Here is a 72,089-nt window from a genome sequence, read left to right on the forward strand (position 1 = left end):
TCTCTTTCATTAATCCCTATCATTCTTATGTTATTCTTCTTTGCATTGTCTTGCAGTTGTTGAATTGTTGTTTCCTGATTCCTTGTTATTTTTAAAAGATCTTTCCTTTCCTGTTCACTAGCTGCAATCCTGTCTTCAAGGTCTGAAATTCTATCTTCACTTTCATTAAGGTGGTTTTTACAACTTTCAGTGGAGTTTTTTATTTCCTATATATCTCTGGGCATCTGCATTATGTATTCTGTTTGTTTCTTATATTGCTCGTCTAGGGATTCTATCTTTTTGTTTAGTTCCTCCAATTTTTTATCTGTGTTTTCTTTAGATATATTTAGAATCTCTTTCATTTCTTTTATCTGGGATATTATTTCGAGTTTGAATTTCTTTAAAGCTTCCTGGAGTTGCTTGTCAACTTCAGTAGCTATTGTGTCTGATATATGAGGTGGATGGGGTATATTTTCTTCTAAATACATTCCTCCTAGGGTTTCCTGAGATGGGCTGGAGGTTTGAGGTTGTAATTTGGTCTTTCGTTTTGTCATTTTCCTATATTTCTGTGTTTCAAGTGTTATTTGAAAGCTTCCTCAGGATCTGTTGAAAATCCCCTTCTATGTTTGCAGCTACTGAGACTCTGGCACCACGCTACCCCAAGCCATTGGGCCTGCAGAACCAATGGCCCTCCTCTGCTTGTTCAGAACTCCACAGTTCCAGACAAGCTGGGCCTCAGGGACACTTGTGCGCCCACCTGCCCCTTGGAAGATCCACAGCTGGGTAGGGTACTCACCGGGCTAGGGTACTCACCACAGGCCGCAGTGCCTCAGGAGCCTGCGATCCCTCCCTGCTTGCAGAGATATCCACAGTCCTCCAGACAAAGGAAGGGGCTTCTGCAGGCACTCCAGATCCGCCCAGCTCCTCCTCTGCACGCAGATGGCTAGGCGCGGCTGGGCTCGGGGGATAGTGTCACAAAGACTGAATTTGTAGTCTTGGATCAATGTTAACCTGTCGGCATCTTGAAACTGAATTTTAAATAAATAATTTACTACTTTGGGGCAAAGTAATAATTCAAAGAAATGGGTTGTCAAATACTTTCTGGATACTTCTTGTCATATATCAGAATTACCTCTGTCATGGGAAAAATAAAACTTTTGCTCAAATATAGGTCACCTTAAGATCTGATGATTTGTAGCAAATGCTGAAAAATGTCTTTCAAAACTTGGCTCAAAAGGATAATCAACAGTTATGGATTTAACAATTTCAAATGTATTTTTCAGTTTAAAATGCCTATATTGATGAAGAGAATTTGAAAACAAAATTTTATGAATCTGTAGCATTTTAAATGAAGGTGAAATGACGTATAGCTCTATAACTTTTAGGAGAAAATGATTAATTTTCTCCTAATCTCACATGGCTTCAGTGTTGGTACCAAGTGGGTAGCTTAAATCAAAGAATGCAGTCTATGCATTTCTGGTGACCACAGTCTGAAATGAGTGCTGTGGAGCTACAGTTAAGCCGATGACTAAACGGGGGTCCTTCTGAGACTGCTGTGCATTGTCTATGTCTCGCCTTTTCTTGAACATAAGGCCAGCTCCTTGACTCATGCCCATTTTCTCTATCTTGAACCTCAAAGGTGAACCCTTGCTTCCCTCTGCTTCTAAAATACACCTGACTTCTCTTCTACTTATACTCAAAACTTCTCTGTTTTCCTCTTTGGTAAAATAGTTGTGATCATATTTAGGGTCTACCAGATAATAATATCTCCATCTCTGTGTCTATAACTTAATCACATATGCAAGCACTCTTGTTTTGCAGATACAGTTCACAAATTCTTGATTTAGACTTTGATATCTTGGTGTCTTAGTTCTTTTCTTGTTTTCTCTTCTTTTATTATTTATTTATTTATTTATTTATTTATTATTTTTTTTAATCAGGGCTCGAATGCACAACTTTACACTTGCCAGGCATGTGCTTGTACCACTGAGCTAAATCCCCGGCCCTGTCTTAGTTGTTTTCTTGTTGTTGGAATAAAATATCTACTTCCCACAAGTTAAAGGATGATGGATATAGTTCGTTTCACAGTTTGTAGAGGTTTCAGTCCACAGTTAGTTGGCTCCAAGGCAGGACAGTGAGGCGGAGGGCCATCCCACAGGAGAAAAGGTTTATGCATGGCAGACAGAAAGCTAGGAGAGTAAGCCAAGAGAGATTCCCTTCCAGGCCACACCTCCAGTGACTAGAGCTTTAGATCACGTTTCACTTCCCAACATTACATTTAGCTATATACTCAAGGGCTAGTGTACTGATGAATATCACAGCACCATGATTCAGTTCCTTCCCCAGAGCTCCACCTATGAGGACCTGAGGCTTTAGGAGGACATCTAGATTAAGTCACAACACTATGGGAATGTCAGTCAACTTATGCTCATGCAAAATATTATTAGGAAAATTTTGATTTTACAGAAATCACAGTAAAATTATTATGACATTATGAGCTATTTTAAAATAGATCAGGATTTTAATAAAAATTTTACATGATTATAGCTTTTCTGAATAATTCAGTGGCAAAAAATCTGAAAAACATCACTTATATAATTTTAGACATTGTAGACTTTGTGGAAATGAGTAGATGATTTGAGGAAGTGGGCCTGCGGAGAAGAGTACAGGTGGGGAACTGGGGTAAAAATGATAAAGATGAAATATGGATAATCACCAATTGCCAGAATAAATGTAATTATTCTCTATCAATGTGTATGTAATAATATATAATAATAAAGATATATTGATCATAGTACATAATAAAAATAAAAGAAGCAAAAATTAAGATAATAGGGATGAATTATGTGTTATTTCTGCATATTTTATTTTAAAGCTTATTTGTATTTAAAATTCTCTAGCATTTTATCTTTTGCAAGGATAGACATATCAACTAAATTTTTATTATCAACTTTCTTATCATTTCATTAGTATATGACTAAATTCCCAGAAAATGGAATTTTATAGCTGCAAAAAGTCTGTTTAGTCTTCTTTTGGGTTTCATTATTCGTACAAGCAACCTAGGTTCTAGCTAATCAAGAATAAAGTATCAGGTGATCACAACAGAAACTTGAAAATTGGCTTTGAATATAACTCATGAATATGGAGTATCTTTGCTGGATTGGGCCACTGTGACAGAATGCCACTGACTGGATATGTTAAGCCATAAACTTGAATTTCCCACAACTGATCTCAAAGATCAGAATGCAACATTCTCAGATGTTTGGTGGAAGCCTTTTCTCTGGTTTGCAGAGAATTGTTTCTCAGATATATCTTCGTATGTGAAGCAAAGAAATGGTTTCTTTATCTTTTCATGTAGAGACTAATCTCCTCACAACATTCCAATTCTTGTGAACAAATATAAACCTAACTACTTAAAAGTCTCCGCCTCCAAGTACCAGCATATTGGGGAGTAGAGCTTCACTGCACGCATTTGAGATAGTCAAACTCAGTCCCTAACAAATAATAAGTCTTTACCCATTCTAAAATGCTTCAAGAAAGTGTCTTCAACCATGGGTTTCTAAGGATATATAGGTCATATTAAAAATATCTTGCATCTATTCTTTACTATTTCAACATAAGCATTCAATTTGCATCACGTTTTGGACTGCCTTATAAATAGACATTTAAAAAATTTATTCAAGAAAATTTAATGAATGAATTTAATAAATGCCAGGAAAAATATCAAGTGTATCCTTAAGCCCTGAAATTGACATATTCATTTTTTTTCTGCATCACAAGGTAAAATAGTTCAATAACTGTGAATTAATAAAATTAAAGTGGTACACTTCATCTCAAAAAAGCACTATTTACTTCGCAGAAACTTAAGGTATATATTTCCGCATGCAATACACACAAAATGAAATAGAAATTCTCCTCCCCAGAAATGGGCTTTAATTTAGTGGGTCCTTGTTGCTGATGGTCCTGATGTTAGTAGCTTTGTCCTGTAAAGTAATTACAAAATATAACTCAGTGGGTAACTATTACATTAGCTATAATTTTTCAAATTGACCTGTTAATTTAACAAAGGGTAAAGTCTAGCTCTTAATAACAATTTTACAGTAAGTAATTGCCGTGCAGTTCTTCATAATACATAAATATCCAGTCAGCCCCTGTCAATTAATTTAATTTGCTTAGTGTAATTTAGATGACCTTCATCAAATATCCTGTAGATTAATCTAAGTATGTGCCAAATAAAAAACTTAATCAAACTATAGTACCAAAAAAGAATGAGCTTCTTTCATAAAATTTCACTTGATCAGAAAAGTAAAAGGACTCTGAGAAACATGCAGAGAAGTGTAAAAGCTCGTTTAGGGTACATATTCCAGTTCTTTGATTCAGTTTTCAGATCAAACCTCTAAATAAATGTAGATGCAAATATTGCACACACCTTAGTCAGCCTTCCTTTGCTAAGACCAAATACCATGGTACCTTTGTTAAGAACTTAATCTATTTTATGATTTTGAGAACTATGGCTGTGCTTGTGTTTGTGTGGGGATGATGGCTGTGGTCATGTTTATCATCCAGTGAGGAGTTTGGGAATAAAAGCCAGGTTTTGCCAAATGCTTTTGTTCACAAACAAAATTGTTTGCAAACAGAAGTGTTCATGGACCAAGACAACATCGTACTTTGCATATACAATTTAGAAGAATGCAAGTTTAATTTGGATCATGGTTGAGAGGAATTCAGATCATTGTCAGTTCATTCCAAGGTAAAAAGTCACAGTAGAAGGGCATGAAGGAGGAATGTGGCTTAACTTGTGTGACTGAGAAACTATTCAGTGAACAGAGGAATAATTTGGGGATCAGGTAAAGCCACACTCCATGGCTCTCCCCAAAAGTTACCAAAGGGGAGTTTCTTCATCCCTAAGGCAACTGCCATACCAAGTAAATAAACAATTAAATTTAAAATCCATATCTTATAATACTCGTTTTTAGATAGTTCTGGAATTGCCTTGTTATGTCACAAAAATGGAATAAATTTATATGTTTGCTTATGCTAAATAGTAACACCTCATTTCACAAACACTTCTGCTTGCAAACAATTCAGTTGGACATGAGTGCTGAATATAATTTTGCTTCCATTATGAACTTTGCACTGAGTGAGGAGCACAATTGAGGCCATCTTCTCTGCACAAACATAAATATGGTTATATTCCCAAGAATCATGGGAAAATTAAGTTCAGAGCCCCAGGTACTACTGTGCATACCAGAATACATATAATTTGTTATGTAATATTAACATGTATTTATGAATGTTTGCAATGTCAAAACATTAAGCTTATCAGTAATTTGTTTATATAGTACTTTATCATTTCAGGACATGAAGACCAGATGCTCCAATTAGCAGATAAGAAGTTTCATATTTTAAATATATATATTATGATCATTAATTTTTGAATAGACTTTCTAAATAAATTTTTAAAAATAAATGTAATAAAGCTAAATAGTAAGGCTAGGGCTGACAGTATTATGAAGGTACCTCACATGGGACAAAAATAAAAAAAAAACTTAAATAATTGGTTGTTACAAATAGAGCCATAATTTCATCATTTTATTACCCCTAAAATTTAACATTTTATACTTGCCTATGACTAATTTAAGAATTATATTATGATGATTCTGGTCAGTTTTGGCAAAAGATATAACACTGGCAAAGATTATCTATCAGTTTGTGGAATGTTGGGTGGGTCAATGCAATATTTTTCCCACACTTGTATCAAGGTCCAGTGGTCTGTTGTAAGAAAGCAATCATTTGTTCCAAAACTAAAAACAGCTAAAACTGCATTGCTAAATGGAGAAAGCAATAATCACTCTTAATAAATAATTCTTATACAATGAATTTCATTCCTTGAAGGTTCTGTGTAATTTATACCACTACTTTAGGTGGGAACAGGGAAAACATATATGGGACCCCATTTTTGTCCAGCCAATTTATAAGTCCCAAAGGATTCACTGAGTGTAATATGTTTAAAACTGTGGCAGGGAAACTCTGAGTATTTTGAGGCAATGAGAGATAAGACCTTGAGGAATAATGAGTTCTGTGATTAAGGTGAAATATATTTCTTTCTCCTATATTTTATGTTTTAGACTGCTAAAATTTAAAGTGAAATCTTAACTTTGTGGGTTCTTCACATATATCCGTAATTAGAATCCCATGAGCAAGGCTGTGAAGGTTTGCCAATTGGTATATTTTAGCAGGTGTTAAAATTAATTCAGATTCTTTATTATGGAAGTGCAAAATCGAATTCCTTTTCTTTTCTTGTATGAAACCTTTTAGTAGTTTTTTTGTTTTCAAAGCACTGAGGATTTTTATTGCAGTGATTTTGTTTCTTCCTCCTATATCCAGGCTTCTGTATGTTTCTGTCTCTGTCTCTATGCCTCTCTCTTAATTTTTGTCTCTCTCCTATTTGCTATATCTTTTTGTGTTATCTGGTGTACTTTGGAGAGCAAAGAGGTTCTCTCACCTCTTCTTATTTCTACATTTCTTCCACCAGAAACCCTCAAATGAGTATCTGTATGTTTAGAATTCCTCATCCATGGCACTGACCTTTTTATAGAGTTCCAGGACCCAAACATATATGGATGCTCCACAATAATTTCATGTCTTTTCTTTTAGCATAGAAGATCATGGGTTTTGTTTGGACAGATACATAAACAGCAGTAGCAAAATTTTGTGTGCTCCTGCTAAGCTGCCTGCCTGTAGAATACAGATATCTGTCTAAGTATTTAATAACCACAGCTCCTCAGATAGTGGCCTTTTCCCTGCTAGATGTGTGGCTCCTCAAGTGGCCAGGTGTCACAGTCTTTGTGGTTTCAGTCATGATGAAATACAAATACACAATTCATTTTAAGACACCAAGATAGGTCTGAGCTCAGACATATGTCCCAGGGCCTCTTTAAGGGTGTTTAATTCTGTCATTCTAAATGTCAGTTATCAAAATTTCTGATGTATCATGTAATTCTATAACATAGGTTTGGTGAAATTCAGCAACGCAACACAGAGTCCAAGCTATCTCTCAAGAAGCAGCTCAAAGAATGTACATACCAAGTAACAAGTCAAAGCAGAGAACACAGGCATCTGAGGAAAATGGTCCCCTTGCAGAGATGCTGATCGTAGCACTAATTCAGTATATTCTCTGCAGAGACAGTATGGACACTCACTATTGGTTCACAAAACCCAGAGAAATTATCCCATAAACATGTACCAAGAATGTATAAAAACTTGATGACTTGAATATCGAGACTTCGTAAGAATAGCAGGGGAGTCCTCTCAAGAAGATTCAAAATGGCTGTTTCAAAATAATATGATGAAACAGGATCAGGGTTTTTCTTTTTTACGGTGAGAAGGCTACGAGGCTTACTTGGTTTTAACCTCTCAAAGATCCCAAATAACTGAACTCCTGAAGTTTCTTATCAAATTTCTGGATAAGAAGAAAACGGGGAAGAAAGTAGTAGAGTTTGTCAACACATAACTAAAAAATAGTCAAATTGGTATCACATGATCTCTTCATTAGCATAAAAACATAAATCCTACAAATGGAGATTTCTAGTGACCTGCCAGACAGGTAAATTAATGATCATATTCTTGGGACACGGCCTTTTTAAAGAACTCAGAAGCCTCTTGTGGAATCTCAATTTGCCTCTATATAATTACTATATTTAAGAAGCTTTTGAAGTGGGCCATTAGGGTGTATGAATGGAAGGAAAGAAAATGATCACTGTAATCTTTCCAGGTGCTACAAATATTTAACCATTTTTCTTGAAAAAGTACCCCTTGAAGAGTTGCAAATATTTGGTTAATTTCTAACATTATGAAAACACTGATTTTTGACAGCTTTTTTTTGGTCAACTGTCTCAATGCTTTTGTGGAGGAATGAAGTTTTGAAGTCCACAAACATCCTTTTCCTAATGTTTTCTTCATGAAGACGTAGAAATAAACAGGATTCTTGAATCAGTCTTCACAACTTTGAACATCCAGAGGTCACTTTGGAAGCAAATTTTTGAAGTCAAATATGTTCAGAAATCTTAATAATATATTATTAGATGCTTTGAATTACCTATGCTGTATTAAAGTTAATACATACAAGTGAAAAATAAGCAACTTCCTAGATGAGATGGTGCATGCCTGTAATCCCAGCACTCGGAGGCTAAGGCAGGAGGATCATAGCAACTTTGAGATCAGCCTGGGCTACAATGTGAGCTCAAGACCATTTTGAGGTGCACAGTGAGACCCTTCTCAAAAAAGACAATAAATAAATAAATAATTTGTATTGCTAATAGGAAAACAGAAATACTCTTTGTTTTCAAAGACTAAATTCTTTCCACTCTTCAAAAATATTTTTCCTTGCAGATAGAGAGATAATTTAGTACTCACAGTCATATTTGGTCATATTTGTGTAGAAATATGAGAAATTCTATAAAATGAAGATGAAATAGAAACAAGCAATATTGGAAAAGCAATATGTGAGATAAATTGATTTCATTAAGAATTATCTTTGATACCTTTTCTTAAAAGATATTTATCTTAATAATCATTTTATTTTTAGAGCACAAATAAAAGCTCAGTATGAAAATAAAAAATGAGCAATCTTTTATACTCTGTCATTTCTGACCTCGTTAAATTTTCCAGTTAATATTTATAAAATGATATAATTGTAATTTGTGCTTTGATTTCTTTACCTTTCACTTAAATTTTTATCCAGCTCAGGAGTGGTTTTTGAAAAATGATATGTGCTTCATTATACTGCCTTTTGATTCTTCAGACTAGTCTGAGATTTATTTGTAATCAGTCTGCCAACTGTTGATAGAACGCCTTCAATGTAGTAAAAGTCTGCGACTTTAAGAATTTGATCCTTTGTATTTACTGCATTATTTACCATACTATGAATTCTTATTTTTTTTTTTCTGCTCAAAATTATGGCCAATCTGGCATTTCCTAGAGAACCTGGGAAATTATTTCTGGAATAAAGTAAACAAAGTAGCAGGACTTCTACCAACACCCTGTAGTGCAGCCAAAGTGTCTCTCTCCTTCTGTATTCAGCACCAGACACATAAAAGACAATTTATGAGCTGGGCATATGGGCTAGTGAATAAACTTGACTCTCTCTGAGCAAGGGTGATAGATAATATTGGCTTGCACAGTTGCTTTTGGCAACACTACTTGGAGACATTATCTCTAGTTAATTTTTCTAAAGTGTCACATGAACTGTTGCAGGCATGACTAAGCAAGTTAACTGAGTACTGGTCCAGGATCCAGAGCTCTCGGAGAAAAGCAGCTGGCAGCAGAGATCTGAGTGTCATCTTAAAGCACTGGCTCTTGCTCAGTCTTTTTCAGGCTTGAATTAGTGAACAATGATGTTTACAGGCAAAGTTAATGTTTAATCCTACTAAGCACATGTGTAAAAGGAGGCAGGGAGAACATATTTATTTGGCTAGTTCTCAATACTAATACCTCCATATTTAATTTTCAACAGGTTGGTTCATAATCATAGATGAAAATTATCAAATGAACATTTTCTTAATTTGAATTGTTTCTTTTATACAATATAGAATAATTTTTAAAGCTCATTTGTCTCTGGGCTCATAGGAAGGTTCAATATACAGTTTTTGTTGACTCTTATTAAATTAGTTGTGCAATTTTAAAACACCATAGAAACACAGAAAATATTTGCAGGCAGCTAAATAGAAATGTATTGACTATACTTCCTACTTACATAATAAAAGTGATACAGAGGTTTGCTAAAACCTGACTAAGTCTCAGAGCTATTATTGAAACTAGAGGATAGGAACGTGAAGTCTCCAAGTACAAAGAGAGGATAAGGAAAGGAAAATGTCAATTAACTTGCTTTTCTAGAAGATTGGGAGTTATGTTTCTCCTATGTCACTATCTATGGGAGAAACTCAGTTATTGCAACCTGAAAATCTAGTACAGGGATTTAGCCTGAAGTGAATCTTTCTTCAAGGAAGAGTAATTTTGAAGACAACATTCCATTAATCTCTAGAGAAGAAATCCACTGATGTGCTTTCTATAACTTCGAGTGCTATGAGAGGAGTCTTATTGTTTGGGATTAGGCTGTTAAGGGAATCAAAAATCACAGCACAACTACAATTCAATATCCCCAGGAATTCTATAACAGTAACAGGGTGGAAAACTATCATAAAACAGACAGCCACTGAAGGGACTAAAGGGACAGTTGGACACAGACCTACTGAGAATTTTAAGGAGGAAGACAATGGTGGCCATGGTGTTTGTTAGTGGTGTCCTTATTGAAGTGTGACTCTCCTTTTAAGATGTTTTCTTAGGGCCTGGATATGAATGCCCTAGTACTGAAGCCAGAAAGTTGCTCAGTACCTAAAACTGTTTCTCTTTAGTGAAGAACTTAGAGCCCTGTTTGCCTCCCCCACTCTTAGATATGTTCAGGAAAAACATTTAGAATGCACACCTACCTGCCTCATAGCTACCTGAGGCTAGCAGGTGCTTCAGGTTGTACATAAAGAACAGACAGACAAAGCCTTAAGGGTAAATAGAACGCTGACATAGAAAAAAATCTGTCAGACATGGCAAGTAGAAGAGGACTAAGCCATAAACTGAGAGAAGAGAGAAAAGAATGTAACTCACCATCCTTTTCTCTTCACTGAAAGAGAACACACACAAAGACAGAACACAAAACCCTAACAAAACAAAACAGATAAAGAAAAACAACAACAGCAACCTTGGTGGATTACAATACTAGAAGTCCTGCAAAGAAACTTTTCCATTACAAATGTCACAGAATGTTGGACGGTTTTGAGATACTTCTTTCTTTCCTTTTTCCTTTGCAATTTTATTTGTCTTTTGTTCTTAAGTAGATTTTGTTTCACTTTGCACTATTTCTTCTATTTTATTTTATCATGTTTTTCTCCTATTTTTCACACTTTCCCTTCAAATTTAAATTATTATTTTATTATGATTACTTTTATTTTATTAATATTTAACACTCAGCATTCTCTGTAATATATTTTTGTGTATTTCTTTCTGTTCTTACTGGGAATGTAGTTATTTATTTATTTTAGTTGTCTTTTGTTATAGTTCCACATCTAGTTTGACACTTTATGATTATTATTACTACTTATTTTTTTCTCTCTAAGTAGTACTGGGTATTGAATCCTTAAAAGACCTTTCACTAACAAGCTCTGCACAGAAAGTAGATGAGGTATCCATCAATAAATGTAAAAAAAAATTTTTTTTGTTGGTACTGCGGCTCAAACTCATGACCTCCCACTTGCCAGTCAGGCGCCCATTTGGCTGAGCTAAATCCCTGACCTCAAACGTGAAAATTTTTAGCAAATTAATAAAAAAAAAAGAAAAAGAAAAAAATGACTCTTCCAAAGCTGATAGCTCTTCATCAATGAATCTAAAGATTTTAAATTGGATGAAAACTTGACAAAGTGTTTAAAAGACTGATTTCAAAATTGATGATTTTAATAAAGATACAGAAAAACAGTTTATGTAATTAAGGGAAATAACGCAGTATAGGAAAGAAAAATTCAATAAATAGGCTGTAAGTAATAAAGGAAAAATATAGAAAATCTCAACAAGTCAAATAAAAAGCTCAGCAGACAGCCTCACCAATATCGTAGATCAAGTAGAATATAAAATTTCCAAACTTGAAAAAAGATTTATGAGTTATCACGGGACTATGTGACCTCCATTTGTTCCCAGTTGGCTGAGTTCTTGAGCTCCAAGAACAATCATAGCCTGTTTCTACAATCTACAGCTCCACACCTGAGCCTGGGAAAATAAGGCAGGACACACCCACCCCACCTGATAGGTCACAATGCTCATTGCTATAGCCATGCATTCAACTATTCTCCAGATAACCTGTTACCTTGTTCATAAAAGGCACAGCTCAATAAACTGGACTTGGTCTTAACTTTGGAGTTACTCCAAGGGGTCCAGCCTGAGAGCTCTAAATTTAAGTTAGCTGTGTTTTTTTCCTAACCTAACAACATGTTCATAAAAGAATAAAAGAAAAATAAGATGTTAATCAAAAGCATATAAGAACTCTGGAGCATTATTAAAAGATCAAATTCATAAACTTTCATTTAGAAAAAGGTGATGAGATATGAACTAAAGTCACAGAAAACCTATTCAATGAAATAACAGCTGAAATCTTCCCAATTTTGGTGAATAATGTGGACATTTAGATATAGGAGTCATTTAGAATTACAGGTATAAACAACCAGAAAAGAACTTCCCCATACCTTGTAATAGTTAAAATGTAAGAGGTACAAAATAAAAGAATATTTAAAATTTAAAGATAAAATAACATGCAGATTATCAAAGAAAACCCTGTAGTTTAACATCTGATTTCTGAAGCAAAATTCAACAGATCAAAAAAGCATGAATAATGCATTCCAAGTCCAAAAAGAAAATGCTTACCAACCTATATTTATTAAAAGATACATTTGAAAACCAAAGGAGAAATAAGACTTTTGAAGAAAAGTATAAACTAAAATAATTCATGACAACTAAACAAACATTGCAGAAGATATTTAAAATATATCCACACACAAAAAAAGAAAGGCACACAACAACAGTATGGAAAAATCAATTTCACTACAATTGATAAGCATATAAGAGTTAGAAAATAACAAAACAAGCTGGGCATGGTGGCACATTTCCATAACTGTAGCACTTGAGGGGTTGAGACAGGTAGTTTGCTGCAAGTTCAAAACTAACATGGGCTACATAGTGAGTTCAAACTCAACGTGATATACATAGCAAGATCCGGTCTCAAAATAAAACCAAAAAAAAAAAAAAAAAAAAGACTGAAACCAACCAACCAAACAAACAAATAATTAGTAAATTAAGAAAATGACAAGAATGATTTATATGCATTTTACTAATAATTGTATGCTATGGTTTAGGTCTAAAAATGTCCCCCAAATGATTATGTATTTGAAGGGTGATTGGTTCATGGGAGCCAAGATTCAATCATTGAGAAATTCAGTAGGTAAATGTGGTATTAGGAGGTAGGACCTAGCTGGGTGTTTTTGTGTTTTGGTTTTTTTGTTTGTTTGTTTGTTTGTTTGTTTTTGAGACATGATCCTACTGTGTAGTTTATGCTGATCTTAAGTTCACACTATGTAGCCTGGGATGGCCTCAAACACTCAACAATTATCTTGACTCTTCCTCTTGAGTAATGGGATTACAGGAGTATACCATGACTGGCAGTGCTGAGTGTTTAAGACCAAGTTAAAATGAAATCTGTGTTAATAAAATCTAACCTCTTTGTGTCTCTCAATGTCAGCTAAGTCTTTCAGGCATTACTTTTGGAACTCTGTATAGAGCCTTGCTGCTCCTCTGTAATTAGCGTCATTCACCAGAATGTGTCTTGGTCTTGCTTGGCTGTGCTGTTTTTTGTGAAAACATGGGAGATTTTTTGTCTCTTGGTGGTCCTCTTCTGGAACACTACACGTATGTTGATATTTGTCCTCTGAACACAATCTTCCTGTTCAGGATGTTGGATGACTCACCAAAATTATTGGGTCCAATAGATGTGTTTTCTCATGCATTGGGTCCTTGTTGACCTTGAAGGAATAGGGACAAAATATTAGATGTAATCTTGGCCTAGTTACTTTTTGAGTGTTGGACTCAAAACTTCAGTTGTTGAACCCCCCGAAGGAGAAAATCAGTTATACGAGTATTATAGTGTGAGCAGTGAGTTAAATTACTATAATTTGATTTGAGTATCAAGCACTTTGAAATATAAAATGTAACAAAAGGACTGCCATTTTAATCAATTATAGTTGTTTTAGAAGTTGAAACCTCGTAACAGACAATAATTATAGTTTCACAGAGAAAGCAGTGTTTCAGCATGAGAATCATGATATTATCTTTGAAATCCATGTAGATGTCTATCTTAGTATAGAATAGGTTTTTAGTTTAAAGAAGTTATCATTTAACTTGTGATATTTTAATAGGATGTCACTGAAGAATTGTGTGATATTGTCTGAGCTATTTATTGTCTGAGCATGTATGAATGCACTGACAGATTTAACATATATATCACATAAGCTTTAAAAAAAAAACTATCATTTGACAGGTGGCCTCATGTTGTTTTGACATATGCTTTTCATTACAAGTAGTTGGACCACAAGAGAAAGGTAAACAGCTGAGTCCAAGAAAAAGGCTGCCATTGTAAACAATCCTAACTTTATATCTAAAAATACTTACATACCTGGAAGGCATGAATTCATGTAGTGTACTATGATATTAGCATTAATGAATGTTATTGTTATATGGAAACTATGTCTCCTAATTTAGTTTTGTCTTAATAACATCTTTCAATAAGATAACTTTATTGTTTTACCCATAGAAATCCATTTTTTGACAGTAAGTTTAAATATGTTACAATAATATGTTTAACAATGTTTATTGGGGTTTGTTTCTCATAGTTATGAAAACTATTGGGGTCCCATTCATGAACAAAGACTGGAATAAAGGTTTCCAGGAAGCTCTTCATTTGTTTATCATGAAGGGTCCTGTTAAGCAGTTTTTCCATGCCTAAGGGAACTTTATTTAATTATTTTAACAAATTTTAGATGACATATGAGAACCAGATTATGAAAATTATAGCACATTATTTTCTACTGATGAAAAACTCTCACGCTATTGTACACAGACAGCGATTTGTATTGTGTTTGTAAAAACTAGTCTTGGAATCATTTTTATCAGGTGGCAACCTGGGTGGAAGTGTATTTTTAACTCTAATGATACTTATCCACAAGGCATCTTAAGTTATAGACAAATATCTTAAAAATTTAAAGGTGTAAAAAGAAGAAAAATTATTGAGCTAGTTAAACAGTAAGTATTGTTATTGCTTATACACAGGAGAGGCAGGACAAGCATACACAATACATTTTTCTATGAACCAGAGTGCAATCACATATGTTGTTTCAAGTCAAATTGTAATAACTCTTTTGCAGTTTTTTGGTTTATAACTATAAATAAGAGTAATCTGATTTTTTTTGTTAGTTAACAGGTATGTCTTGTAATAAGAACTAGAAGAAATTACAGCTTTTTACTAATAATATTTTCCTCTCCATTTATTTTGTCTTCAGAATTTTGGCAACTCAGTGCCCTCTTCTTTTATTTAGCCTCCAACTCAGTCAACCTTTTGCCAACTATTTAGACCTTTATTTAATAACATTCATGCTCCCCTTAATAAGGTACAATCTCTAGGCAACTTTTTTTGTTCATTTTTCTTTGGTGTATTTTAAATGTGTAAGAGATTTTGACATTGAGCTCTCTTGGCTAAAATGCAAAAAGAAAAAATAAGTGTCTCTCTAATTTCTATTTAATTGTTGTATCCTCAAGACATCCATTGAGTTGATTTCACCCCAGGGCAGATCTCCAGAGTTTATGCTGCAATCTAAAACTGTTTCCCACAGTCCCTTTCTCTAAGATCCTGTATCGGCATTGGCCCAAGAGATGTTCCCGAGATTCTGGAGTCAGAGTTAAAGCACCAGCCACTGCTTTATGAAAGTGTCATGATTCTGTAAGGTGAGAGGCAGAGAGGATCAGTTTCCCAGATTTCTCCCAATTGCTGTATCGCTCTTCGTCTGACTTTGTGCTGACCCAGTGACCACAGGCTTCCTGGAAGGCACAGAGGCAGCAGCTTCCAACCTCTCTGTGTTTTCACGGGACACATGGACTGACCTGAGGGCTCCGAATGGGGCCCGCTAAGTGATTTCTTTCTACCTTCCAACTCTCCCTTGTAGAAGCTGCCTGCCCACGTCCTCTTACACAGCTGTCCAGCCTACTTATTTCAATCTCTTGTCATGTTTATAGTCTTTCCACTTTTCAGATAAACACAATTTCAGGAAATGGAAATGAGAACTGGCTGGTGAAGAAGTATATTCTTTTTCTTTCCATCCAGATGATAATAACAAGGCTCTTAGAAACTCTGAAGAAAGCTCCAGAGAATACAGTGATACATTCATTACTTTTAAGTCAATTAGCGATAGAAACTAAATAGTTTATCTTATATTCTAAATTTAATAAGCCATAATTCACATTAAGACTTAAAACCACGCTGTGTAGTACTCATTTTTAGGTGAAAAAGTAATGCCAAGTTATTGATTTTTGTGATCAGTTAGTATACATTGGACAGTGGTCACATACTTCAATAATATTGAATGATCATAGCAGTGCTATCAGATAAAGTAGTCCATTTTATAAAATTATATTTGTGGAGCCAAAATTCATTTTGTTGGACAAAGCCAATAAAATTATAATAAAGTATATATTTTAAAATTCAGAGCATCTTAAAAAAGGTAAATTCTTTTACTTTTTGTAAATGTAATTTATGATTTATGCAAATAGGATTCTTCCTTTGTTCTATTTTCCACAAAAATATAAGACTTCAATACATTGGTGTATATTTTCATTACAAAATAGATCAGACAATTCTAAGAGCTACACTTATTCTCACAACAATTCTCTGTTTGTGTGGAGTTCTTTCTGACAATTTTTCTGTGGTAAATTTTCTGTGATGTTTATATCCGTGGTAAATTTTCTGTCATGTTTATATCTTTTATCCTTTAGAATGTAAAGCTTTGTTAAAGGTTTTCTGTATTAAAATATTTTCATGGGTAATGCCAATGAAATTTAATAAATATATACTTTGCATATATATGAAAACTATACTTTATTTGAATATATGTTTATATTTAAATATGTAAGCCCATATTAAAGAAGGCTATTTTGTTAGACATACACAGCTACAGATACATAATTACACCAGCACACATGGGCATGCATAGAGCAAAAGATGAGTAGTAATCACATAAAGGCCTCCTCATCTCAGTCATTTCTTGTCTCATTATGAGTGAATTTAATAAAATCATTGACATCTTATTTGACATGGTTTTTTTGTCTTTTTTGTTTTAAAAAGAATAAAACAAAGCAAAGCAAAATGAAACAAAGCCACAAAACAGATCAGAATAAAAGAACACAAATAACATAGAACTTGAAAGCAAGACAACAGGAAATCAAGAGTGCCTACTATAATGTCTCTTTTTCTTCAGAATAGTTGTCCACATCTTCACACACAAAATATTAATGCAAAACAAAATAATATAAGAGCAGTCAAAATAAAAGAATGAGAGACTTACAAGTCTTCAAAACCAGACAATAGAAAATCAATAATGGCTACTATAATGTCTCTTGTGTTCTTCAAAATATCTGTCCATATATTCACAAATATTGAAATCAAATAATTGAAAACAGACTAAAACCAATCAAAACCTAGAATAAAAGCATTATTAGACTTCAAAATAAAATGATAGGAAATCAGCAATGGCTACCATGATGTCTCATGTTCTTCAATGTAGCTGTTCATACGATCACACATACTAACATCACTTCTTGTAAAATCTTTAGGTGAAGTTCTAGGCATATATAAGCCTATACATGTACATATATTCTTTTTGTATTAGAGAAAACAAAACAAACTATAAGAAAAAATAAGCAAGAGTGAAATAAATAACAAACAGCCGCAAAAAATAATAATGTAGGTTTTCAACACAAGGCAATAGGAACATAACCAATTACGTTGTTTTACATAATTATCTTTGAAAGTCTTACTCAGATTACCAGATATAGTCATGCAGAGTTGATCTAATCCTATGGATGTTCACTGTTTTGTTATCAGACCTAATAGAATTAGTAGCACAATAATCTAAGTAATCTTAATTGTGTGTATAAATTTATGTCTGTTTCTTCTCTCTTCTTTTCTCCTTTTCCTATCTGAGTAATTTTTTCCTCTTTTGATATGATTTTATCTTTTGCATACTTGGGAGTTTCTGTCACTTGGAAGTTTGCCCTATTCCAAATAAGACATTAAAATAGGAAGAGAATGAATGTGTGAAAATGAGATTCACTACAGACCTCAGGTTCACTGATACATCAAAAGCTCTTTATTGTGTATCTGGTTCTGAGAATATCAGGATTAGTACTACATTATATGAAACTGGGTAGGCAGAATAATTTGTACCTTGAATGACACCTATGTCTGAAACTTGTGAATGTGCTTCTATTGCAAAAGGGATTCTGAAGATAGTTTAATTAAGAATCTTAAAAGGGAGGAGACTATCTTAAATAATGAAGTGGAGACTAAATTTATATGTTTGTAGGGAAAAATAAAGGGATTCCTCAAGCAAGAAAGCAATGGATGAGTAAGTAAAAGTGCTCCACTGTTGGCCTTGAAAGTACAGTAAAGGAATGACAGGCTAAAGAATGTAAGAAGTGCAGCTCAGAGGCCAGAAGAACCATGGAAAGTTTCCCTCATGTAGCCTCAGGAGAAAGCACAGTCCTTCAGACACTTTGATTGTTCCAGAATGAAATTTATTGCCAAACTTAGGACTTACCAAAATGTACTAAGATAAAGTGTAGATAATGAAATCATGGATTGATTAGATGGAAGCATGAATACTCAAAAATATACATATATTTTTGTGTAATTAGTTTTAAATGAAAAATATTATCATTCAGAAGCACAATTTAGGGAAATGGTGTACTAGGAAAGAGACTCGAATGAATTATAGCTACACACTGATGAGCTGAGGTAAGTGCAAATATAGTCAGGAAATATTACCAAGGAACCATCATCTGGTCGAGGGTATTGGAAAAGATTTCCCAGAATAAAGGTTTTTTTTTTTTTTTTTTTTCCTATTATAGAAATGACTGTAGTCAGTGAGTGGGGCAAAAGCTATCAAGGCTGATGATATTTTTATTCAATGAAAGAGAGTCTGTTCTAAAAAAAAAGGAAGTGTTGCTATGTTGACTTCGTATTCAGACTGGTAAGGAGGAATTGCATGTAACTTTCAAAGGATGTTTATCTTAAATTTTTTATCATTAAAGTAGCACAAGCCAAAGTTAGTTTGATATTAGCTCAACAAGTCATTGTTAGAGTAAGTGTATACTAAATATGGTTAAGCTGTATAGAAGAAATAAATTTGAAAATAGCAGTGACCTAGAAAACCGGGTCCAATCTCCAAAACATTGTATAAAACATTAATGAAAACTTCTAACTTTGAAGTTTCAGACATTCCAACACTGATGAATATACAACTGGGACACCTAATCTTATGTTTATATCAGTGTGGGAGAAGACTGAAACCCACAGAACTGAATAAAACTGAATCCACAGAACTGGATAAAAGCATTACATTTATGAAACACACTTCTTGTGATAGTTGGGAAACAGCGCCGTAAGTTTGGTACTGTTGTGATAAACATTTACACATTAGCAAACATGTTACTATTCACATGTTGGCTAAGTTTGGCTTCCTCATTGGAATTTTACAAGGTTTTTCATCATGGTTAGCTGGACTATTCAAAAATGGATTAGACTTTTCATTATACTTTCCACAATGCAGTCATTAAGTCTTCAAATAATGATTTTTAAGAACTATTAAATTTTTTTTTCTGGCAAACTAGCTTTGAGCTGTACTGAATTTTGTATTGTAAAATGTATTGTGAATTTGTGAAGCATTCACAGAACGTTGCATGTTTTAATGCAGATTAAGACAAACAGGAGGATCGATGCACCATGAAATGTGCTTTAATAATCATAGTATTTGTTACACTGTGTTTTGTGAAGATATAATGCTATGAATATAATCTGAATTTGGGGGTATACAAAATGTTTCGTTGTGAAAATATAACAGTTAAATGCCAAGCTTGACACATGGAGGCAGTAGAAAAATAATCATACAGAGAATAACAACCACCTGGGTATTATGGCCGGAAAAATAAAGATAGATTTATATAAAATATATTTTGAAATTGAGTCATTCGTTATTGTCCCTGAGGGGATGAAAATGGAAAAATCTAAAAACTGAATCAAATCATAAAAGCAGGCCAAGGGGAAGCCTTTGGCGGTGTAAGAAAATAAGGAAGTCAGTAGGAAAATCTTACTGTCGTCTTTTAGCGTCTGTAACAAATGCTGATTCAGGGACTGAAGAACCCCTCAGGAATTTTCCAACTACCTTTGTTTACAAATGTAGATATTCATTTATATTGGTTTGGGAGAAGATTGAAAAACACTGATGAACTGAATTGGATAAAGTATTCTCTTTATGAAACACTCTTTTGGGAGGTTTGAGACAATGATACAAGTCTAGCATTTTTTGATAAAAATGTACACAATAGCAAACATATTACTGTCCAATTTTGGCTAAGTTTGGCTTGCTCATGAGAAAAACAAAAGGCAGTTTATTCCCCTGCTTTAACACACACCTTGGGAATGACCACCACCGGTTTGCACCAAGTCACGTGCTTTGAAATAGATAAGCCAGTAAATTACAGAGCTGAAAGCTAGTTTACTTTCTGATAGCCTTTCTTGTCTTATTTCCATCTCCTCTTTCCCCCTACTTCCTCCCTTCCTTCCTTTCCACTCTGAAATGAACATGGACTTATGATTTACTAGGCTTTTACTTTTACACTCATTTTATTTTGATACTATTTTTTGCTTATATAATGTAAGCATTTATTATCATTGGTCTAAATTTTGTTATTGCTTCTGTTTCAAATTATGTATTTTCTTAGATGAAAATAAAATTTCTAAAGAGGTAAAAGTGTAACTTGGATTTATGTATTGTTTTGGAAATTGGACAATCCGTTGTATTAACCAAATTTGCCCTGAATGATTGTGTCAGGTTGTATAAGCTTCCACTGTATTTCTTTTCCTTTCTCGGGAAGCCTGGGCATCTGGCAACTCATCTGAGTCAATGGCATTTCTTATTAGCTTCCAATTATTTCAGCCATGATGTGGGTAGAGTTTCACTTTGAACCTACAAAAATGTCTCACTTATCTCGGTTGAGGACTACCACAAGTAACTCTCCTGTATCCAGTTAGCTCTTTCAAGCTATCTTTTTTCTCAGTGGGACAGTTGAAATGTGTTCCTCTTCCATGTGCTAATGAATTATCACAATGCTATTCAAACTGTTTGACACCGTCTCATGCAAATCCTGTTATTTTGTAGAAGTCCAACCCCCTACAGTATATTTTTTGTTGATTTTAAATTATATGAAGTCAATAAAATAAAAATCTATTTCTATTAATAATTGAAATACCTAAGCACACCTACAAAAGTTGTCTATACATATTTTATAGTTAATATATTCCTCAGAATAAAACTTTTACAAGCTAATATTTTAATACAGTAAAGACCATTATTCCAGTTTTTAAAACCTTAGCAGCTTTATCCAGGAGCTTGATTGTACTGATGGCAATGGGAGTTTAAGTATACAGAGGGTCTGAATACACCAAATTATATACAGTATATATGTGTAGATTTTACATATCATTTATACTTCAGTAAACCTGGTCATTGTCATGAATTCCTCCAAGAAATCAGCCCTCAGAAAGTAGCATGCTTGAATGTCTCATTATCACTATCTACAGCAGATAGAGTACCTGGTATGGAGGAGGTGCTCTGTAATTTTTTTTTTTAATATGAGCTATAAAATTTCTGCCAGGTTGAAAATGTTAAGTATTTCTTTTATATAAATTCTTCCATTATCTTTTAATATGTAGCCATATTGAGTTTCACTGAATTTTTATTTCTATTTTTAATAAGTACTTCATAGCATATCATCTTCTTACCATCTACTAATTAAATTTTCACTCTGTTCTCTCTTGTTAAGGACAGCATATCAGTTTTCTCTTGTTTTCTTAAAATAAATAGTGAGTAGTAAGCAAATGCAAAAATTGTCAAACCAAATCACAAAGCTCTTATTTATTTGTAATTTATTCATATTTTATGTAGTGTATAGACATGGTCCATTTAAAATTTCCATTCAGAGGAGAACATTCTACATATTTTTGTTCTATTTTTAGTGTCCTTTTTCCCTCTGACAACTTGATTTTCCACAATATTAGGATAAGTTCATCATTTCAAGTACATTACTCTAAATGTTATCAATTAATTGCCAACATTGAATCAATGTAACTTCTTGAAGAGCCATAAATTTAAAAATGAGTATGAAATTGTGCCTTGCATATTTTCTATTCAAAATTGTTGAAAAGTATTTATATGACAGACTGTTCACCAGAATTTATATTATTTTAATCATTGCCCCAATCATTCTTTGGTACAATAAAATTTTACAAGGACTCTGTTTTCCCTGAAAACTCTTTCTGCTTTCCTGTAGTAATCTGTGATGTAAACCCTGGAGAGAACAATGTCATTACATAGCCAGAAGCACGGAAACAGAATCTGTGCTTAGCAAGCAGAGCCAAAGGGTGGAAGTCCCTCAGTCACTGCAGGTGCTGGGAAAACTCTGTCTCTCTTGATATCTGTATTTTCTTATGTAAAAAAGTCTGAACACCTATTTAGTTAAATTGTTGTTTCCAGATTCATGACATAATTTTAATACTTACAGTGCATGTGTCAGTGACTTTCTGTATATTTTAATGTACGCATGTATTATGGCAAATGCTTGAGGAAATGTCTGGTCAACACAGCACTGCAAGTTTGTACTGTAAAATCTCTCTTCTCGGTCTCTTTCTCTGTAGATAAATATAATGTAATTTTATGTTTATTGATTGTAAACAGGTACACAGCTATTGTGTAAACAGTCTCCTAGATTCTACGTATGTGATCAGACAAATTTTCCATGAATTTAACACCTGTAGCCTCCCTGCATTAGAAGAATTTCACTCAGGGTAGAGACCAGAGTCTAGCATATTTCTTGATGTGAGCTCTGTGTTGAGACTCACACAGATAAGATGCTAAGGGAAGCTGCATTAACTATACTGATCTACAATTCACACTGTATTAGGGAAACAATGTTTGGGTTTGTGAAAATAAATTTCTATAAACATAAAATGGGCTTCACTTGCCTTGTTGTCATCCTGGCTGTGTGCGGCTTTGGAATTGTTTCTTCATGCTCTATTCTCTTCTGTTGATCCCTTCTTCTATTGAGGCCTTCCCCCTCCCTATCCAGTACCATGTTGTTTATATCATGGTAGTTTATAGTGTAATTTGAGGTCAGAGATTGTGATGTTCCCTGCCTTGGCTTTGTTGCCCAGAGTTGGTTTGTTATTCTAGGTTTCTTCTGGTTCCAAATGAATTTTGAGGTTTTTTTCTTTGTTGTTGTTGTTGTTGTTCTAAGAGGTATGTTATTAGTATTTTGATCAAGATTGCATTGAATCAATGAAACAGTCTGGAAGTGTAGCCATTTTCACTATAGTGGTTCAGCCCATCCAAGAACAAGTGAGGAATTTCTATTTTCTGATATTCTCCTCAATCTCCTTTTTTCAGAATACTGCAGTTTTCCATGTAAATCATGGAAAAACACCTCCCATGACTCATAATTATTTGCATCAAAATAATATATATTGATAAATTGAATCTTAGAATCTGTAATGTCCTATTTGAGACAGGTGCAAAGCAATACGAGCACAAAAAGAAATTCACAAAATTTTGTATAATTCATGGTTTACATTACCAATCCTGATAAGTGTTGTGCAGAATTATTTGAGTAAAAAATATTGTTGTATTGTTTCAATTTTCCTTATAACAAGATACTGTTTATAATGTCATAGTTACTATATTTTTGAACAACCATAACCATGGAAGGCACACATTATCGTTACGATGAGTATCACTCTCCTCTATCTTTTCAGGTGATTGTTTTCACTATCTTGGAAAGAAAGAGAGATTTACTGTCACTGATAAAATGTTATTGATTATATACCTTAACAGTAAAATATATTATCTAGATACAATGCTTCTGTATCTAATAGATACATTATTTATCTATAAGACTAATCCATATATTAAAAATTATCTTATAGATGTTATTTCTTCTCTTGTTTCTTACCATGCTGATTTTATTTGACTTAGAGATATACAGAAAAAAAAAATGGATTCTGCTTCAGCACTCAAAAGTGCTATAAAGATCTAGACAGGCAAGAATAATTGCTAATTTATTTAGATTTTACTGACTTATGAGAAACTAAAGTCACCTAAATGTTAGTATTTGCCAGAAGATTATACAAGAGAGAAATACAATTTACCACTTTGTAATCAGGTCAGGATAGTTCTATGGTTGGTCATATTAATTTTGACAAATAAGATCATTGAGTGAAAAATAATTTCAGATACCCAGAAATTTTATTACTTACATATAAGGATATAAGTCATGTATGCTTTGGAAAGATTGTGTAACAATAAACTGTAAAACTCCATAATTATATATCATATGAGTGAATTCAAGAAACTCTTAATCATTTTTAATATTAATTTGTTTTTAATCCAACATATCTAAATAATCCAAGGTCCTAGATAGTGAATCATAAGTGTATATTAAAATTTAAAAAACAATTCATTGTCAAAAACTAAAACAGTGGTTTTAGTTTAAAAGTAACTAGTAATGTCAGAGAATTAATTAAACTATTTTGGAGGATTTAATTTTTTTATTTACATTTGAGCAGGGAAGTAAGTATGAACCCCTATTCTTTAGAACCCCTATTCTTAATGAATGTGTCCTTTTTGGAGAAAAGGAAAAGTGATTCAATAAGAAAAATTCCTCTGATTAAATGGACATATATATGTACTCTCAGTGAGTTACTCTGCATTTATGTTTCCTTAAGACTATTTAAGTGATTGATAAAAATACAAATATCATTGTGAGCTTTCATATGCTTCTATGACAATCAAAGTTTTGCTTGTTGTATGACATTGTACATAGCAACATATAAGAATTATTTGCATTCAAGTGCTAAAAATACATGCATATACAGAATATTATTGAAAAGATGGCACAAAACAGATATGCATTTTGTGTTATCAAACATGAAATATGTTATCAAACAAGGCCATATCTAAGAACAGATATTTAAAGCTGTAGATGGCAGTAGTGTTGTATTTTTATGAAAATACCATAAAGCTATTTCTTATCTTTCTCCTTCACCCAATAACCATCAATACTTTCTATAGTTTTATAGATCATTGAAAAATATTAATTTGAAATATTCATTTGAGGAACTTTTTTTAAAAAAAAGAAGCAGACAGCTTTAATTTGCATTTCCTTTATGTATAAAAGACTTTAACTGGAGAATTACAGGAATAGGGAATAAAGGTATTTAATCTTTTACATATGATTTGTGTTGTTAAAGTACAAAGTCTGGGAGTTGTGAGAGAGACAACAAATTGGTGGGATCCCTTCCATTCTTTCTTGGGTTAAATGAATTCTTAGTGGACTTTCAAACATGCATTTTATAATATCTATTCAGCCTTTAAAATCTCTTTCACACCTGTTTAGTCTTTAATGCTAGAGTTCAATAGGACTTTTCTACTTTCATGTAACTTACTCTCTAGCATCCTATACACAATTTTAAGGAGCATTTTTTTCACAAATAATTAGATCTCTTAAGGGAGAGGAAGTAGTTTATATTTTGAATAGCATCAACGATATGACTATGGATTATGGTTAAGGGAAATCTATAAAAAATAGGGCTATAGAAAAAAAAAAACAATTCTTTCAAAGATGGAAACAAAAGGGAAAATTAATAATGCATTATGCAGTTAAACGGTTGTGTAGTATTTGAGTGTAATTTAGCTACACAATCAACATCCTAAACTTTATGCATTAGCCACACTATGAGTTTGATACCAAAGCAGAGCTACTACTTCCAGTGAGTTATGTTTTATTATTTTATTCAAGTGTGTTTTCCAAGAAGAAAGAAAGAAAGAAGAAAGAAAGAAAGAAGAAAGAAAGAAAGAAAGAAAGAAAGAAAGAAAGAAAGAAAGAAAGAAAGAAAGAAAGGAAGAAAGAAAGAAAGAAGAAAGGCAGCACTGCTTTAAAAATTTCATTTTCTTTTCCTTTTATTATAAAAATAAATATCAATTGAAGCTTATAGCTGAAGTAAAAGTACCAATATAATGGCATCAAATTTTTATGAGCACTTGCAGCTATAAGAAGGCAGTATTAAGGTGTCACAATAAAGTGATGTGTTCTCAAAACTCCTCTTTATATTTTTAACATAATATGGCAGAAATCTACAATATGCTATAAATAGCAACTAATTTGGAAGCAGGCTGAACTGCTCCATGTGCTTTGTAACATAATCAGGACACTGTAGAAAGTTTTTCTTTTGAAAGACTTTACTTTGACCATATAATACAAAATAATTAGGGTGAATATTCTCTTTGTGATTTACATTTGTTTACATTTTTTATCAACAATCTTGATGCTGAAATCTAAGTGAGTAAGAATGAATAGTTCAGTTTTCCTAGCCAGTGTGAATTTGAAAACTGTGGCTTGCAATATACCCTTACACTTCCTACGTAGTTTTATTTGAGGAAATACCTTTAAAGAGAACTGTCACAATTATTGCAATTTCAATTGCTATTTATGAGCACCGAGTTTCAGTTTGATCAACTTAAAGCCCCAAGTAAATAACACATAAATGGCGGAGATGACAAAGACCATAATATTAAGTGAAATAAATCAGACACACAAGCTGTTTCAAATCTAACTTAAGCATTTTATTTTATTTTTTTTCTGTCTCAGACAGCTTGCTATTATGAATACTAGTATGTTGAATTTTCTCAATTTAGTGACACAATGATTATTGAAACCCTCTGGCTCCTGTTTATAAGCTCAGATAAACGTATGAAGTAGATTTTTTCTGCTTTTGTGGAGTGTTGTCATGAAGTAGAAATGGCACTTAGTAAATAGAAGAATTTACTATTGATTTACTTATTTTCATGATGCATTCCATGCTTACAGGTTAAAAATAAATTACTGTTTAGTTAAAATTCAGACAAATTATAATTCTTTTGGATTTTTCTACTTACTGATTTTTATTAGTAAATATGTGCATTATGTAATGTTTCCATTCCTTGTGTAGGGTTGGATCGCAGCCCTAACACATGTTCATTCCTTTTATTAATCCCCTTTTCTCCCTACTCCCCATCTCTTGATCCTCTTCCTGATTGAGAAAGTTATAGCGAAGTACTTTCTATTATCTTTTATTTTGCTCCTTAATTACATTGGTTTCCTATATAATAAAAATCTTCCAATGCTTAAATTTGTGTGTTTGAATTAACTTGCTTAATATTTGGGTCTCAAGGTGCATTCATTTTCTTACAAATGATTGTAGTATATCATTCTTAATGGCAAAGTGATACTATATTGACTGTAAATATTACATTTTCTTTATCCATCTATCTGTTCATGGGTATATAATGTATTTCCATGATTTATCTATTATGAATTGTGCTGCTATAAACATGGGTATGCATATATCACTGTAATGTCTTTAATTCTTTCAAGATCTCTCTAGAAAGGGAAATGTTAGGCCTCCCCAAAATTTGTAGTTTTAATTTTTTGCAGAATCTCCACACATATTTCCATAGTTGTTACAATTGTCTACACTCCAGCTACCAATGTAGAAGTTTATTTTTCTTCCTTGTCAACATTTATTGTTATTCAGCTTCTTGATAATGCCCATTCTTTTTGGGGTAAGATGAAATTTAATGCCACAGGATATTAAGAATTTCTTCAGGTATTTACTGATCATTTGTACTTCTGTAAAGTATTTATTTATTTCAGTCTGTGTTGATGAGGTTTTTTATTTAAAGGGTATATATTTTTGAGTTCTTTAAATAATCTGGTGATTAGTCCTCTGTCTAAGAATATTCAGCGCATTATCACTTTCAGTAGATTGATTGGTCAAATCTCAAAACACTGAATTTAAATCCCAAAAGATATTAATAAAGTGCAGCTGTCTTAACATATTGTTAGATTTGGCATGACATCCAATAATAAATTATCATAGAAATAAAGGACTTTACCCAGTATAGTTTCTTTAAAAAGTTTAGAAATATGATAGAACAAACATGAATGTTCTTTTCACTAAATTTTTCTGCAATCGTAACTAGCTCAGATTTTAAGATTTGTTTCATGCTGAAAAATTATAGAAAAATAAACGATATGGACATTTCAAGATTTGTTTATCTATGATGTAGAATTATCCCAAAAGAGCAGTACAAAAAGGAAAATATGGCTATCTGATTTTAAGTGAGTTTTTGTGTTTTGCTTATTTTGTTCCTTACAGAAGCGTAACTGTATTTAAGGAGATTTTGACCATCAGGTCATGCATACTTTGCCTCAAGCTTAGTTCAGTAGTAGTCATTAGCCTGTGAAGAAATACAAGATTTTGTTTAAGGGTCTACTTGTTATCATGCAAAGTAATTCCTGATACTGTATAAATATATAATTGTGTATCCTATAGCTATTGTATTATCAGACCAAAAGCATTTGTAGGTATTGGGTATTATAAATGATACTTACATTATATCTTGATAAGCTGTCAATATTTCTTCCTCAATTATATCAGTACATACCAAGAAACTAGGCATGAATTTCCTTTTCAAATATTTAATATATGGAATATTTTATATTTGAAACATATCAAAAAGTTAATAGAAAAATTTAAACGTGTATCTATTTTATTTATTTAAAGATAAAAAAGAAAGGAAATAAGAAAACAAAGCAGTAAAAGGGTACGAATATTACAGATTTTCAAGAAAAAAGTATACAGTAAGAAATCACTAGTTAATAGGTTGATATTGTCATCTTAGAAACAGTTGTCCAAATTATAAAATTAAAGCATATAAAGTGGACATTCATACAGTGAGATTTCAGACAGTTCCATTCAATGATTCAACGAAAGCTCAGTAATATCCTACACACTCAAACATACATGCGGTTATATCTCTTAGACCACCTTCTTTTCCTCTCTTTTTTACAATAACAATTACATTTTTTGGGTTTCTTTACTCCCACAATTCTTATTACTTTTTTTGAAGAGAATAAAATCTAATGTGACTAAAACAAAATAGAGTCAGTTAGAAACAAAAGGATGGTCACAGTACATGATGCAAAAATAGAATATCAGGTGATCAAAAATGGTTACCATTGTGCCTCTTGCTATTTTTAAAAAGAGTTGCCTATACCATCAGGTATAATAGACTTGATCAAAACAGTACAAAACAAGACCAATAAAACCTACACTGGAGACCTTACAGGACTTCAAAAGAAGATAATAGTCAAACCATAACAGGCATCGTAGTAAATCTTATTGCCTTCAAAGTGATTACCTATACCCTCAAACTTGATACTATCAAACAAAATAGAATTGTCATGGTTTATGTCTGTGTCCCCCAGGCCTCATGCATTTGCATTGTGCATTTATGATGGTTCAGTGGTATAGTGCTCGGATTGATGATGTCACTGCTACACCCACATAGGGGTGGAGCCAGGATGTGATGTAATGGCAAGAAGAAGGTGTGTCTTGCTCTTTGCTGCTTCCTGCTTGCTGTTTGAGGCCATGAACTGCGGCCCAGCCATGCGTGCCTGCCTTGGAGCCAACTGAGTGTGGACTGAAACCTCCAAAATCTGTAAGAAAAAAACCTTTTCTTTCCCAAATTGGGCTTCAGGTATTTTGTCTCAGCAATGAGTAAAAAGTAAGTAAGACAAGAATATAGTAAAATTAGACAGAACAAGGTGGGGAGAGCAATACTGGGGTTCAAATCAGGTTAATAGGAAAACAAAAAAGTTACTATAATATATCCCACTTTTTAAATTTAGTTTTCCCTTAACTGAAAAAAAATAAGAAAAAAATAGATTAAAAATAAAACGGTTGGAGATTGAGAAAAAGAGGACATTGTAGCAAAACAATGCAGGTCAGAACTGAGCAATTTAAGTATCATTGTGTTTCACTCCCAGACAATCTAACATAATGGTAGTCACCATAGTGCCTCTTTCCTTGAATTATTTGAGTATAGCTTTGTATACTATAGCATCAAGCATATCAAGACAGTGTGAAGCCATTCAAGAGAATAAAAGAATTACAGGGTATTTAGATCCAGTTAACAGAAAACGAACAGTGGTTTCTATATTACCTCTTTGCCTATAAAAATTTTGTTTATACTGTCACCTATAGTAAAATACAGTAAGATACAGCATGTTAAAACCAGTGGAAACAGATGTACAACAGCTTGAGGGGACTTCAAAACAAGACAATATTAAATCAGCACTAGCTTTTATGATGTGTTGTTTTCTTCAGAATAGCTATTACTGATACTATCACTGATACTAAAATCCAACAACCCAGGTTAAAATCATTGCAATTAAAGAGTGAAAACATTATATGGCTTCAAACCAGTATGACTGGGAATCATGATGACTACATACTTTTATGTATTCATATCATTTCTTACACTAGGGAAACTATTAGGTATTTATACATGTGAGTTTGATTTATTTCACTTATGTGTATGGTCTCAAGCTGCGTCCATTTATTTATAAATATTTCAATGTGATCATTCTTTATAACTGAGTAGTAGTCCATTGTGTAAAAAAATACCACAACTTTTTTATCCATTCCTCAGTTGATGGACACTTAGGTTGTTTCCAGGATCAGACTATTACAAATTGTGCTGCTATAAACATGGGTGCACATATATCACTGTGGTATGATGCTTTCAGTTCTTCTGGGAAAATGCCTAGAAGTGGAATAGCTGGGTCAAATGGGGCTTCCAGTCCCAGCTTTCTGAGAAATATCCAGACATTTGTATTTCTTCATCTAAAAATTGTTTATTCATTTCAGATTCCCATTTTTGGATTGGGTCTTTGAATTTTGGGGGTCTGAATTTTTAAAATTATTTATATGTTTTAGACAGAAGTCCTTCGTCTGAGGGAGAGCTCATCAAGATTTTTTCCCAGTTTGTGGATTTTCTTTTCACTATGCTGGAGTTTTCTTTTGACATGCAGAAACTTTTAATAAGAGGCCATCCCAATTACTGACTCTGGGAATTATTTCCCATGCGGTTTGAGTCCTGTTCATGAATTGTCTACCTATTCCTATGTCTTCAAGGTTTTTACCCAATTTGTCTTCCTATAGATTTAGTGTTTCTGTTTTAATATTTACGTCTTTGATACATTTAGATTTTATTTTAGTACATGGTGATAGGCACGGGTCTAGTTTTAGTTTTCGGCATATGGAGAGCCAGTTTTTCCAACACCATTTATTAAACATATTGTCTTTCTTCCAGTGAACGTGTTTGGCCCCTTTATCAAAGATAAGCTGGCTGAGTGTGTTTGAAGTTGTGGTCCTATCTTCTAATCTATTCCACTGATCTTTGGCTCTGTTTTGGTACCAGTACCATGCTGATTTTACTACGGTTGCTTTGTAATATAACTTCAAGTCAGGGATTGTGATACCTCCTGACTTGCCTTTGCTGCTTAGAACTGGCCTTGCTATTCTAGGTCTCTTCTCTATCCAGATGAATTTTGGGAGTGATTTCTTGAGTTCTATGAGGTATGTTGATGGTATTTTTATTGGGATTACATTGAATCTGTATAAAAGTTTTGGGAGAATGGCCATTTTCACAATATTTATTCTTCCTATCCATGAGCAAGGGATATCTTTCCATTTTCTGAGATCATCATCAATGTCATTTTTCAGTGTATTATAGTTTTCCTTGTATAGGTCTTTTACTTCTTTCGTGAGAGTAATTCCTAAATATTTCATTTTTTTGGTTGCTATTGTGAAGGGTGTTGTGTCTATTATTTCTCTCTCTGTGACTTTGTTGTTAGTGTACAGGAATGCTATTGATTTTTGAGTATTGATTTTGTATCCAGCTACATTACTGAATTTATTTATTATATCTAGGAGTCTTTCAATGGAGCTTTGGGGATCTTCTATATAGAGTATCATGTCATCTGCAAATAATTATAATTTAACTTCTTTTCCTATCTTTACGCCTTTTATTTCTCTCCCTTGTCTAATTGCTCTAGCCAGTATTTCCAGTACTATATAGAATAGAAGTGGTGATAAGGTACATCCTTGTCTTGTGCCTAATTTTAGAGTAAAGGCCTTCAATTTTTGGCCATTTAGTATGATATTGGCGTTGGTCTTAATTGTATTGAGGTAAAGACCATCTATTTCAATTTTCTGCAAGGTTCTTATCATAAATGAATGTTGGACCTTATAAAAAGCTTTTTTTGCATCTACATAAATGATCATGTGATTCTTACTTTTGGCACTATTGATATAGTATATTACATTTATTGATTTACATATATTGAACCATCCCTGCATGCCTGGGATGAATACCCCTTGGTCTTGGTGTATGATCTTCTTGATGATTTGCTGCATCCTATTTGCCAATATTTTATTGAAAATTTTTGCATCTGTGTTCATTAGGGAGTTTGGTCTGTAGTTCTCTTTTTCAGCTGGGTCCTTCCCTGGTTTTGGTACTAGAGTAATATTTGCTTTTAGAAATGATTTAGGAAGGATTGCTTCCCTTTCAATTTCATTGAAGAGTTTGAGGAGTGTTGGCATTAGGTCTTCGTGGTATTTTTTGTAGAATTCTGCAGTAAATCTGTCTGGGCCTGGGATCTTCTTGTAGTTAAAGATTTAATTATGTTTTCAATTTCATTAATAGAAATTGAGTTATTTAGTAGTTTTACATCTTCATGATCTAGCTTTGGTACTTCGTATGCTTCTAGGAATCTGTCTATTTCCTTTGTGTTATCAAACTTTTGAGAGTAGAGGTTTTTGAAATAGGTGTTGATGATCTTCTGTATTTCTATAGGGTCTGTAGTAATTTCACCTCTTTCATTCCTTATTGCATTATTTTTAGCTTTTTCTTCTCTTTTTAAAATAAGGTTGGCTAGGGGCTTGTCGATTTTATTTATTCTTTCAAAGAACCAACTGTTTGATTCATTGATTTTTTGGATTGTTTTTTAGTCTCTATTGCATTGATTTCTGCTCTGATTTTTATAATTGCTTCCCTTCTTTTGGGAAGCTTTGGGCTTGACTTCCTCTTCTTTTTCTAGATGTTTGAGGTGTAACATCAGGTTATTTATTTGTATTTATGTTTTCTTGATGTGGGAACTCAGTGCACATTTTCCTCTGAGGAAAGTTTTCATTGCATCCCACAGATTCCGATAAGTTGTATTTGTGTTTTCATTTTTGCAAATATTGTTTAATTTCTTTTTTAATTTCCTCTGTGACCCACTGATTACTAAAGAGTGTGTTATTTAGTTTCCATATGTTTGTGGCATTTTTGCAGTATCTTTTATCATTAATTTCTAATTTCGTAGTGCTGTGGTCCAATAGTATGCAAGGTATAATTTCAAGCCTTTTGCATTTATTTAAATAGGTTCTGTGAATAAATATATGGTCTATTTTAGAGAATGACCCATGTACTGCTGAGAAGAATGTGTGTTCTTTTGTTGTTGAGTGGAATACTCGGTATACATCTATTAAGTCCATTTGTTCACAGGTGCGATTCAGTTCTTTTATTTGTTTGCAGATTTTCTGTCTGGTTGATCTGTCCATTGGTGTCAATGGTATGTTAAGATTTCCTGTTAGAATTCTGCTACTGCTAATTTGGTTTTTCATTTCTGTTAGTATTGTTTTATATAACTGGGTGCTCTGGAGTTTGATGCATATATATGTATTTAAGATAGTTATCTCTTCCTCTTGGAGTTTTCCCCTGAACCAGTATGTAGTGACCTTCTTTATCCCTTCTGATCCTTATTGGCTTGAAGTTCACATTGTCTGCAATCAGAATAGCTACCCCCACTTTTTTTGGGTTCCTGTTGTATGAAGTATTGTTTTCCATCCTTTGACTTTTAGTCTGTGAGTATCCTTTTGGGTTAGATGGATTTCTTGTAGGCAGCATATGGTTGAATTTTGTTTCTTTATCCATTCTGCCAGTAGTTTCTTTTAATTAGAGCATTGATGCCATTTACATTAATGGTTATAGCTGTTATATATTGGTTTATAGTTGACATGTTATCTTTCTGCTGCTGCATCTTTTTCTTTCTGTTCTGTTTAATTGTCTGCTTTCTTTAGTGGTTTTTTTCCCAAATGTGTCTAGGCTGTCTTTCAGTATTCTTGGCAGAGTTGTCTTGGTGATCATGAATTTTTTCAGCTGTTCTTTGTCATGGAAGTATCTTATTTCTCCATCTATTTTGAAGGACAGTTTTGCAGGGTACATCAGCCTAGGCTGGAAATCATTTTCCTTTAAGTTCTGAAATACTTCACTCCATGTTCTTCTTGACTTTATTGTTTGTGCTGAGAAGTCTGCTGTGATTCTGTTACATTTTCCTTTATAGGTGATCTGTCTTTTCTCTCAAACAGTTTTTAGTATTCTTTTCTTTTGTTTGATTTCTGGGATGGTGATTATTATATGTCTGGGTGTAGTTTTATTTTGGTTATGGCTATTTGGAGTTCTATATGCTTCACTGATCTTGATACCAGCTTCCAATCTTGTGTTTGGGAAATTTTCGGCTATTACTTCTCTAAATATCCTCTTGAAATCTTTTATGTTGTCCCCTTCTTTTTCATTTATCCCTATCAACCTTTTGTTGTTCCTCCTTGCATCATCTTGCAGTGTTGAATTGTTATTTCCTGATTTCTTGTTATTTTTAAAAGATCTTTCCTTTCTTGTTCACTGGCTGCAATCTTGTCTTCGAGGTCTGAGATTCTATCTTCACATTCATTGACACAGTTTTTACAACTTCCAATGGAGTTTTTGATTTCCTGTATATCTCTTTGCATCTGCTTTATATATTGTTTGTTTCTTATTTTGTTCATCCAGGGATTCTATCTTTTTGTTTAGTTCCTCCAATTTTTTAACTATGTCTTCTTTAGATATGTTCAGTATCTCCTTCAATTCTTTTATCATTTCTTCTTTTATTTGGGAGATGATTTCTAGTTTGAGTTCCTTTAAGGCTTCCCAGAGTTGCTTCTTTATTTCAATTACTATTATTTCAGATATATTGGAACTTGAATATATGGCATATATTTTGTTCTATGCACATGGCTCCTAGGCTTTCTTGGGATGTGCTGGGTGTTTGAGATTGCATTTTGGTTTTTGTTTTGTCATTTTCCTATATTTTTGAGCTTCAAGTGTTGTTCCAAGTGAGGGAGAGAGGTCTGCCAGTGTGTGACGGTGTTCCGTGGCTTGGCCTGACTCACTGTTCCCAGCAGGAAAATGTGGGCTGGCCCCCAGTTGAGGAAGAGAGTTCAGCCAGGCTGGGAAGGGGTTCTGCGCCTCTGCCCCACTCACTGTTCCCTGCAGGGAACCACGGCCTGGCCCCCAGGTGAGAAAGAGTGTTCCACCAGACTGGGATGGGATTCCTGTGCCTCGGCCCCATTCATTGTCCTGGCAGGAAACTGTGGCCTGGCCCCAGGCAAGGAACAGTGTTCCCCCAGACTGGGATGGGATTCTGTGCCTCAGTTTGACTCACTTGTCCTGGCAGGAAACCTCATGCTGTTCCCCAGGCAAGAAAGACAGTTCTGCCAGACTGGGACAGGATTCTGTGTCTGGTCCCCACTCACTGGCCCTGCCAACCCTTAAATATTTTTAAACAATTTGGTTTAAAAAACAGGTTTCTAAAACCATATTATTCTTCTTCTTGATACATTATCAAACTGAGCTTTGTACTTAAATTTTAATTTTCCATTTATCATTTATATTTTTCTACATATTGTATTTTACAATTAATTCATGTATGTTAAACAATTCATGAAGTTTCATTTTCTGTGTCTCTGAACACCAGCTAATTTTTACTAATAGAAATTATTGTGAAATTTTTGTACTTATTACTTAGCATTATATTTTCAGGTTATTTTTAAAAATTTAATAGAAATTGATTATATAAATATACTCTATTATTGTCTCTTTGCTTGTCAGTAACAAGTGGATTGTTTCTGGATTTTGTTATCCAGGTAAGGCTGTCAGGAAAATTGTGAATAGGATTCTGAACACAAAATTTGGGGATATTTTAAGGTTATACTTATGAACATAATCACTAGGTTTTAATTTACATGCTGATTTATCTTTATTCCATTTTTTTCAATCTATTAATAAAAGATTTTATTTTGAGCAGTGCATTTCTTCTTGTTATCTTACGTATTCTCCAAATTCATATTTTTGGACTTCAATTTTTGCTTAGTCCATGGATAAATCATCCAATCACAGTTTCATTGCTTCTTAATTTATGTCAACTTATTCACTGATGATTTTTACTAACTTTTACAAATTTTATGGCCCATTATTACTTTTAATCCATGAAATGTCAAACTTCTTCCTTTGTTTTGCTTTTGTGTTATCTCACAAACTTATAGTTGTTTTTCATAAATTTGAAATTGATTCAGATGTATAAATTACTCATTTTCTGTCTTGCTTAAGAAAATTCTTTCTTCTGGGGATCAAAAATCTATTATCTCACCCTATATTATTTCCAAAAGCTTCCTTCAGTTTTAATATTTAATATGAGTGGGATAGACATTTTTGATGGTAAATGTCATTAATAGTTTAAGTGAAACCCAGATAACTATTAAAATCTTCAATCATTTGCAAACTAATGAAAACTTCCACCTCCTTGGGAAAACATGTAAAACTTTTATCTACAGAGGGTCTTCTATCTGAGTATACCACTGGACTGCTTTTCAACAATGCCATTGTATTATTCCTTTCTCATAAGGATATTTTCAACTTTTAGTACATTTTGTCCAACATAACAGTGTACTTCACTTACTTTTCCATGTATTTAGAATATGGGGAAAATTTTGTGTAAATTTCATTATTTTTTAAATACTTGGAATATCCAATAATAAAATCAACTGGATAAAATCTTCGGGTAGTTAATCTCTGCCTTCTATTTTTAATTTCAATTTTGTTTAATTTCAGCTACAGTATGAAATAAAACTCATTTGTTTTTCTTATATAATGGTCCATTCCAATCTTGTTTTTTTCTTTCTACCATTTCAGTTACTGTTATTAGTCATGGTTGAAATATGCTCCTTACAATATTCTAGGCATAGACATATTATACATTTTAAACTGCACACCACCCTGAAGAGTGTGATGAAACCTATATCACACTTGTCTGTGTCATCAGCAGATCATCGCTGTATGTAATGTATATAGTTGGTGTATTATACCTACCTGTTAATCTCTTGGAAGTCATCTTGGTTGTCAGATTGATTGTTACTTGAGTTCTATTTTTCCTTATGTTAATTAGTAATCTCTCCAAACTGCAAGACTAGTGATGTTGGATAGCAATTTGTATTACTGACTAGAAGTCATAAAGTGGACCATTTAGTTGAAAAGGTGAAAGTTCATGTATTTTAAAAGACATAATTACATAACTTTCAATATACTGCAGTGTCAGTGTACTGTAATATTATAATCATTGTTTTATTATTAGTTGCTATTGTTAATCACTTGCTTAGTTTGTAAATTAAATTTCACCATAGCTAAATATGCATAGAATTATCATAGTGCCCATACATTTGATATTCAGTTCTATTCACAGGAGCAGCCAAGCTATGGGAATCTTGAAACTGTCACTGGAGAGATGGAGATGATTGGATCAGATTGAGCAACTTTCTTTTCTTCTTGTTTCATTGAGAATTTATAACAATAAGTTAATGTTTAATTTTGTCAAATGTTCCATTTATCTTTTTAGGTCACTGCAAGTTCTTTTTTGGTTCCATTTCACTCTGTTTAAAATGGAACAAAACATGTCCAAATTCAAAGTAATCCTAATTTCCTAATTTGAGCTAAAGCAATATTTTTAGAATAAAGAACAATTGAATACAATGTTTTAAATAAATCCTTGGACTCATGGTGATAATATTTTGTTTTATACACTTGTATGTTTGCTAGTTATATTAATGTTTCGGATGGGTTTTCTGCCTGTTTTTTGTAATACATTTGTCTATTCTGATGGATGGTTTACATTATTAAATAAGGAGAAATTGGCCTGCTGCTGATTTTCTGGAAAAGCTTACATAGAACTGTTTTATTTGATTATTTGCTTATTTTTCTTTTTACTTTCATTGATCATATAGCACTATTTACAAATGAAGCTTTAAAACCTTGGAGTTTGTTTCTAGGAAGAGTTTTTCATGAGGAATTCAATTTGAACATAAATATACAGTTATTAAAATTATTTATTTATCAATTCACCTTTAGTGGTTCTTCAACCTTGGTATTTTCAGTTTTTTCTAAAAGTGTAGCAAAAGGGAAGCTTTTGAAGTATAGCTTTTAGTTTTTTAACAGACGAAATTATGCAAATTTTTTGCAATTATGGAAATTTGGGTCCATGAATTTTTTTCCATCCTGCATTTATATTTGTTAGCATTGAAGTGCTTATAAAAGTTTTGTACATGTTTAATGCCCTAACATCTAAATCTTGCTATTTTTTCTTTTTCTTTTTTTTTTAATTTAATTTTATTTGCTATTTTTTCAAAAGTATTTCTATCTAAAAATACTTTAATCTTTATAAATAAATGTTTTCATCATTTTTCTACTTTGCATTTTTCTTTTTTATGTTTGTGTTTGTGTATTGATTTGTCTTCTTTAGATATGATTATAACTATTATTTTCTTTCACATATACAGAATTTCAATTACTTCTGTTTATTTTTTCATTGCATAATATGGGTCATTGGTCATTTATTTTGTAATATCTTCAAACAGAGAATGTGAGGTTATAAAACATTTGTGGTGCAGTGTTCAAGCTTAATTTATTTTAAACTCAATTTATTTTTATTTTAAATTTTCTTGAAAATTTTTTGTTCAATTTATTTTATTATCAAATGATTGTTATCCTCCCATTACTTAATTTCTAAATACAATTAAGTCAATTTTGCTATTTTCAGAGAACATGAGTAATGGTTGTCATTTGAAATTCTTTGACCTTTGTTGGTTTATCAATAATATTAGCAAATATATAACATTAGCATGAAATAATGTGTAATTTATTTTGGCAGTTTAGGCATATAGTTTTTTTTTTTAAAAAAATAGATATATAGCAATTTTGGTAAATATATGAGTTAGCTAAACAACTGCCTAAAACTTGTAGTGCCAGGGAGAGCCCATCTCTCAATTATTTTCTTGTACAAGTATTATACTAAGGAAATATGAAATTATAGCTTTTCTTATTTCAATTATAATTTTCTTATCTCTAATTTGATGTAAAAATTTAAAAATAATAGTTGTCATTATCTTCAAGTGACATTTATAGCTAAATAAATACATAGAAATGTGTATTCATTTAAAGGAAGTACCCATTAATAAAAATAGCTATTAAATAATATGTTTCTATTTTAATTTCTTTGATGGTTCTTATTTAAAGTATATCATAATCATATAAGATTTAAAGGAAGTTCCCATTAATAAAAAATAATTATTGAACAATGCATGTCTATTTTAATGGTTCTTAAAGTATAATAATATAACCATATAAAGTGATCAAATGTAAAGTTGTACAATAAAAGATCTATTGCTGTTAATGCACTTAAAATGCTCTGTTGCTCTGAACATATTTATTTCTTCATCATTTTTGTTACTTGAAGCAATTCTACAAGTTCTCTTTTGTTTCTTTATCTAGTGTTTTCAAAATATGGTGATGTTGCACCCAGTGCCACTGGAGACATACCGCATATAACAATGCTACACCTACACACTGTTTTGGATGATTAATTATATTAATTTATATTCTGAGAACAACACATTTTTTCAGTGTTTGCCCTTTTTTATATTTATCAGAAACAAACAAAATATGGTTGGAAATGAGCCTTGTATAAATTAATAAGCTCAGAATTTACATTAAAGTTTTAGAAACTTCTGGTGTCAAATTCTTTTTAGAAGTTTGTGAGGCTGCTAAAATATTTGAGGTAACAAAATATGAACTCCTACACATGAATAAATTGAGTAAGCATCTATATAATACTACTTCTGATAATTTATGATTTCAAGATTTTAAGCAAGGTCTGAACTAATAAATCTTAACAAAATTTATTAACAGAATTAGATCAGATCCCAGAAGAAGAAAAGAGAATTAAGTACTATTGTAGCAAAAATCATATGACCTTTTTCCTTCTAGGGCCTTACAGCTTAATTGACACTAGCTTGATTTAGTAATTATTGAGTTCTTTCAGTATCATTAATATATTACACTGACACTAAATTTATCCTGGGAGTTCTTTGACCTAAATGAAAAATTTTAATTATCATTTGGAATTTTTCCATTAAAAAACGTCATATGGTTTTAGAATCATATGCTTTTCTTCATTTCTCTATCCTATGACCATCATTCCTTTTCCATAATTCATTGTAACAAGGTATTTCCGTCCTAAATTTTTCAGTTCACCCTATAAATACTGGCGAAATGATGGAGTTGTCAAATCTATCTTAGAAATTAAGTCGTCTCTCTAACTGACTTTGAGACAATAGAGCATCTTAAATTGAATGTATATTCCAGAATATCCAACAGTAAAACTCATATCACTTACTACATGGAAAAAAAATCCAATTGCAACACTGAGAGAAAATTTATATCAAGCTTAGTGATCTCCTGATTGAAGATATTTGGGCTTATGTTCTGGAAAAACTAAGAGTGATATCTTGGGTGAAGTTTCATGTTGCTAGGCATTAAGATTGGTGGAGCACACATCTAAATGTGTCTGATTGAATCATGGAAATGAATCCTTGGGGGTCTTTGTCATGTCCTTTGTCTCTTCTCCTTGCATCAGTCGCTTGCTCTGCTTCCTGGCTGCCATGCACTAAGGAGTTTTGTTTTACTATTTTATTCTGCCACGATGTCTAACTTGGAGTCAACCAATTTATGGGCTAAAATTGTAGGTGAATTAATCCTGTTCTCCTTTAAATTGAGAATGCTAAATGTTGTATTTCAGCAAGGAGAAAGTTTACTAATATACCAATGCAGGTAGAATTTCTGAGACAGATTCTGCCAAGGTGCAAGCACTCCTTAGCTCTTCTATTCAGTAGTGATCATTGGGTGTGTATGAGAAAAAGATTAAAGTTAAGAAAATAACAACTCAAAATATTTAATACTTGGAATCAACAAGCACAGGATATATGTCTGATCTTACAAGCCAGTGTAAAATATTGTATAACTTGTAGATTATATGAAAAGAATTCAGAAAATATTTGCCATATTATCGAATATTTAAAGATGATTATTATAAAAATTTGCCATATTATCCAATATTTAAAGATGATTATTATAAAAATTAACCATAGTAAAAATGCTGCTGTGGTTCTATTTACCAAACCTGAAAAGTAATATTTGAATAATATATCTCATTTCTTTATCCTATCCTAGAATAAAGCTAAATAATTTGGTAGAAATATGAATGTATAGGAGCTGAAACACAAACTGGAAATATGTGTATTTCAAATAAAAGCTACAAGCAAAAGCAGAAGTGAAATATGTCTCTGTAACTATGAAGAAAGAATCAATAAATAATGTAATCCAAATGACAAAATATCAGATTTAGCAACAATAACATCAAGATCTTATTATATCTCTGAGACGATAGAAGAAAGGTTGTGTAAGTAGAGACATAGATATGAAAACGTCTCAAAATTCTATAAATAAAAACTACATCGGAAGTAAAAATACATTAAGAATAATAAAAATTTAAACACTTATGGAAAAAAATCTTTATCCTCAAATGATCAAAATGGGAAATAAAAATCAAAGAAAAATAAAATATTGAAATAAACATATAGAGTCCCTGAAAGCTAGAGGATAAGATCAAGTTGTTGGCCTGATATGTGCTGTAAATTTCACAAAGGAGAGGTAAATAAAATCAGACACAGCAGTATTAAAGAAATTAGGCCTTAAAATTTTCTGAGTTGAAGAATGACTCAACCTACAAATTGTGAAATCTTACAAAATGAAGCAAAAGGAAATGAAGAAAATTTACCAAGATGATTGAAAATGAGTGATAAACATCTAGTTTTAAGAGTAGCCAGAAAATGTGCACTTATTATTGGTCATAGAAAATAATAGGAATTAAACAATGAATTTTTAATCACACGTCACCATGAAAATAGTGAAAACAGTTTGATTTTGAAAAAGAATATAACCATTATTTCAAACTTTTACCTGGAAAAAACCAGTTAAAATATAATTTCAAACATGAGAATGTTGGAAGAATTCATGATCAGTAGAAAAATGTGTTTCAAATAAACGAAAAATAGTACTTGATTGAAATCTGGATATAGATGAAAACAAAAAAAAATAATAAATCCTGAGTGTTAGTAATATGGTTAAATATAAAATAAGTTTATTATTAGATTATGTTTAATCACATTTTATGTTTAAAGATAACTGTTTAAATAGTATAGTCAATGTTACATGAATATATATACGTTTTTATATATATTCACATAAAAATATTAAACACATAGGAAAGTGCGCACAAAATGACAAATAAAATATGTTTTAATAAGGTTCTTTGATATAGTATAACATACCATGGGTGTATATGTGCAAATTTAAAACTATATAGTATATATCATAAAGCAGTCACTAAAATAGTAGAAAATGTAGACACAGAAATCCACTCACAGAGTAAAAGTGTCCAGCAACAGCTGAAGGGAGCGAGAAACTATGATATTTGTACATGACGGAGTATTATTCAGCCAAAAATTACATGCACATTGTGGACATATATGAAAATATGAATCATTGTGGACATATATGAAAACAGGACAGTGAATCTCATTAGTATGTACAATTGGTAAAAATTAATAAAAAGTCAGAAATCAATTTCTAAAGGTAATTTTTCTATATGTTTGGAAATGTACCTAAAGAATCATAGTCACTGCTTCTAATTGTATAATATTTTTATTAAAATTTACACCATAAAATTGAATTGTTAATTTATACAAAAAAGATATTAAAAAGGAAAAATACATAAAATCCAAACAAAAACTTTAGAAACTGAATAGTAGGTAGATCTAATAATCATGATCTAATAATCATATCTATCAGTAATAAAATAAATACAACTGATTTCAATGTATCTGTTAAAAAAGCAGAGACTGTCAGATGAAAATGAAAAGATGACCTACATGATATTACAAGACATTTACTTTAAATATAAAGTTGTTAAAAATTTAGAGAATGACAGTAGATGTGCCTTGTTAACCATGATCAAAAGAAAACTCAAATTAGTATGTTAAAGTGAAAGTATATTTCAGATAAAGAATATTGCCAGAGACAAATTAGATCATTTTGAAATTATAAAAGTCATCTAGTTGACAAAAGTACATGAAATTCTGAATATCTATTAATGTGATAAGAAGTTCAAATTTGGTAGAATTACAAAAAACACTCCAAGTCCCTAAATGCATTTCTAATGTAATGTCTCTTTGTAAACAAACTAATAAAAAGAGTGAACCAGAAACTGGAAGATGTGAAGAATATCAGAAAGCAATTATCCTAACTGACGTCTACACATTCTTCCATGTAACTACAGTAGAAAAAAAATCAAGATGCTATTAAAATACAGTACAGAAAATTCAAGAATGAAAAGTACATACGCTAACATTTCTGAAGTACTTTTGTGTGCATACATTAAACTCTGAAAAAATAATGATTATAAGCAGTATGGCTCGTGAGGTTCACCTTGAAATACTCAAATTCAAGTGTTATCTCAAATAATCAAATACTCAGGTGAAACATCACTTACATTTAAAATTCTAAAATGTATTTTAGGATCTCATGTTAAGGATCGGACTTAAATGCTATATTAGTTCTAAATTATTTACAGATTTTATTCAACTATGTGGAGTCAGAGAGAATCCATCCCTCTACTTAAAATTCTTATTAAAAAAAGAAGTACTACTGGGCTCCTTTTTAAATTTAGTAATGATTAGTTCTTATTTTTAATATATTTTTATGAGAAATCTCTTCTTTTAAAATATACCTCATTTCATAAGGTGCAAATGAAAGGAAGAAGTTTTCAAAAACTTAAGTCAGAAATTTATTCAACTTTTGGAAAATGGACAATAGTAATGTATAACAAAGACTATAATATGTAGAGAGATGAGAACAGCAATTAAAATTTTGGAATCAGGAAATTTGAAAGAATTTAACTTTGAAAGAATGCACCAATATCCATAACATCAGCAATACAAAATAAATTATAAGGAGGTATGAGACAAAATGTGGTGTTTTCTTACAAAATTACATTTTCTGCATTATCCTATTTATATGATATGGAATATGTTTTCAAAAATAACCTGCATATACCAACCTCTAAATGAATGTTTCAATAACAAGTTATTTTATAAAAGATAAATGTAATGTAAATAAATTATTCATCAATTGTCTTTCTAACAGGATCAAAATAAAAGAACTGATTGAGTGTGTTGGATAATAGTTATAATTCCAGCACTCAGGAGGATGAGGCAGGAGGATCCCCATGATTTAGAGTTTGAAGCCAACCTGGAGAAATAGTCACTTAATGCCAGCTTGAACTACATTGTGAGACCCTGCCTCAAGTAAATCAAAGACGGTCTGGACATTTGAACTTGGAATTCAAATTCAAGTGAGAAAGTTAATCTTTTAAAATGACAAGTTGACAAAACTCTCAAAACTGGAAAAAATAATTTGTATTCCCAGAAAACATTTTTTTTTAAAAATTTTGTTTAAAAGGAAAAAGAGAAAAAAAGCAGAACAAAACAAAACAGTGTAAGGGTACAAGTAATTCAGAACTACAAAACAACAACAACAACAACAACAAAAAAAAAAAAAAAAAAAAAAAAAAAAAAACAGTAAGCTCTCACCAGTTAACAGATTACTCACTATCATCTTAGAAACGGTGTTTCAGGTCACAGGATCAAAGCACACAAAGCGAACATTCAAACAGTGAGACTGCAAATAGTTGTGTTCAGTAATCCAATCAAAAATATCAATATGGTCTTCTATGTAACACACCTAAATACCCTTGCTGTTGAATCCTTCAGGGCACTTTTCTTTCCCTCTCTTTATTACAACAAAATGTACACATTTTGGGTTTTATTGCTCCCTTAGACCTTATTACTTTTTTTTTTTTTGTAAGAGAATAAAATCAAGCATGACAAAACAAAGCTATCAGTCAAAACCAAGGATAGACATAGCACATGATGTAAAAACAGAGTACAAGGTCATCAACAATGGTTACCATAATGCCTCTTGCTTCCTTAAGAAGAATTGTCTATCTCTTTAGGTATTATCTTGTTCTCAGACGAGAACAAGACCTATAAAACCTAAACTTTGTAAATCTTACAGAACCTCAAAAGAGGATAATAGTCAAACCATAATGGGAATCATAGTGAATCTTATTGCCTTCAAAGTAGTTGCCTATACTCTGATACTTGATATTTTCATAGAGAGCAGAATAGAGTCTAATCAGTCAAAACAAGATAACGGGGGTATTACAGGACTTCAAGTTGATAGGAAATCAAAAAAGTTACTATAATATATCCTGCTAGATATTTGATTTTTCCCCTTAGTTTAAAAAAGAAATTTAATAAATTAAATAATTTTTAATGAATAAGGGAGAGGTTGAGATAAAAGAGGGCATAACAACATAACAATACAGGTTAAAGCATGACACTTTCAGCAATCTAGTGCTTCACCAACAAATAACCCGACTTAATAGTAGTTATCATGGTATCTTTTTCCTTGAAATATTTGGATATAACTTCATGTGCTATAGCATCAAACATATCAAGACTGTGTAACACTATTCAAGTGGATGAAAGCATTGTAGAGTATTTAGAACCAGCTAACAGAAAAAAATGATCAATGGTTTCTATATTGTCTCTTTGCCTATAATGATTTTGTTTATACTACCACATGTGATAAAATCCAGCAAGCTACAACATGATAACGTCAATGGAGACAGCAGAGCCATAGTTTGGTGCAGCTTCAAGACAAGATGGTATTAAATCAGCACTAGCTATTATGATGTCTTGTTTTCTTCAAAATAGCTGTTCATTGCATCACAGGCCATAATATCAAATAGCCCAAAATAAAGCCATTCTAATTAATGAGTGAAAAATTTATAAGGCTTCAAGGCTACATAATGGGGAATCATGGTTACCACATACTTTTATATATTTGAATCATTTCCTACACTAGGGAAACTATTCGGTGTTCACAGATGCAAGTTTTATTTAGTTCACTCATGAGTATGGTTTCAAGCTGCGCCCATTTATTGATAAATACCTCAATATGATCCTTCTTTATAGCAGAGTAGTACTCCATTGTATAGAAATACCATAACTTTTTATCCATCCCTCAGTTGATGGACATTTGGGTTGTTTCCAAGATCTGGCAATTACAAATTGTGCTGCTATAAACATAGGTGCACATATATCACTGAGATATGATGTTTTCAGTTCTTCTGGGAATATGCCTAGAAGTGAAATAGTTGGAAAAATGGGACTTCCAATCCCAGCTTTTTGAGAAATCTCCAGACCGACCTCCACAAAGGCTGTACCAGTCTACACTCCCACCAACAGTGTAGGAGAGTTCCTTTTTCCCCACAGCCTCTCCAGCACTTCTTGTTGTTGGTTTTCTTGATGCTAGCCATTCTTTCAGGAATGAGATGGAATCTCAGTGTGGTTTTAATTTGCATTTCCCTAATAACCAATGATGGTGAACATTTTTTCATGTATTTATTTGCCATTTGTATTTCTTCCTCTGAGAAGCGTGTATTCATCTCAGATGCCCATTTTTGGATTGGGTCTTTGAATTTTGGGGGTCTGAGTTTTTTTTTTTTTTTTAATTCTTTATATGTTTTAGACAAAAGTCCCTTGTCTGAGGGGGAGTTCACTAAGATCTTTTCTCAATTTGTGGGTTTACTTTTCACTATGATGGAGATTTTTTTTTTTTTTTTACTTACAGAAACTTTTTAATAAGAGGTGGTCCCAGTTATTGATTCTGGGAAGTATTTCCCATGCAGTTTGAATCCTGTTCATGAATTCTCTACCTACCCCTATGTCTTCAAGGTTTCTACCCAATTTGTTTTCCAAAAGATTTAGTGTTTCTGTTTTAATATTCAGATCTTTGATCCATTTAGATTTTAATTTAGTACATGGTGATAGGCTTGGGTGGAGTTTTAGTTTTCGGCAAATGGAGAGCCAGTTTTTCCAGAACCATTTATTAAAAAGACTGTCGTTTTTCCAGTGAACCTGCTTGGCTCCTTTATCAAAGATAAGGTGGTTGAGTGTGTTTGTAGTTGCGTTTGTATCTTCTAATGTATTCCATTGGTCTTTGGCTCTGTTTTGATTCCAGTACCATGTTGATTTTACTACTATTGCTTTGTAGTATAACTTTAAGTCAGGGATTGTTATGCCTCCTGCCTTGCCTTTGCTGCTTAGAGTTGCCTTTGATATTCTAGGTCTCTTCAATTCCCAGAAAACTTTAGTCTACATTATTTGATCTCTTCTTGTTTGATAATGTTTTTCCTGCGTATTAGGATAGTAAATAATTATTTAAATGTCTAAAGTTAGTAATTCAGCACACCAATTATTTTTTATTTAATTTATATATTTTCCTTTAAAGGTGGAATATTTAAAGTAAATATAAATTTTAAAATCTAATACATTGTAGTAGACATCAATCAGTTTTAACAGTTATGAAGATATGGCTAGTTTTGTTATATGTGTCTTCACTGATCACTGGCTCTTAATGAAATATTTTGAGTCAAAGAAAAGTGGCCACATTTTATGTCTTATTTTAAATTTGAAGCCCTTAAAAAGTATAATTCAATACTTTATTATAATTAGAAGTGAAATTGTTTTATAACATCAAATATTTAATTCATAGCAAATAAATTTCACTATAAAAATAAGATTTCAATGAAAAATTTAAACTTATATTAGCTAATTTTTTAAAAAAGAATGAGCTAAAAGAGTGTAAGTGATAGAGAGCTTTTCTAGCATGCATGCAGGAATCTCATGGCTGATACCTAGCACTGCAGTCACCATCATCATCATCATCATCATCTATTGATCTATTGATAAATATTATTTTATTTTAGGTTATGTCTCATTTTCATGCCAATTTTTGTAGTAAATTTTAAGTTTTTTTCTATTTTGAGACTTTTATGTACCAAGTTGAAAGATACTAATAAATTAACTTCATGTACAAACAAGCAGTGTATCTGTATTAAAGTTGTTGCTCATCTTTTCTTCTCAATATTTCCATTCAGTTCCCATATTTCAGCTTCTTTTTATTAGATTTTCTGTCTCTGACTGAATTGTAACTCATTTTAATCTGCAGTAGTATAATGGAGAATTGATGAATTTGGGGAGAATATCTGAAAACTTTACATGAATAGTTAAAGTCAATCTTAATATCTACAATTTTAATTCTGCATGAGTACTGCTACAGATTCCAAATTCACAATCACATTTCAAGGGAACACCTTCTTGTAATAATGAGAATACTTTTAAAGTCATCTATGTAGAACTGTCCAAAAAATTCTTTATACTATATTAATATATATTGAATAAAAACCAGTAAATGACCAATATATACACTACATAAAAAGTAAGTATAGAAATAAAAACAATCTGGGATAATTTAATAACTTTCATACTTTGTGAATATGCAGTAATTAATGACTTACAGTATGTTATGAAAGTCTGTCTCTTTTGATTCCAGTGTACAATTATTCTTCTGTTCCCTTTTACCACCATATCCAGTTTCACCTTTCTTTTCATTGCTTTATAGTAGAAGAAGCTGACAACTACTTATGGCTTCACCAGGTTTCCTTGTTCAACCTCATTTGTGAATTTCCCATAGGAAATGCTACTGTCTCAGCTTTGTAGATCAACAAATTGGATTTGTCTCAGATGAGAATTATTGTGGGTAGATACGTTTTATTTACAGTAGCTCCAAACACATTCAGTGTTATCATATCTAGAAGTTCATACGGGCTTCCTCTAGTATCTTTGGCCCTCATATCTAGGTTCTCTTAACTTCATTTACTTTCTGCAAAATTTTCTTTGCTCTTTTCTGATGAATTCAGTTTAGTGAGTAATATCCTTTTTGTTTAATGAAATACAACACATATTTTGCCACATCACTTGCTAATTTGACGTTTTAGTAACAGCTCTTATATATTCTTATTGGATTGTAGCCTTTTTAGCATTATCCACCTAGAGAACTTATCTATGTGTCTAGGAAGACAGAGACTGATGCTAAGGAACGTACTAAGCTGGGATGCAAAATCAGAACTTCTGGTTAAAACTGGTCGTCAAAGTCCGGACCAAGAAAAAGTTCTGTTAGCTCCTCTGCTTTGTTTGCACTAGTGGTGGTAAAATTGCTTCAGTGATCAGTTGTCTATGTTGTTAGATGGGCACATTCCAAACCAGCTCACCATTAAAGCATATTCTATATGAATATTTCTGAATGTTTGTCCATCTAACAAAAAGTGCCATCAATATTACCACAAACATTACAAATCTAATGCTAATTTTGCCTACATGTAATGCTTTAAGCAGTCAAATACTCAATCATTATTTATTAGCCATAAATTATGTGCAAATAATATTGGGCACCTTCTCATTCATTTGTTATTTTCACAAGTAATTTAAAATCAACACAAGGTATGTCAATATGAAGTGTTCATAAACAGATACATAAAATGGTTAGTTAAGCATCAGAGGATGCAATAGCCTGGGTACCTGCAGCCCTGTCATGATATACATAGAATTACAAACACTTTTTAACTGAAGAAACAGAAATGATTAACACAAATGACTAAATAATTGGCCAGAGATATCACAGCGATATCATGTATCTGACCAGTTTGAACTTCAGTAAATTTTCTTTTATATAATTGGTGTTAACCCATTCCCTATGCTTCCCTGCAATGTAATTACAATGTTGTGCATTTAATAACTACAATAAAATATTTCTAACAATTGTTATCATTTTAGTACTTCTGTGCCTGATTTAATGTTGTGATCATATTTTTAAAAGTATAGAGAGTTATTACTAAGATTAAGAAATTTTATGCTGAAATATAGTCTTTTTTTTCTTTTCAGCTAAAGCCCTGTATTGAAGATCACACGAGAAAATAGAGTTCTGAGTCACACTGAAGGTTTTATAAAATGTGCTTAAAATGACAGACAGAGGTTCCACACACCATTCACTTACAAAAGGAAAAATGGCACGGACTGGTTCAGATGTAAAAGGACTAATGCATTTTTGTCCTTAAGGGTTAGCAGACAAATGGATCTTTCAGCTCTGAAAGCGAGCGCAACACGCGTTCCAAAAGTATTATTTGTGCGAGGTAGTTTGTACAATCTGTTTCATTTGTCACTGAAACTAATCGTCAAGGTTCAGAAAAATTTGAGTTATAGCTCAAGCTTAGGCTCAGTGGTCACATCTATGCAGCAATACCAGAGGTTTTAAAGGTTATGTACAGCATCAGAATCATCAAGAATAGCGTCTTCCTTAAATGATACATTTTACAAGTTGCAGTGTGGAGAGAAAAACTTTGTTAGCTGAAAAATCATAAGAAAATGAAATCTATAGATGATTTTACACAAAACAATAATAAAGTATATTGTTACAGATAATATCAACCCCTGTAAATTTCTCTTTTGTCTATAATTATAGATTAATCTGGAGGGTGTTGATTGTCTTTTCTTAGACTACTGTTTGTTTTCTAGATAGAAAACTTCTCAGATAATATTTTGAAGCCTAAAAATAAAACTAAAAATCCTCACAGAATTACTACAATCAAAATCTATGGCCATATAAACATGTAAGCAGCTAAAAAATGATGATTTTAAAACCAGAAAAAGACGATTTTAAAAATATAGCCTTAAAATTATACAAAATGCAAGGTAAGTTCCATGTATATTGTATCACAATGAGAGCTTGAAAACCTGGGGACACAGATAGTGTTAGATGTCAACTGCAGCAAGTATAAAACTCCAGGGATTTTTTGTGAGCCTTGCAGTTCATTCTGAATATTAGCAGGGTCTACCATAATCCTAAATAGATAGACAGATGATAGATAGATAGATAGATAGATAGATAGATAGATATCCTACCTATATTACAGAAATACAATATACACACATGTATCATACATAGTATAAACATTTATATTACTTGTATATGCAAGGGGATTTATTAGATTATTAGATAGGCTTATGGAATCATATGTTATATATGGAAAATACATATATAACAATATCCAAGTGATGTTTGTGTAAATTCTGCCTCCATGTTAGTGATTTTAGCTAAGTTATAGGTTATTTGGTTACAAGAAGAAATGAAAATAAGTGAAAAAATAAAAATTAAGTGATTACTAGAAATAATATGAAAAACATGTTGCGTTTCACCTTTTCTCTGAATTATGTCAAGCTAATTGTTTTACTCTACATGAAATATATACATATACATATATATATATATATATATATATATACACACACGCACATACACAGTGTGTTTAATACTATCTGAGTCTTTTATGACTTTGAATATCAGATCATTCTTGATGTTACATATTATTAGTTTGAAATTAGTGGGTTTTTCTCATTTGGAAGATTCCCTACTTTCAGTAAGTTACTATACAAATACAAATCTGCTTTCCCAGTATTCTTAATAATCCGTACTATGACAATTCTTTTTGCTAACTTTTTGACACTCAGCCTATGCATCATGCTCAATCTATTAACTTATTATCCATTAATAAAGTTTCCTCTCATCCCTATATGCCCGGACTCTGCTCATGTGTCACTGTTTTCATTACTGAGTATGAGAAATTGATTGTGCACTTTGACCACCAGGTAAAACTCATTTCTGCCATAGATAAGTTACACAATGAACATCATAAAGAGAACTTGTAAAGTAGATACTGTTAGAAATGACTAATTTTTAACTTTATTTATGGTTGCAAAAGTAAAAATATACTCTTAGCAGGGAATGAAACCACCCTGCTGGCATTCACCTTTGGAGAAGGATGGATACTAAAGAGCTAGATTTCACTGGTAGTTATTTTTCAGTGCATATATTTTACTAACTTAAAACTTTACATGAGACCATAAACAATTAGCCAAAGAAAAAAAAATTGTTCATTCATAAAGCTAGCTTGCAAAAGTTTTTAGAAACTCTGGCTGTATCAACGCGTAGGAACTAGAGTTTGTATGCGGTTTTTTGTATTTAATGATAATTTCTCATAATAATAGGTTTAAATTTCCTGGGAATTCTTCATCCATTTTTCACAACCATTTAGATGCTGGAATAAGACCTGGTCCATATTTAGGAAGCCAACATTATACCTCTGATAGACTTCTACACAGATAACTGTGTGACCTCAGTGTTTGTGGCTCTTAGCCTTATGTTCACAAATTAGCTAGTGAATATAGGAAGTTAGTAGTTCACTTTTAAATTCTATCCTAGGATAAACTTTTATAGTGTCTGATTTGTATTTAATTACTAACAAAATGGAAAGGCTTACATGTTTGCATTAATGAATTTCTGAAGGCTGAAATGGTCTCCAGAGGAAATGTAACAATAAATCATTGTTCTGACACTTTAAAATTACAAGAATCTTATCCTTTGTATTTTAGAGTAATTTCAAATCACATTTAGAACCCCTATGAATTTCTGTGCTCATAAAATTGAATGACTAGAATGAGACAGATGAAGGGCCAATAGCAGTAACATATATTAATTGAATTATTTAGAAGTATGTCACAATATGAATTCATAATTATATAGTACAGGAAAAGAAATTTAGATCTTTTCAGTATCCAAAGCTTGGCAATTCATCTTAAGTACCTGAAATCTTCTTTTTCCCTGGTTCTTTGTGTGACAGATGAAAAGAACAAAAGACCAGGGAACTGCTAAGGACAAAATGGAAGTTTTTTTTTTTTTTTTTTTTAATTGTGTTGGTTCAATTTAATTTTAGAATATGTGATGTGAAGTTCTGTTTAATATGGCATGCTGATAAAACATTTTCCCTATGTATATTGACATTAGTCCTCTCTAATGTCAATGAAATTCGTGAAATCCAGATATATGGGGAAAATTAAAGCAATCGAGGCATTAATAAGTTCATTATATGTATGAAAACAAAAGAGCTGAATAATCATGTAATGAATAGAACCAATATTATGCCTATATTCATTCATTGTTCATTGTTAGTCTCACATTGTTTCTTTAGCATCAGTTAGTTCACTTATTTCACCCTTTTCCATTAATAGGTGAAATGCTGCATGTTAGGAGAATGCTTCCCAAAGTCAAAGGAAAATTTCAAAAAAATCTTACAATGGTTTCTTGCCTTCCTGATTCCAGTTGTGCTTGCCAATGGTAAGGATGGAAAATGAGGGCAGGATGTGCATATTTCCCTGGTTCTCTCACAAGAGCGCACAGTGTCTTCCAACTTAAGATGAGTTCTTTCTTTCAGGTGTCCTTTTCTGTAAGGCTTTCTTCATGTCTAGTTAATCACTAGCTCCCATTACCCTATTAGCACAAGCAGGTAACAAAACTGTGATTCTTGTACTTTTGGGTAGATTTTTGCAGCTATTATGTGAATGAATGCCCCTAGTAATTTTGCCAACTGTAGGTGCAACCAACTTCTTATGAGACAGGGATTAATAACTGCTATGCTTTTCAGGAACAGGTAATATAAAACACTATCACAAGTCCTTAAAAATTGTTCAGTCATTCAGTAAAAAAAGTAAATGGATACTTACAATACATGAGAGGCAGTATGCTGAAAAATAAGAAAAATATTATATATTATGTGGCTCATCATTTGTGAGTGCTAATAATATCACCAAATAATCCTGATGCAGAGATCCAAAGTATAATTGTGAAAGTTTACTTTCAAGCTATCACATTAATTCCTGCTATAAATAATAATTTAACTTTTGTGTTTCTTTAAATTTTTTTGTTCTAATTTCATTCTCATATTCAAATCTTTGGCAGATATTCATGGGTTATTATTAGCAGCAGGGTGCTACTATAAATACTAGTTTAGCTCAGCAAATATAACAAACTTCTCTGTATTCACAGATCTTATATCTTCATGTACGTTATTTTGCTATCATGCTATTTGGCCACTTAATCTGACCAGAAAACCTTTTATCGCTTCACTGTATTACACATTTTCATCAAATTTCTGCAACAAACTCTCATGGATTGCATGGTGTAAGCAACAAACATTTATTTCTCATAGTTTAGGAGGTTAAGAAGTCCTAGGCAAAGCACTGATAGATGTGTCTCGTGACGATGTGTTTCCCAGTTCATGTATGACTATCTTGTTGTACTTTTATGTAACAGCAACAGAAAGTAGAAAGGCACTCTCTTGCATCTTTTTACAGAGGCATTAATCTTAGATAAGAATCCCACCATCAGACCTAAGTACTTCCCAAAGATTTCACCTTCTAACACCATCACAATGGTGATTAACATTTCAACAGGTAAATTTTAAGTGTGACATAAATATGTAATCCACAAATAGTGCATTTGATTTCCACAAGCCTTGAGAAACTATAATTATCTCTTGCTCTATGTATTTGTTGCTCTGGAACTGCTTCTACCTGTTTACAAAATCCATCTGCGGCATTTTAGGATTTGTACTGCTTCTTTACTTTCAAGCCATGAGTTATATTTCTACATATTCTTCTATCTGATTCTGTTTTTAACCTTACCATCTTTCTTATGAAGTGTACTTTACAAGTGAAGTTTTCACCATCTACTAAAAGATGTTTCCCTCTATTTTCTAAGTATATAAAGACACAAGTAATTGAGCCATTTAATATTTAAAATAAAGTGTTGAATGTTTTCCTTGTACATATCATCAAGTATTACCAAAATGGAGTTTCCTGAGACACATAAATCTGGAATAAAGATTCTGGAATAAAGAATCTCATTTTAGTTTGTCTTATGTAGATACAGTTTTAGGTATTTTAAGATTTAACTTTAAAATGTAATAACAATCTATTACCCTGGAGCAAATTTTTCTTACCTACATGAATTCCTACAATTTTCACAGATATTTAAAGATTGAATTATGAGTAATGTTGCAGCTTTGGGTTTATAAATACTCTGTAGCCCCCAAGCTCTTAGGTCAGAAGAGATCTTTGACAATCAAGTGATGTTGGCTGGCCAGAAACAGAGATTTTGTGAATATGTTGAAGTCTTCTGATTTCTTATTAGTTTTTGGTTGTTGTGTAAGTAGCAAACATAAATGAGGTAAGGTTAAAAAACAATTAGAGTGGGATTGTTTAGTTTTGGATTTTACAGTTCTTGAGACAAATATTTATGAATTTTCTCATGAGAAGCTACTTTTGAATTGAAGCTTTGTAGCTGTTTCTTTAGTTTGGTGCCAGACTAGCAGCATTTCCATCAGTTCACACTCTGTGGTGACTAAGAGCTGAAACCCTCCAGTGACTTTCTCTGTGTCATGGCACTGGTGCATATGGTATTAAATATAATTTAAGAGATATATTTCAGACATAGTAGTCCAGTTATTCACTGAATGATCAATGCTTTTAGTAATTTGCATTCAAATATAGATTTTTGAATAGCAGAAATGAAATTGTTCCATCAAACATGCATGACTGAACAGGAATAAAATAAATATCATTTAAATATAATGTCCGAATATATGGCTTCATTGATAGTGTATACAATTAAATTGTGAACAGTAAAAAGAGTTTCTCCGTTCTTTATTGGGCCCTTAGTGATTGCAGAAAGCAGCAAATATTGTGTTTTACACCTCGGGAGCAAAGACATGGTTAGCTAAAACATAGTTAGAAGATCTTGTTTTCAAGTAAGAGTGGAACAGAATCGTGACTGTTCTGGTTATTTCCTCCCTTATTTCTAGATATAGTAATCTCAATGTTTTCTGCAATTATTCTTGAAAATACAGGTGAGAAAGGGGGATACCTGGACTGATTCAAGGACACTTCTCTTTGAATAACAAATAACACTGTGATGGACATAGTAGCCTTCTTGGAGACGGCAGATTTTTGTTCTCGGTCATGACAATAAAAATATTTTCTCCATCGGGAGCTAAGACTGAACAGCTCTTCTAGCAGCTTCTTGAAAAATACTAGTGGTTTCCTAACCAGTAGTCTTCATGTGTGACAAAACACGCTGTGTACAGCATCACTATAGATGGTGTCCTGATGGGTAGGTAAAAACAGACAGACCAGAAGGAGTTTCTGCTATTTGATGCACTGTGAGAAATAAAATGATGCATGTCTAACCTAGGACTCTCAAGTGCTCTGCCAGCAATGACGTAGCTATAGTAAACTAATTTGTTATTTTGACAATAGGGTAAAGTTACAGCTCCTAAAAGTCCTATATTCTCCGCTATCTGAAACATAGACTTTCTGCTAGAGGATTCTGGCAGAACAAATGCATCACACTTCATCTTTTGGGCTGCAACAAAAAGCCATACACTGAAGACCATTAACTGAAACTTGTATGACTCTAACAACTGGGAAGGTAATTGCACCCTGGCTGGATCAAGTTCACCATAAAAAAGGGAATTGTGCATTAGTGAGTGCTAGTAATTCATAATTCTGGGATTTATGTACCATGTCTATGGATTTAAGCTCGTACTCCCCAATACACGCAACTTCAGAGATGCTTTACAGATGATGAAAGAAAATTCATATAAAATACTTCCTTTTTTATTTACTATGTTTATTTATAATCTTCCAACTTGAGAATGCTAGTGGCTTTTTTGACATCTGTGTGTTTGCACAAATTTTAAACCTGGACTCTTTTTAGAAATATATAATGACTAGTCTCTTAATTCACTATTTTACTTTTGTCCTATATGTGATATAGCATATACATTTTCTTCAAAATTTCATGTATTTCAATAGGTTCTGGTTGTTGATAGTAGTCTCCATATTAAGTTGACATTTCCTATTTTGAATATTTTCCATCATTTCCTTTAAGTTTTACAAGTTAGAATGAGGAAACAAACTAGTATATGCCCTCCTTTCCTGCTGCTTATCCAAAAGTTTTTAGGATTTCCAATCACTATAAAATTATTTTTAGTGTCTTTTTTTCCTGTATATTTTAGCTATTTTACATAGCTTCAGATTTTGAATCGTAATTAGGTCTAATTTGATATTTCTTTGTGAAGTATTGGTAGAGAGAGCCTAAATTTCCATAGAGGGAAAGCACCGGGGGGCTATTGGGTAAGGAAGGACCACAAGTGTGGGATGAATGCTGAGCTAACACAAATTCTCAACAGGATGTTACTGATAGACAGAGTTTAAATTAAAGTATAATATTTTTAGCAACAGCCGAGGAATACAATCTTGACTTGTATACTAACATATTTGTTGTAAACTGTAATCTTTAAATTATCATCTTGTACTAGCTGACATTAATTTGTAAATTAAAATGATTAAATATGCTAAAACATAGAGTACAATGTTGCAACTTATTTTTTTTAAATTTGTTAATTAGAAGTTCAAAATACATCACACACACTGAATTCTACCGTCTCCAAACAATGTGAAAGCAATAAAAGGAGCAGCAAGAATTTAATGGAGGCTGAAAATGATTAAAGGATGCTGTGCACATGTACCAACCTGCTAAAATGAAATGCACAACTCTGTATAATCAGCGTTACTAATTAGAAGCTGTGACAAATAAATATGAAGGTAGAAAACAAAAAACTGCTGAAATAAAAGGTTAAGTTTCTTTGGGAGACCATTGGTTATGATCTTTCTTGCCAAACAAGTGATCAATATTTCAAAAAGTGTAGTCAGTAGCCAAGGCTGGTCAGTGGAAAAAAGAAAAAAATAGAAACCTAAGTGAAGTTATCTTTATTTTTATCAACAAGTATCTTCTATGGAAACTATAATGTTTTATAAAGCATAAATATAGTCAAGGTAGGACTTTTTATAACTTTTTAATGGCCTTATAACTACAAAGTATGCAGGTATATATTCTAGATAGTATTTATGAATTTAAATAATATGTTTTTAAAGGAAAGTTTCATTATTCTCTAGGAGTATTTGCAGGTTAATAGTTAAGATTGAATTTCATAAAAAGTGTTATTTTAATATTTCACTTAAATACTAGAGTTGATTTAGATTAACAAATGTTATACAATGAAGGCAAATCAATCACTGTAGTTTAAATAATAATGGCTATAAGTACATCTACTGACCGACTGCATGGTCTGGATGATCAGTGACTAAATACATTATGTTTTTTCTAAATTTTTGGCAAGTGGAAAGTTTATTGACAGACGGAAATTTAGAGTGGAAAATCCTAGATTTTCTTCATTTAAGGTATAGCAACTTACTCCAGGGTTCATCATTGATCATCTTTGTACCATGTTGTCTCATCTGTAATAGAGTAGGTTGATCTTTCCCATGTGATGATTCCTGATTCTCAGAGACAATGATAACTCAAGTGAAAGTGAATTTAAACACTATGGTGCAATATTTGCTCTCATATCATTGACCAAAGTAAATCTATGCTCAAACACAAACTCAGGATGTGAAGAAATAAATTCTAACTTTGAATTAAGATGCTCAAAAACAAATGAACCATGCCAGATAACAAGTATGTCTACCTAGAGGGCAAGGAAATGATTTATCATTAGAAATTTGCTTACATATTTATGGTGGCCTAGAAGTTCTATGATATGCTATCATTAATTAGGGGACTTAAGACTGTCAATGATACAGTTGTAGCCTGAATCTAAAGATGTTAAGAAGCAAGTGAGCTGATGATTTGATTTCCTAGCAGAAATGTACAAGTATGAGACCCTCAGAGGAGCTCATGTTTTATTTTAGTTTGAAGGCAATAAAATTCTACTATTCCATGTGAAGTTACTTAAGAGTTTTCTCTAATTAGCCTTATGTAAGTCATCAATTGATTGAGAGATCCCACTTCCATGGAGTATTCTCCTTTATTCAGTCTACTGATTAAATTTCATTTAAAAATATGTTTCACAGACACAAAACAATATGTGAGCAAATTTGTGAACACTCTGCAGGCAATCAACTGAACACATAAAATTAACCACCAGAAAAGGTGAAGCAACGAAATCATATTAAAAAGACATTTTATAGATCAAAAGAAAAAAATTTTGATCCTTCAAGTATGTTGCATTAATGTTCTGAACAAACTCATTTCATTCTAAGGTAGTCGTGACTAAATCTGCAACAAATTTTAAAGATTGAAAGTCAAAATACTTTAGACATATATTGCATGTCTCTACAGAATAGTAGGAAAAAGCACATGGATTTTCTAGAAGTTAGTATTTTCAGTAATGTATCTTGTAAAATAAATGTAGAATTTGTTTCTAATAGGATTCATAGCAATATAGATGAGGCAATACATTATTATTCCTCTTTGTTAAGCATATTTGGCCACTGAATATCCTTTAGGTGCATATGGAAACATCTCTGTAAGTAACATTGTTTCTTTTCAAAGATTTTCCTTATATAAATTTGTACTTAATTTTCTTTGCATGAATTAAGGTGATTGCATCAAAGCATAGATACATTTCTCATTATTAAATAATATTCTTTAATTACAAGTATCTAAAAATACAGAGTAAAAGTAATGTAATAACTTTATGGGCCATAATCTCACAAACTCTAAATTTTGAAGTTTATTTAGTCTTTTTTAAGTCTCAAGTGTACTATTGAATATAATGCTTAATGCTAATATCATAAATATTCAATTAGCTTAATGTTCACCATTTCAAAAATTCTTCTTAGTTTCTCTGGTGTGGTTAATGCAGTGGGAAAATATAGTTTTATCACAAACATAAATTATAGAATAGATCACTATTAGCAATTGAATTTTTGATTTTTTAAACTAAATATTTGTAGAAGTATATTTTTAATAATGGAATTCAATTACATGCTGTTATGTAATATTAAAAAGAACATTTTCTGGTTTTATGTTTTATCAAAAAATATTTGTGTTCATTCACACTCTAATGTAAGGCATCCTTTAGGTTATAAATGAACACAAGTGGGGATGGCTTATTTCAGTGAAAGTTTCCTTAGTGTAAATGTTATGATGGTTATCATAGTCTTTTGCTTTATGAACCCTTTCTTCTTTCTGTGAAAATTTTTTATAGCTTTAAAGATTGATAAAAATAGGGCATATTATTTAGCACAATTAACTTATATTCAGGCAAAAAAATCCTTGTTTTGTAAATTTGGTTACTTCAAATTAATGTGCAGAGCATTACACATTTTTGTGATAAAATCCCATAAATATAGATGTGTCAAACCCACTTTTATTCATTAGAATTTTTCTTGTGATGAATTATTAATTTTAACTTAGTTTTATTATATTGAACAATGAATGCTTAAGAGAGAAAATTAAAAAAATAAAATATTTTATTTTTAATGAGTTTCTATAAAAAAAGCATCAACATTTTCAGCATTGACTGGCTTAGTGGCATAAAGTCTAAAAAAGGACAACAGAAATAAATTCCTGTATGAACTACAATAAAAAAAACCAATAGCCCTGTACAAAAAAAAAAAATCTTTACTTCAATTATTACACCCATGGCAGTCTTCACACACTACCAGAGCATCTTCCATGCATGTGTTTCACTTACATTAATACCACACGTGTTTTGTTTTCCTGGCCTTTATGTATGGCAGACTTGACATGTTCCTCATCTTACTGTTTTGTTAGGAGATTCGTGTTATATTATTCAGTGCATAGTTAGCAGGAATATAAAATATCAATAAAATAAAGTATTAAATTCTGAATATATGTTGTATATTTAGAATAAATATCAACATTTGCACACCAGCTGTGTACTTGCTCACAAGACCTAAGCGATAACATTAGAAATAAAAACCTATGCGAGCTACAATGTAAACACAAACTAAAGTTTACCACAGAAGTAATCTCTGCTTCGAATGTCACAGCCAAGGCAGCCTTCACACATGACAACTGCGTGTTCCTAGCACACATCTCCTTTACAGCCACATCACTTGTGCTTAGCTTTCCCTTCATGGCAGGCCATTCTTGTCACTTCTCTTCCTATTTTGTCAGGAGTTTTATACTATTTTGTACAATGTGCACTTAGTAGGGAAATAAGAATTAATGAAATATCAAAAGTACAATGAGTGCTTAGAATAGGCCTCAACATTTTCACACCAGCTGTGTCCTACCTTACAAAACCTAAGAGAACATTAGAAATAAAGGTATATGAACTGCAATGAAAATACCAATGGACTGCTACAAAAGAAATAAACAGTTTCAATTTTCATACCCATAGAAGTGTTCACACATGCAAATTGCATGTTCTCTACACTAATATCACTTACACTGATACCGTGTATGCTTTGCTTTCCTGTCCTTTCTTGTAGAGAACAATTGGCATCTTTTTGGTTTTCTTGTTGTTGCAGTAGGTTTGGATTCTTTACTTGACTGTTCACCTGTCAGCTCACCAGCGTGGTTTACAGTTTTTTTGTGTAGTTCCCTGGGAAGAAAAGTTGTATTTTCCCTCTGCTATAAATTATCCCTTAAGAGTTGCAGTTCCAATCCTGTAAAAATATTCCTCTGTGGTGTTTTGCTCTTGTTATATTATTTGTAGACTCTCAAGCTATTTGTGCCACACACATTTAGGATCCAGTAAAACAGCCTTTGGAAAATTCTTTGTGTTTTGAGTGATAGCACAGTTGCATAACTCATCAGCAACATCTACTCTGCCTTTAACTATGTTGTAGAAAGTTTTCATCTGTAGCTTACATCTTGTTAAGATTTCCTTTGCAATATTCCCATCACAGTGCAGTATTGCCATCAGCAGTGACAGTTTGCTTAGTATTTCTGAAATCTGAGATTAGACCTTTGCTTTGAAATTGTAACATTAAATTTGGAATTTCTGCTTACAGCTTCTGTGGTGGTCATCTTGTATTCTGTCAGCAAATATAACACCAATTAGAAAGTAGTAAGCCCATTGTCAAATGTCACATTCCAATTAGTTTAGGAGATGGGAGCAAAGAGCCTGTTCACAGCATCATTTGGTTTAATACTGTATAAATAAGGACCTGCTAGCTGAGCTTCAGGATAAAAGTGTAAATAGAAAGTACAATAAGTCTTCCCTTCTATAAGAACATCAATATTATACCTTATTTTAACCCATCCATTTTAAAATACTGTAATCACTGTGAAAAATCCCTACCGAGTACAGCAGACCTATAAATACTTTTAGTTCAGCTACTGAGGTATCATAATAAATATGTATTTGAGTATAGCTAGTGGTGCATACAGAACATTTTACTTGTCTTTCAGGCTTTGTACATCTAATAGCATCTTGTAGTATTTCTCTGTTATAATTTCCAGCACCAAATGGCAGTGCTGGCACTCTGTCCAATATGTTTCACACTTACCAAGAATCTCACTATGATTTAACCTGGTTCCAACATTACATTTTTCCATTTGTTTGCACGATCATTTTGCAACATTTCAACTAGTCAAATGCACACATTACTGTTCCCCTTGTCATCTGAATCAAGGAGGTATACATTAACTGTGTCTGTATTAGAGGATTCTTGCTCCATTTCATTGTCACAGGAACTTTGGGTCCCATGGTCAACATCAAAGCTGTCATCATCATCATCACACAAACACTACTCTTCTGTTATGAAAAAGTGTATTTCACCATAAGTTGATCATCATCATCCATACATGAAAAATCCAATGATTCACTTTGGCTCTCCTCCAAAACATGAAAATATGGTTTCTTGTGTGGTCTTTTACTGAATTGCACAATTTTCACCAGAAAAAAAAAATCTAAAGAAAACTTTTTTTTAAAAAGCAAAACCTGGAGTGTTGTGTGGGTATATTATACCTTCTGTGATGCTCAGGGAAACATGAACCAGGCCTGTTAAATGGAGCATAACGCTTGTGAAAATCCAGCTTTGAAAACATATACACACCTTGCCAATTTCATGCCATACAAAGTGAGTAAACCCAAAGATTGCTTTCGGTATTCCTCTAGCAAAGGCATTGAGACCATAGCAAACTAATATTAAAAATTTTAGAGTAGAAAACCAAGGGTTATGTTTGTGCAGCTCAGTGTTATGCTCTCTTGAAGAAATATTCCTATAACTTACTATTCACTCCCTGTACAATGAAGAAACTTTTGAAATATCTGATGGACAGGAAAATATTCTTCATAAACAGCATGTGATGCACAATATTATAAAATTAATAATCTTTGCTCTATACTAATTAAATAGGTATCCGGTTAAGGGAGAAAATTTGTTCTTTCTCTGACTATCACATTTCTTTCCCTTTCATTTTTTTTTAATCGGTACCAGGAATCGAACTCATGACTGCACACTTGCAAGGCAGGCGCTTATACCACTGAGCTAAATCCCCAACCTGGAATTAACACTTTTTAATATGCTTTAAAGTTTTCAGTTTCATTTGAACCCTGAATTGTTAATTAATAATCATAATTTACAGATGTTTAATTGATATTTATCTTTTACAGGGTATTTTTGGAAGAGGATCAATGCATTTTTATTCTTCATAACATTTGCACATGACAGTGGAAAAAAGGTCACCACCAATATACACTCTTATAATTCCATACACATTTTTCTTCTGATAAACCACCTAAATTATGTACTGAAAACATTCACCAAGACCAGCTTTCCAAGGACAAATGTGCACAACATCATTAGGATGGCCCAGTCCTTCTCAATATATAATGTATACATGGTTTAAATAAGACCTTTAAGGTATAGATTCTAATTCAATAAATGAGTAGAAATGATATTCTAGAATGTTAACAAAATCCCAGCTTACTGCAATGCTGCTAATCACACACACACACACACACACACACACACACACACACACACACACACACAGAGCAAAATTTAGATCATGGATGCTTAAAATTTATTAATCTTAGTATTTTATATTTTACAGTTGTGTTCTTGGAGCTAATATTATAGAAATAATAAAGTATTATTCATTATTAAAGTTAGTTTGAATCAATTTTATGAACTTAGCTCTTTCCATGCTTCAGATTGTTACCCAAATTGAACAAAAATGGAACCAAATTTCCCTGTAAAGTCAACATTGAACTTCACCATGGAATTTGATTTGATTTTTATTACATTTTGTTCATGACCTGAATCATGGACAGAATCAAGGTTTGTGAAACCAGGTACCACTGTAATGATCCTTATTGTTTGGTAATTATGTAATATAGTGTCATAAACTAAATTGTAAGACCTGAAGTAAGAAGTTCATATTCACTAACCTAAAATCAATTTTCCCTGTAGATTTAAGACTATTTTTGTTTTCATCTATGCATTACAAAGTTTTATGCTTTTTTGCCTTACTAAGCTCAAATTCTTCACAGGAGAGCTAACTGGAAGGCAAATATTGAGTTTGTCACAGAGTAAATTTCTTACCAGAGACAAATTCAATAATGCTGAACTAACCAGGTTTTCTGCTTAATTCAAAACAACAATCTAGAAAATTCACTAGGCAAAAATATTTCATGTTGCAGTATCAGGTCTGAGATACTGCTTTGCTCTTCCATTGGGACAAATAGCCAACTGGATCAGAAACTCAGCACCAGTAATCAAGTAAAGGAATTAAATTTGAAAGGGCAGAGACTTTTTTTGAAAGGCGGGGAACAGGAAAGGTAGTCAGCCACCAGAGAAGAGGAATACCTGTGGGCTTTTGTCCCCAGCTTCCTTTTGCCATGTGATAACCCTCACTGTTAGGATAATACCCAGAATTTTTCACTACCTGGCTTCACTGGCTGTCTGCACTATCAAACATGAACTCCCCACCACAGAACACTAAGCCCCTAATGGGAGGGCCTTTGCCTATGTAAACATTCCTTTGTGGAATTTGGTTGGCTTATTCTTGCATGTTTCTACTTTTTAGGGCCTTAAGTCTGAGATTTATAGGCTGATTTAGAATACATACATACTATATATATATATATATATATATATATATATATATATATATTCTGCTTCTTTTCTCTGTGTTGAATCTTCCCTCTTCTTGTTAACTGTTTTGTCCAATAAAATTTTAATTCCTTTTAGTCAGGATTAGCCAGGAAGCCTAATGATGCTTTTAATGTATTTTTCCTGCTTATTATACCTCTTTATCCTATCAGGTGGACATTTTCATTGATGATGATAGAATTATAATATCGTGATGCAAATAAGAGAGATTGATCATAATCTTACATGTAATATACATAAGACTATGATAAATATGGACATACTAAATTATTATAAAATGATAACATCTACTGAAAGCCCTCTATGTGCCAAAAACTATGCTAAGGTTCCTTATTTATTTTTCCTCAAATGTCAAAATATCTATGAAATTGATATTATTATTTAAATAGAGAAACAGAATTAGAGAGGTCAATTAATTTGCCTAACATAACATTGGTAATAAAAATAAGGTGAACACAATAGTGGAAGATGTATTTGTTTTTCCATGGCTAGGACACAATACCTAAAATCACATCTTGAAGAGGAGAGCTTTACTTTAGCTCACATTTTTAGGAGATTCAGTCCTAGGCCACCTGGGTCCAAGGCAGAATCTTCATAGCAGAAGGATGATTTAACAAAGCTCCTTACTTCTTGATGAGCCGGAAGCACAACAGGGGAAGATGACTAGAAACAGAACGGACAGGCCTGGTAAAATACGTGGGCAACCTCACCCCTGGGGCCTTGCTACACACATTTTATACAGCCTCTGTCTTGGACTGGTTTTGTTTGCTGCTTGTAGCTTTCCTTGGCAGATGCTCCACATCCCTGATATCTCCAACTTCCTGGTGTTTCCACTGCACTTTTCGATTTCTTTTTATATTTTTATGCACTGACCTATCAGAATCTCTTTGCCAGACCTCTCAGGTCTTCTCAGAAGCCTCTCTCTCCCATAACTGTCACATTGTGCAAACCTATAAAACCAGAATCATCTGAATGAAACCAGTGCCTGCTGTCAGAAATTCCTTTTAAGTCTCCTTCAACCATGTCAGTAGCAGCCTCTGAGTGTCTGGATAGCTGAACCTGGTGTAGTAAATTCCAGAAAACAAATTCACAAGGCTATTCTTGAGCAGTGGTCCCTGGGATTCTGTTTTCCAATGAAAGACTTCCACTTTTAAACCCTTGAGTCTGTAATAGGTAGGGTCTTGCTGATTTCTAAAATGCCCTCAAGCATCTTTGTTGTTATTTGCCTTCAAAATATTTGGCTTTTAAAATTTTCCTAATTTATCAACTGTACTTTCTTTGGAACTACATGTTTCCTTGTGGATTAAAATTTATGGTTTTCAAATTTTTCTCCTCTGCTTTTTACCCCATTGTAATTATAAATCTGAATAGAAACTGTCAGTAGTATTCATGTAAGCATCCTGAATATTGGGCTGCCTTTGAATTTCTTGTACCAGGTCAATTAGCCCACCATCCTTTATCTCTGTCTCTTGCAGAGCACACAGATAAAATGTAGATAGACTGCTGCAGTGTAATGTGCATGACTTCTATTCCATTTATGAATGAAGACTTAGTTCCCAAGTAAAGCATCCCGTGCCTGATCCTTTATGAAGGCATTCGTATCAGCATTCTGAGGTCCTGCTCTGTGAACAGAATAACCAAACAGGATATGTTTACAGCAGAATAGAACTTCTTCCCTATTTTTTCCAACATCTCCACAGTTCCAAAAACTTCATTAACACATGATATCAGGTACAATCAAAGAACTGACCCCACATATTTCGAACTGATTTTCTGTATTAGTCAGCTTTCCTGCTGCTGAGCCATGGTATCCAGCAAAGGCTTAACTTGGCTCATAAGGTTAGGGTTTTAATCCAAAGTCATAGGTAAAATATAAGAAAGTTGGTTTTATAGGAATTGAAAGTAGAGGGGTGGTTACCAGGGGCTAAGAATGTTAAGGAGTAAGGAATGGAGTGAGCGAGTTATAGTTTATAGCAAAATAAGACAAGTTCCAGTATCCTACTCTAAATTAGAAGAGCTACAAATAATAATGATTGTGTGTATAAAAATTTAAAGGAAGAAGAGGATTTTCATATATTTTCTATAAATATTTGAGAAACTAGGCATGCTAAACTTAGTTTAAACATGACATAATGTCAGTATAGCACCTTGGTTCAAGAATGCTTCTGTTCACAATTTGGTTCACAATTTAGTTCCCAAACAGAAGTGTGCAGCAAAATTTTGCTTCTATTCTCAAACTCTACATTATCTGATTAACATGGCCAAAGCCATCTTCCTGGCATAAACACAAATGTGGCCATCCACCCCAGAAACCTGGAATGAGTTAAATTTATGAACCGAGATACCACCATACATCAAAATATCACAAAGCTTCAAATAAATACATACAATTGCATGCCAGTTAAAAAATTTAGAAATAGAGCTGAAAAAAAACATTCAAAAGCATAACCATGTCAATGTTGGCACTCTCAGGCTTAGCCTCCTCTTCGTCACTGAGACACAATGCCCAACATAACTCAGAAAAGCAAAGGGTTACTTGGCTCCTGTTTTCCATTCACAGGTGCCTGAGGCCAAGGAAGGAAAACCATACAAGAAGGGTGGGGTAGAGGAAAGCTGCTTTTATCATGACAACAAGAAGCAGAGTGAGAAGGAGCAGCCATGGTGGAATATGTATCCTTCCAAGTCACACGCCTAGTGACTTGCCTTCTCCAATCAGATCGCATCTCCTAACAGCTCATCAGCTCTGAGCCCATTAACACAAATCTACTGATGAGCACAGTGGCCCCATGACCCACTTTCTCTCCAAACATACAAGACTTTCCAGGACAGTCCAGATCTAAATAATTACACTCTCCCACCATTAAAACTATGAAATGATATGCTATGCTTAATATATATTTAAGCCACCTTCATCAATCCCAAGTATATGGTACATTGCCAGTACATTTTATTTTTATTTTATTGGTAAGAAGGGAAATAGCTTCTATAATTGAGTTTGATGCTTATTTTCATTCTGACATTTAAGACTTGAATCTCTATGTATCCCTTTCTTTCTCCAGAAGCTATGGTGAGATTAAAATGGCCACGCTCACTGGTACTCGTCTCCAGAATGACTGGCATGTTCTCATGACTTTGTCCGTATAACTAGAAATAGTAAAATATGGAATTCCCAGGAAAACTTTTGCTGAAGAAGTCACCTTAATCTGACAGCAACTCAGGTGCATTATCTTATAGTTTCCTGGCAAGCGGAGGATGTGTTGCATTGTTCTAAATTGTATTTCATGATATCTTGAAAAATCTCTACTGATCATATTTATACTTAACATCTAAATGGATCCTACAGTGAATTTTACAATTAAGCATTAGCTAATGTGAACATGATGACTAAATGTGTACAGTACATGAAACTGGCAAGTTAATTTTATTTTTTACATTGTTTTACTGATTTTGTAATCATACCACAGTTTGCATGGCTGATAATGGTGGTGATGAAATGACACCAAGAAAAAAAAAAAGATCACACTAGGTTTGTATTAATTTTCGGTGATGTCATTAATACATTGTATAACTATTTGAATTAAATGGGAATTCAAAAGCATATCAAAATCACAAAAATTACTTTTACCTCAAAAGTAGCATTCTTGATTTGGTTTGTATTTTTTAGAGTTAAATATATTCCCATGGGCCAGGAAAAAGCACTCATTGACTATTTGTTGTCTGTAATTATAATTTCCTATGAAGATTACACTTTAGTGTTTCATTTTTGTCCTGATTATTGATGATATCAAACTTATTGCACATGACCATTCAAAGCGTAACACTGAGTCTGCAAATTATTTCAAAGCTATTGTAATTTCTTTGTGCAACTGTCTTATTTTTTTCTGTTATGCAAATGATCCAGATGCCAGCAAGATCTTGAGACATAATAATGTCATAATTTGAACAAAATTATTCATGGTTATATGCTTCTTTGATACTGAGAAAGAGAATGCAATATGATATGTTCTAATAAACTTATTATTTTTATACATAAGTTACCTTCCCAAGTTGAAATTAATATTATGCTGATTACTTTTTATTTCTTCTTGAGGAAATATTGAGTCTAGATTATCACCCAGAATGTCCTGACTATAAGATCTATCTCTTAGTATTATTTTAAATTACATAGAACAATAATAGTATGGGGCTAAGAAATCATACTCAAATGTTTCAAGTTATTTTTCTTATTATAGTTTTGAAGGAAAAAAAGAATGTGTCACAAAATTGCAACCATTATACATATATTAAGCTTTCTTTATAATCTAAATAATTTAAAGCTTACAAGTTTTGAATGGAAAGTGTTTTTTTTCCTCATACACATTTCCTTGAAGTTTGACCTATCCCTTGAACATGAAAATATATATATATATATATATATATATATATATATATATATATATAATTTTTCCAATGTCTTTTCCTTCAGGATACAGTGTTCCATTATGTAATTGTAGTAAGGTTAAGTGCTTTTGTCTTTCCTTTAGATATTTCCATGCCCCTCAACTTACTCTTTGCTGGCCTTGATACTTGCAATTCTGGTTGTCATAACCTCTCACGTTCTGAATTATTGCTGATAATACTTTATTACTTGTTATCTGTGATCCACACTGTGTACCCTCCACTACCATATATAGTGAATCTGTGAAACCATTTACCAATGTCATCTGCAATGAATCAGTGGAATGTTTTTTCAGCCATAGCTGACTGCTGAGTATAAATATTCACTCTCTGATAAGAACAAAACTTTCAAGTAGGGCTGCAATAAATTCATTTATATTCCAAAGGAAAAAACTGAAATCAAACTGAAATCATAGCTCATAATAGCTGTTCTTTATGTTAATCTTTATACAGAATGGAACAAAAGCTGGTTGATAAGGGGTCACCCTCATATTATTGAACTTGTGGCTTGTAAAACTGCCTTATCTATTTGATAGCTCTAGGTGAAAAATCACTTGAAGTAGTTTATAAGGTACTTCTATGTTCAAACTATGCATGAATGCTTTCACATATTTGTTTTAGCTGAGATAATATCTATGGCTATTTACATATCACTACTACTGACTGTCATGAAAAGGGATGGAACAATACTATGAACTTTAAAAAGTGACACAAATAAATTAATGGGAAGGATAAAAATCTGCACTTTGGAGTGAAATAGAGTCAGTAATTTTTAAAGGATAAATTTAGTCTTCTCTATAGAGTGTTTAAAGAAACAAAAACACAAACATTCATATTGTAAATAATGGTGATTTTATTTATTCTTAGATTTTGGAGATAAATCTTTTGAAAATTCAAATATGTTAGTGTTGATTTAGTATTTATAAACTTGGAGTTAGGTTTAAAAATTGAGTAGTCTTAAACTAGCTAGCTTGGCCATTTTAGAACAAAAGTATGAGTTAATTAAACTTAAACTTTAGCATTCCATTCATACATGCTGATAGTATTTAAATATGTTCATGCATAAGCTTCTTAATAGATATGTATTAGTTAATTCAGTAATTACTTCAACATATTCACTATAATATCAAACCCATATAAAGAGAGATAATTCATATTGAGAAAAACATAAGTTAAATAATAAAAATATGGAAGAATGTTCTGAGGGTTAGTCATATAATTTTAAATGTAAACAAAATCCAAAACTTTAAACATTCATGTTCCCAAAACATAGATACATTTACACATGGCTGAACAAAAAACATCTATAAACAAAGGTGAATTTTACATGCTATCACAGAATTTGGATCCATATAACAGTCAACAGCAAACAAAACAAAACAAAACAAAACAACAACAACAACAAAAAAAAACACAGTCACATAAATTACGGAGGATACTTATGTGCAAACTTCTTATAGGCTTTATAAATTAAAGCCTATGTTTATAGCAGCATTATTTATAGGAGCTAAACCTTGGAAATGGCTTATATGTGTGTCAACAGATGAGTGGATAAAGGAAACGTGATGCTTATACAACTGCTCTACTCTACCTTTGAGCAGGATAAATTTAGGCTTATAAATAAATGAATGAACTTTAAGACTGTAATGTTAAGTGAATTAAATCAGATACCAAATCTTAAATATTATATGGTTTCTCAAAAGTGAGCAACCCAAAATATAAAGAATACAAAAAGTATAGGCATTAGACAGCAGTGAGAGCACAATGTCTTGAGTTCATTTCCTAGTACAAAAAAAGAATTAAGATATGTTATTTGTATGTACCAACTCCCAATTGTAAATTTAATCTTCACTAGTAGAAATATGTAGTAATAAAAATAAAGGTGAAGAAATTGAAAAAGTCATATCATTTACTTATAAAAGTCTCAACTTGAGACCGTACTTGTAAGTGAAATAAATTAAATTCACATGTGTAAATAAAGTATTGTCTCCCTAGTGTAAGAAACTGAAAAAGTATGTATGATCCAAAATCTACAATAAAAACCATGTAAGGGCAAGAAACTGCTCAAAGAGGAAAACTAATGGGATAGGGGATGGAGAAAAGAAGAAAAGGAAAAAGAAAAAGACATAAATTTGTGTGTGCATATATGTGTATATACATGTACATTATATATGTATATGATAGATAAAATGACAATGCTACTAATTGCATTAATTATTGGAAAAGAATAGTTAATACTTTTTTGATTAGGTCAATTTTACATGTCTATATATGCTAATCCAAGCAACCCTTTTGAAGGTAACAATATGCAATATTACAACCCTTGTCAAATTCCTATTATCTTGTTTTGCAAAGCTATACAGTTACTGTATTGAGTTTGTTGTTGTTGTTATTTCTTTTGCTTTTTGTTTTTCTCTTGTGTTTTTTTCTTGCAAAAAAATAAGCCAGAAAAGAAATTGAAAAAACCAAAGCCTATATAAAGAATGTATAAAAGAATTATATATAAAGTGATCTGTAAGAAATGATTCCTTATTTGTAGACTTCACGGTGCAGAGACCAAGAAAGCTCGTTCTATCTGCTGCTTCCCCTCCCCTTCTTCCTTTAAATCCAACTAGGTTAAGTTTTAACTTCCTAAAGGCCATAAAACAAAGGCCTGAGGTAATAGCTCCTGACATCTTGGGTCTTCCCTATCCAGAAGCCCCATCACAAATTGTGTTAA

Source organism: Cavia porcellus, unplaced genomic scaffold (genome assembly GCF_034190915.1).
Source record: "Cavia porcellus strain 051 isolate PalLab524CR breed Dunkin Hartley unplaced genomic scaffold, mCavPor4.1 scaffold_15, whole genome shotgun sequence".
Lineage (NCBI taxonomy): Eukaryota > Metazoa > Chordata > Mammalia > Rodentia > Caviidae > Cavia > Cavia porcellus.